Below are 72,089 nucleotides of genomic sequence, written 5' to 3' on the forward strand. Positions count from 1 at the left end.
TGTTGACAAGCGTACGAACACTTCGAATGAAATGTGCAGGAGCTCCTTCGTGCATGAACCACATGTTGTGTCGTACTTGTAAAGGCACATGTTCTACCAGCACAGGTAGAGTATCCTGTATGAAATCATGATGACGTGCTCCATTGAGCGTAGGTGGAAAAACTTGGGGCCAAATCAAGACATAACCAACAATGTCTCCCCAAACGTTCACAGAAAATCTGTGTTGATGACGTGATTGCACAATTGCGTGCGGATTCTCGACAGCCCACACATGTTGATTGTGAAAATTTACAGTTTGATCACGCTGGAATGAAGCCTCATCCGTGAAGAGAACATTTGCAGTGAAATCAGGATTGACACATTGTTGGATGAACCATTCGCAGAAGTGTACCCGTGGAGGCCAATCAGCTGCTGATAGAGCCTGCACACGCTGTACATGGTACGGAAACAACTGGTTCTCCCGTAGCACTCTCCAGACAGTGACGTAGTCAACGTTACCTTGTACAGCAGCAACTTCTCTGACGCTGACATTAGGGTTATCGTCATCTGCACGAAGAATTGCCTCGTCCATTGCAGGTGCCCTCGTCGTTCTAGGTCTTCCCCAGTCGCGAGTCATAGGCTGGAATGTTCCGTGCTCCCTAAGACGCCGATCAATTGCTTGGAACGTCTTCCTGTCGGGATACCTTCGTTCTGGAAATCTGTCTCGATACAAACGTACACGGCCACGGTTATTGCCCCGTGCTAATCTATACATCAAATGGGCATCTGCCAACTCCGCATTTGTAAACATTGCACTGACTGCAAAACCACGTTCGTGATGAACACTAACCTGTTGATGCTACGTACTGATGTGCCTGATGCTTGTACTGTGGAGCAATGAGTCGCATGTCAACACAAGCACGGAAGTCAACATTACCTTCCTTCAATTGCGCCAGCTGGCGATGAATCGAGGAAGTACAGTACATACTGACGAAACTAAAATGAGCTCTAACATGGAAATTAAGCGTTTACGGACACATGTCCACATAACATCTTTCCTTTATTTGTGTGTGAGGAATGTTTGCTGAAAGTTTGGTCGTACCTTTTTGTAACACCCTGTATATATATATATATATATATATATATATATATATATATTGCTCCTTCATACAAAAGGTGTGTAACAATTTACACTATTTGACATTTGAGAATTAATTATATTCATAGATATATTGCGTGGTTGTTAATCAGAAGGGAACATCCGAAAGACTGGATACGAACATTCAGTTACTAATCCTAGAGCTCCATTACTTCTTCGGAAGGTTAAACTTCATCAAAACCAAATATCCGCTTGATCTGAGGTTCCCCGACTGATTATACAACGCTCCCTTAAATGCGAGGCATTTTATTTGTACAGATTAGCAGACGGCTGCAAAGCACGAGCCTGCAGAGAAGAAGAATCATCGCCTGATTTCATTCTAACAAGTAAAATTTTTGAATCATTTTGAGTGACTGAGTTATGACTGTGTTTCCTATTATGAATGATTGATTGCTCGAACGAATTGAGAACTACATAACTACATAATTACATAGATATGAGGAAAAATTACAAAGTCTTTCCCTGATGCACAGGGTGAACCCCAACTCCACCGACAAACTTCAACGGTTCGGTTTTTCAGTGGTACCTGCTGAGTATTTTGAAGCGACAGACAGTCGTCGGCAACCCGCTACAGCGTTTCTTTCCCTTCATTTGGTTTCTTGCCCCAGTTGTCTTTGTATAGTGTATTGCACAGAAAGTGCTGTACAACAGTAAATTTCGGCGGCAGCCGCCGTGTTTGTCTCGTTTCGGTTCGCCCACGACACTGTGCTGTTGGCAGCAGTAGTACCCATGTTACATTTCGCAATCGTGCCTGTGTTCAGTTCTGTTCCGTTCTGTCCCTGTTTTGTTTTTCAGGCAGTGTTGGTTATACGTTAAAAGCGACGTACAAGTGTAGTATAACTTTACTAACGAAAAGTTGTTCGATATGCAGGTCACTTGTGGGTTCACTCAACGCAGTGGAATAGCGACACAACGGCGCTAGGCTGAACTGTGCCCACACCAGTGGCAACCGCATCAAAAATACAGTATTTGGTCTGGCTGTGCTGTGTTCACTCTTGTAAAGGTACTTTTGCAGAAACATCAAAACACTCTTAAGGTTTACCTGAACAATCTCTGAAAGTCGTCGGTATGGCTCTTGTTCACCCTCTTTAACAATTTTCTAACAGTGTCCCTCCACGGGATTTCTAAAGAATATACGCTTGGAAGTCCTACTGACTAAAGGAAACAAAGGCGAAACATATAGAACATTTCTAGTGCTGTTAGATACTGTATCTTCTCATATTTCGGAGAATAACTGTAATTTACTGCTCAACAGAAACACTCATCATGAGTGTGGGAATAGGTCTTAGATATGATGTAAAGGGATGAACGTAATGTCTGTATTTTACCTTGTTTATGTTGTGAACTGGTACCGTATCTTTTGTGTAAGACCAATAGGCTGCATTAGCCCTGCGACTTAAATGGAACACATCGAAGCAGTCGAGACAGTGCTGTTGTTTTTAATCCGTCATACATTTCACTTCATTTTAAGGAAGCATGTTTGAAATCCTGCTGATTCGAGGCATACTGCTTCGTGATGGTAGGTATGCAGCTCTTCAGTACTGAGGAAATTGGTTTTGGTTGTCTCAGTCAGGGGCTAGAGTAAACACATAGGGTTGTCTCAGTGAGGGGCTACAGTAAACACTTAGGCTAACTTATCAATGAGAGTACTTGTTGCACACAGTTCGATTCTTTGTATAGAAGCTATTGGTGTCTTTTGGCATCATACTGTACGACTAGTTAGGATTAATAACAAGGTGTGTGGTTTGAGAAGGTTCGTGTCAGCCCGAAACCCATAATAACTGCAGCAAACATTTTACATTTATGTTTCCCGCTACAACTAATCCTCCTATCCCATCAATCCAGCGATAAGGATACATTTATGTTTGAGAAGGTGCGTGTCAGCCCGAAACCCATAATAACTGCAGCAAACATTTTACATTTATGTTTCCCGCTACAACTAATCCTTATATCCCCTCAATCCAGCGATAAGGATACTGTTAGACAGCGGTGGAAAAATATATCCACTACCCATAATACCGACATGCAGCTGCTAAGTTACCTTGCGCTGGAAACACGTTGGTCCTCTATTGTGGTTCAGACTGAGCATTTGTATTCCTTTTATTTCTTTTTGCGCTTTGATATTTTTAAGTCATCAGTGTTGCGTTAATTAATTCTGCCCGAAATGAATTCACCTCATACTCTAACCTATTCATCTCAGACCAGACCTGCGACCTATATCCTTAATTATTTGTGGATGTATTCCAATGTCTTCCTCTACAGTTTTTATCCTCAACAGTTCCATCTCTTGCCACGGAAGTTATTCCCTGACGTCTTAACACATTGCTATCTTCCTGTCCCTTTTATTCTTAATATATTCCATATGTTCCGCTTTTCGTCGTTTCTGCGGACGACGTCCTCATTCCTTATCTTATCTCTGGACCTAATTTGCGACATTTTTCTGTAGCACTATATCTCAAAAGTTTCTGTTTTCTTCTGTTCCGGTTTTCCCACAGTCCATGATTCGCTACTGTACTATGCTGAACTTCAAACGTACATTCTCAGAAATATCTTCGTCAAACTGAAGTCTATGTTTCATGCCTGTAGATTTCTCGTAAAAATTTGTGCTGAAATCTTATGGGACCAAATTGCTTAGGTCATCGGTCCCTAAGCTTACACTCCACTTAGTCTAACATAAACTAACTTACGCTAAGGACAACACACACACCCATGCCCGAGGCTGGACTCGAACCTCCGACGGTGGGAGCCACGCGGACAGTGACAAGACGCCCTTAGATCGGGCGGCTATTCCGCGCGGCTGTAGATTTCTCTTGTCCAATAATGTTCTCTATTCCTGTGATGCTTCACTCCTTACATCCTCCTTGCTTCGTCCGTCATGGATGAATTTCCTTCCAAAATAGCAGAACTTCTTAACATTCATCACTTTTGATGTTGAGCCTCTCGCTATTCTCATTTCTACTACTTCTCATTACTTTTGTCTTTTACCGCTTTAATCGCAGTCCAATCTGTACACATTAGACTGTTCCTATTTAACAGGTCTTGTTATTCTTCTTCACTTTCACTGGGGACAGTAACGTCATCAGTGAATACTACAAATCTTGTCGTTTCACCCTGAGTTCTAATCTCACTCTTGAATCTTTCTTTCATTTCCCCCATTCCTTCTTCGACGTACGAATTGAATAATAGGGGTGAAATACTGCTTGCCTGTGTTACACCTTTGATAATCCGAGCACTTCTTTCTCAGTCTTTCAGTACCATTGTTCTCTTTTAGTTCTTGGACATACAGAATATTACAACCGTTTCCTTATAACGTATTCCTATTTCCCTCAGAATTTAGGAATTCTCGCGCAGTTTTGAACTGTCGAACTCTTTTTCTAGGTTGCGAAATGCTGTCACCGTGTCTTGATTGTTCTTCAGCATTTCTTCCATCATCAACCACAACGTCAGAACTGCCTCTCTGGTGGCATTACCTTTCGTAAAACCAAAGCGATCGTCACTTTACTTTCCTGAAAGTGTATTTACGCCTTCAGTGGGACTTATCTACGATTATTTCAAAATGATTTATTCAACTTTGAAAGACGTTATGTTCTACATGTATCTATGTATATGAAGATAAATACTTAGGCCTAATCTAAGTTATGCATCGAAACTAAACGTCATCCTACCGAAAATTTTATTTTTTCAACAGGATGGAACACCATCGCGGTGGTTGCTGTATGCACAGGCATCATCAGTGACCTGCCCCAATTGTGTATCATCCATGAGGGTGATATGCGTCTCGCATTGCAGCACTGGCCTCCAAAATCACGTGATCACATGTGATTTCATAAATGGGAGTCTGTGGAAGACTCCGTTTTTAGTGACTTCGGTAACAGGGAACGGAAATACTCCAAGACTGCTTGCAAAGGTATGGGAAAAATCTGGTAACCGTTTGCATATTGCTTGTGCGTTCAGTGCAGGGCACAATGAACATCGGTGATAGCCATATAAAAACTGTGATTTTGAACATTACTATGATAAGTAGCCGAGTTTTGTATTTGCCTACCTGCTAAAGATATTCCCTTGCAATATCAGGGGGCCATTCTTAAAGTGAAAAAGGTTGGCAGTCCTACGCGTAAGCTAATATTCCCCCCCCCCCTTCCCCCCGATTCTATTTTCATTTTTGAACAATGTAATAGTCCTACGAAGCTGGATGAATCTTTTTGAAGTACCCTATATGACCTGACTTTTTAGACGTATGTTGATTTTGATTACTGTGGGCCCGCATCTCGTGGTCGTGCGGTAGCGTTCTCGCTTCCCACGCCCGGGTTCCCGGGTTCGATTCCCGGCGGGGTCAGGGATTTTCTCTGCCTCGTGATGGCTGGGTGTTGTATGCTGTCCTTAGGTTAGGTTTAAGTAGTTCTAAGTTCTAGGGGACTTATGACCACAGCAGTTGAGTCCCATAGTGCTCAGAGCCATTTGAACCATTTGATTACTGTGGAACACGATTGTGGCGTTCATTCTTCTGTATGGTTTCTGACTCATTTTACGTGCGTTCGTAACATTGGCTCTCTACGCTGTATTCGGCTATCAATTTAGCATCAGTATTGGCATCGAAGTAGTATGTGGTTCACGACAGGTGCGCTACCTAGTTAGCTTCAGGTTACCACACAAAACTTACGGCGAAGTTGTCAAATCCTTGAGTGTTATTTCCTAATAATGGGTAACAAGTGTATGCTAAAGTGGGAGTAATAGCAGAACCACAAACACCACTAACAACAGGAAGTTCAGGGGCAGATGCAAGTACTGCAGCAACATCAGAGTGACCTGTCGAGGCGGTAAGCACAGTGGTAGAATGTTCCGCCAACGACTTCAGGACCACTGCTATCTACGGCAGTTCTCTCATCACGCCCCTTTCAGACGTTTGACGATACGAAACAATACTGGAATACGTATTTCCAGTGGGCTTTACATTTTTTAAAGGATAGTATCATTCCTAATACTCAGTATTCTTGTGATATCATTTACGAACTTCTTGGCAAATGCTCACCAGTTGCGCAACATAGACGCATTTCTTACGACGTCTTGTGTAGCCCAGTCAATTAGAAACGCACACAGCGGCAGCTAGATTAACTTTCAACCAGTTTCTGAAGAAAGTGAACCAGTTGTAAAAATCATTGCATTGTTTTATTCGACAAGAATAATATTCAGCATTCTCAGCCTAACAACTCCTACACCGCACTTTTAACTCGGGGTTAGTTTGTTTCGAGCCTCGTGAAGGTATTCTTGCTAGTAGTCTTAGAAAAAAGGCCGATCTTCGTTTAAATTAGGTTCTTCACATATCTCAACAATTTGAGTCTGCCCCTTAGTTGAGTATTCAGCGCGTCTGACTGATGAAGCAGGTCTTATTTCGATTCCCGGCCGGGTCGGAGATTATCACCGCTCGTGGACTGGGTGTTGCGTTGTCCTAATCATCATTTCATCATCATCGACACGCAAGTCGCCCAGTGTGGCGTCCACTGAAAAGCTTTGCAGCTCGTCGGCCAAATTTTCCCAGGTGGGGACTCACGGCCATCAATGCCATTCGATCATTTCATATCAAATATATGAAAATGCGTCGGTGACGCTACACACATCCGACGCAGCCGTAGGTGTTGCAAGATAGTTTACTGGTCCACATTATCCCCTGAAGTCAACTGACGATAATAGAACGTAATCGACATCTGCTGATTCCGCAGCACCATCACACGAAGGTGCACATATGCGGATAAATAATGCAGCTAGTTATTCCTTCTCAGCCGCGCGGGATTAGCCGAGCGGTCTAGGGCACTGCAGTCATGTTCTGTGCGGCTGGTCCCGGCGGAGGTTCGAGTCCTCCCTGGGGCATGGGTGTGTGTGTTTGTCCTTAGGATAATTTAGGTTACGTAGTGTGTAAGCTTAGCAGTTTAGTCCCATAAGATTTCACGAACATTTTGAACATTCCTTCTCACAAGGGAACCTCCCCATCGCACCCCCCTCAGATTTAGTTATAAGTTGGCACAGTGGATAGGCCTTGAAAAACTGAACACAGATCAATCGAGCAAACAGGCAGAAGTTGTGCGGAACTGTGAAAAAATAAGCAAAATATACAAACTGAGTAATCCATGCGGAAGATGGGCAACAACAAGGAAACATCAAGGTCAGGGTTGCCGTGCTCCCGTTGCTAGCGTGAGCAGCTGCGGAACGAGAGGTCCTTGGTTCAAGCCTTCTCTCGGGTGAAGATTTTAACATTTTATTTTCAGTTTATGTGACATACGCTTATGTTTTCATCACTTTTTAGGAGTGATTATTACATCCACAAGGAAACCTAAATCGGGCAAGGTAGAAGAACCTTTTTACCCATTCGCCAAGTGTACAAGTTTTAGGTGAGTCGACAACATATTCCTGTCACGTGACGCACATGCCGTCACCAGTGTCGTATAGAATATATCAGACGTGTTTTCCTGTGGAGGAATCGGTTGACCTATGACCTTGCGATCAAATGTTTTCGGTTCCCATTGGAGAGGCACGTCGTTTCGTCTATTAATCGCACGGTTTTGCGGGGCGGTCGCAAAACACAGACACTAAACTCATTACAGTGAACAGAGACGTCAATGAACGAACGGACAGATCATAACTTTGCGAAAATAAAGAAAGTAAACTTTTCACCTGAGGGAAGACTTGAACCAAGGACCTCTCATTCCGCAGCTGCTCACGCTAACCACGAGACCACGGCGCTCCTTGGCTCAGAAAATCCTTGTTGTTGCCTCTCTTGCACATGGACTACTCAGTTTGTACATTTTGCTTATTTTTTCATAGTTCCACACAACTTCTTCCTGTTTTCTCGATTGATCTGTGTTTAGTTTTTCAAGGCCTATCGAATGTGCCAACTTATAACTAAATCTGAGGGGGGTGCAATGGGGAGGTTCCCTTGTCAGAGTAGCCTCAAGCATATATCCGATATTTTGTAAATAGTAATTCTTTTAGTAGCAGTCGGTGTAGTTGAAGTGACAGCGCGCCAAGTGAAGCAAAAGTAAGGAAAGGCTACACTTTTTTTTATTGTACAGTCGCAGCCAGCGCAAGTGTTCGCATTGCAATGCTACGTGATTTACTTGTAACAAATTTAGTCATGTGGCCGCTGTACTTCACTAACACATACAGCCTTCGTCGAAGCACGGGCCATCCAGGATCGTACAACGTCAGGTTGGTGCCAGCACTCAAACCAATCACCTCACGGATAATAATAGACGGGTACGTAGAATTTCCAGAAGATTTCTCGGTCTCCGTATCACTAATGAACACTGCAACGTACTGCATGTATGCTCGCAGCCTAACTAGACGTCCTGTGACAACATTTAGCAATTAGCTAATAGCTGTATGCTGCTATGATACTATCAACGTTACCAACAAATCTGTGTATGGCACGATAATAATTCTGTAATGCTTTCACCGCTATCAAATTAGATCTCTAATAGAGACCACTACTTAATCGGTTGTGGTTTTGCAATACTGAATTCAATTACTATTCCAATTTGTGACACAGTATGTAAGAAATATTCTCGTTTATTTGACATATTTGAATGTAATCCGCGTCATCCGCAGAACTTTTAATAGCACACATGATTTCCGCTGAAGTATAGAATCAATGTGATTTATGGTAATCAATACACTTTTCTCTCCATACCTATACAAGCTCAACAGGTTACGATGGGGATTAGCAAGTGCTCTAGTACTATCTCGTAATAATTACTTAGAGCAGCTTATACAGAGCGTGTCGCAATCTACAGTGTTTCTGGACGACGCTATAGTCAACTGGATATTTGATTCTTCCCTGACAGTATTCAACTTGCCTTCCCCTTTGCACCTTTCGTGCACAGTGGTCGCACTACGAGAACTTCTGGCTTTGTCTGGACCTGTTGGCTTCCTGAAGGGCTGAATTTAATATGATTACTGATGGAGCTCCCTTCTTTTTATTTATTGATATATTTTATTATTTACGTATTTGTGCCTTTCGGTGTCTCTGTAAGGGTGATTTTCTGCGTTATTCATTGCATGTGTAATTTGGTCACTTAAGTCCAGTTACAGTGGTCGAAGGCAGTTATTTAACTAATGTTATTTACCTTTTATTGTATTGGCAATTACTTTGAGTGTGGCCCTGCTTTATTTAAATGTTGGTGGCCACCTTTTCTAATAAGATTGTTGTTACTTTACGTATAGTCCTTTAGTATTCTTTTAACAACTGTGTTGTCTACATGGGACGGAGTTTTCTCATGGATGGCTACGTGAAATTCTGATTGAACTGAAATGTGTAATTAACCATATGGATGATCGATCTAAAGTAAATTAAATTCACTGGTTGTATTTTCTACTGCTGGTTATTTTACCAGTTGTCTTTTTAGGTTTTTTATTTGTGACGGAGTGGATTTAAACCATGTGTGTCTAACATGTACGCAAATTGCGTTATAGATTTACTTGCTTAAAGTGTTGCGTAAGAAGCTAACGGTTGTGAGCATCTCTTTAATTTCAGTTCTGTTGTGATAAGCTTGTTCCTTCTTGCCTTACTGTAATATATGCCAACAAACGACTTCGTGGCTTGACAGTTGTCGGCTGTATTTCTCGCTGAGCCTTCGATTGTAATTGCAGTAGCCAGCTGGTTAAAGCTTGAGACAGCCTTTGATTCTCACGTTCTCTTTTCTTGAGCAGAGATCATTGTTACCAGAGTTTAAGTTGCTACTCTTTGGTATGTTTTTGTAAGGGCTTGGTTTATAATTGCTAAGTCACTTCATGGCTCTCACTTATTTTGTGACTTTCGGTAACAGCACTTACATGACTCATCTTGTGGCCGACTTCTGTACGCTGCAGGGGCGCGGGGACCTGTTGATGCTACGCTCCAGCTTGTCCTTTGTTAATTTGCGTCGTGGCGCGGGAGATTGGCATAAGCTCAGTAATTCAGGCCGTCCGGTGGAACCAGAAACTTAAGTCCTCCTGTGTATTTTACGCCCTCTATCTTGTTCAAAATTGTACCTTTACCCTCACAACATCTTGATTATTAGAGTTTTAGACTGAACTAACTCTACTGTACTGTACCAGCTTTTTCTCAACCATTAGGGATTCATAGTTTGTTTGAAGGTGTTTCTTTCAGCTCTATCGAGTCTGAGCTGTCAATGTACTGCTTTCACTTTGTACCTCCTAGAGGAACTTTGGTGTTATTTATTTTAAGAAAAACTATAAAAATGGGGAGGGGAGTATTCCTCTTTAGCAGTATATTTACTTCTTTTCTTACCATAAATAATTGTGAACGCAACTATGAAATAACTTGTTCCCCTTCGTGAAATTATGGTTGTACTATAAGTTGTAGCAGTTTCGGCGACTAGCAACATACCTTGGTCGAGAGCAATCTGAATGTGGGACTAGGACACTAGGCCTCAATTTTACTAGTTTTTCATTGTGAACTGTTACTGCTCTTTATCGTCTGTATATGACCGTTACACGTTTTTGACATATGTGTCAGTTGGCTGTTGTTTGTCCAGAAAGAGTTTGATCATTACTGTGATTAATATTATTTCTTGTTTTTTGAATAAACGTAATCAAACAACAAATTACATAAGTAATCTGTGTTGCCCTCTCACGCTTATTTATCTTTCTATCCTGTGTAAATGGGTTATTAGGCGTCATGTACACTGGTGTGCAGAACTTGAGGACGAAGATAACTTCACCATGACGTGTTAGTACAAGTAACATACCTCTATGAAACTTGGAACATACTTAGACAGTCTCGGTACAGTGGAGTACAGAGGGTAACTGAAAGAAATATGCATAGAGATGAACAGAAACGGCACTTGTATTAGAGGACAACAGATACACAGACGTCACCGCGATTATAGGTGGTGCTCAGGAAATTACAAAAAGGGCGACATGGTTCTTAATAGAGTGTGTGATCGCCACGAATAACAACGCATGCTGTGCAACGCGCTCCCATTGGCATCATGTAATGGTTCTTTATTTACGTGACCATTACGGCACTCCAACTCCAGTTCTCGATACCAGTAATATCGAACAAATTTTCTGCGAAGAAACAGACATATTTTTGTTACAATATTCACATTTGGTGTTATTAATGTATAGGTACTCCGGTGTATCGATATGTTACAGTGATATGGTTCTTGTGTGTATGCATTTCTGTGAGACTGTCATAATCTTTGACTTACGTGTAACCGTTTTGGTGAGAATGCGCACAGATCAGTCTTTGTTTCACTTTGCAGAAGTTAAGTTGTTATTTCGCTAAGTAAAAGAACAGTCAAGTCTTGTGTTTGGTTAACGTGGAAATTAAATATATGAAGATTGATACTAAACTGTTTTCTTGATGATGTGACAATTAAGAAGAAGTATATGTGAATTTACAAGAAGTTTATTAAAAATGTGGATCGTGAACAGCAAGTCAAAAATTATTTCTACCATGGCACTGTTCTGATCTGGGATTGTTTGATCATTGAGAATTTCCTGAAAAACGCATTTGTTATGTCTTCAAATATTGCTAAAATACAGATCTGGACCATCTAGCACTCAAAGTGGGAATCACCCTACATTCAACAAGATGAGCCATAACGACTTCGACGACATCTACGTATGAATCCATTAAAGAAAAAATTTTTGAACATGTACCGGGGTATACCCGCATCCCGAGTACAACTTCTCTGAGAACGGTTGTTCGAAGAAAAGCAAAGAACATTTTACTCCCTCTATGATGCCTCTCAGGCTATGGAAATTGGGGTAAATTAGGGAAATTTGGTTTTGTATGGAAGAGAATTGTTAGACTTTCTTCCTATATACCAGTCACGAGCGGATAACGAAGAGATGGAAATAATATTGGTGCGCAAACTTCACTTCGGCCTTCCTGAATGTCTGAATGTTGGTTAGTTCATATAATCCAACCAACGAGGCAAAAGTATTCACGAAGACAGCAGACGTGCCATCACAGTTACGTCCAAGGAAGAGAGAGAGAGAGAGAAGGAGAAGGAGAGAGAGAGAGAGACGCAACGAAATACAAGTCAGAAACGCTTCAATATTGTAACAAGGGAACAGTTCTTACTTGCTGCTAGAGTAAATAATCGGTAATGTGAATGTAAACTGACCATAACAATATGAAAAGGGGCTTATTTACTTTCTTTTCACTGAGTTGTGAATGGTTCAAATGGTTCAAATGGCTCTGAGCACTATGGGACTCAACTGCTGAGGTCATTAGTCCCCTAGAACTTAGAACTAGTTAAACCTGAATAACCTAAGGACATCACAAACATCCATGCCCGAGGTAGGATTCGAACCTGCGACCGTACCGGTCTTGCGGTTCCAGACTGCAGCGCCTTTAACCGCACGGCCACTTCGGCCGGCAGTTGTGAATGCATACGGGATAGTTATATGACGTAATTTTCCATTCTATTATAAACTCAATGTCAGTTGGTCAAAAGAATGTCAATAAATGTCGTAGTTTGCAATGCTTCTTTTTAATTAATGGTTTTTCCTGCCCACGTAGCTGTGGTCGATAGTACAATTGATAACTACATGCAAACAGCTAGTAGTCATCTTCCTAAGGCTGTACCAGGTTAGTGTTGCCATGTTCAAGGTTACTTTTATATCTCTCTCTTCAATTCGTGGCCTAAGAAATGATTTAAATGGCACTAAGCACTATGGGACTTAACATCTGAGGTCGTAAGTCCCGTAGACTCAGAATTACTTAAGCCTAACTAACCTAAGGACATCACACACATCCACGCCCGAGGCAAGATTCGATCCTGCGACCGTAGCAGCCGCGCGGTTCCGGACTGAAGCGCCTAGAACAGCTCGGTCACAGAGGCCGAATCATGGGCTAACTGATTCGTTTTTCTGTTGGTGGAACCCAGTACGGCAACTGCACTTATGGCTGATGAACGATTCAACATTGTAAAAATGCATGGCTGTATTTTGAGGGAAGATGCTACTATACCCACACAGGTCATGAACGATCTGCTGTTAGCTATTCACAGTGTATCTCAATTATAAACCCCGGTTTTTCGTACGATTTGTACTACGATAAATCTTAATACTTCAAGAAGTGCCTTTAACAGCTTCAAACACTAACGTGTTAAAACCAACTTAGTTCTGCACGAGAGATAGGTATGGGAAAAATCGGCCGCTTAAAACCGGCACCGGCATTTTAGTTCTGAATGAACAGTATTTTTCGATATTCGTTTGTACAACAGTTTCCTCGTATTTTCCTAATAACCGGCTAAATAACTGGCTAAAATGTTTGGTTTTGAATTATGCACTTTTTTTAAAAAAAAGAGTTATGTTTATTCGTAAAATAGTCATTGGTTTGAAATGTTACGTTAGTACAGAAAATGGGAAAAGCGATCAATCCCATTTCAATAACAACGCAGACAATTAGAAAACTGCAACAAACACATAACATAAGAATCGGAGCAAAACTTTTGGAACAATCATGTACGCGTTGCTGCTGGATTGGTCTATTACAGGGTACGCGCGTACACGCAGTTAGTAGACCCTGCCTTCATCTGGTGCACATGGCAGTCGCTCGCTGTTGTTCCCGGACATCGCTTCTACTATAATTCTTGTATTGTACGAAGTGCAGTACTATGAAGTACAGTGCTACATTCACTCTGATACGCAAAATAGGTTTTAGAAAGATTTTGTCTTCTTCAACTTAACGCGTGGTGGCAGATTATCGTTAGTAAATTTATGCTATAGCAGACAACCGGAAACTTAATACAGAAGGTTTTCAGTGTGCTTTTCTTCTGCACCCATGGATTCGTATGGACTTGACCCGACTCCCGTGATGATTTTCTGAGGTGCATTATTTTAGGCAGCAGCAGTCTCTGTGGAAATTGCATTAAACATCCCGTAGTGTTTCAGATGCATCTTTGAAGACTCTATCCTACAGATAGTCTCATTAGAAATAATCAAATCGGTTAAGACCTGGACAATTAGAGGGCTCTTTCCACGCCATCATTATCGAATGGTAAAGTTTGCCGGCCGGTGTGGCCGTGCGGTTAAAGGCGCTTCAGTCTGGAACCGCGTGACCGCTACGGTCGCAGGTTCGAATCCTGCCTCGGGCATGGATGTGTGTGATGTCCTTAGGTTAGTTAGGTTTAATTAGTTCTAAGTTCTAGGCGACTAATGACCTCAGAAGTTAAGTTGCATAGTGCTCAGAGCCATTTGAACCATTTTGGTAAAGTTTCCAGGGCAGTGATCTTGTCTTTCAGCGTCTGCTGACAGAAACCGAAGACTTAAACTGTACTGTGTGAACGTGCTCCTTGCTTCACGAAGCAGTAATTTCCGAGCATTCGGCTCCGCCTTGCGGCCAATACAGATTCGTCTTCAGCACCTTCCGTATTTATCTGTTGTAACAGGTCCGTCAATAAACCTGGACCCATTGATGCATTATGTACCGGCTGTGCACCAAACAGTAACTTTTTGTTGCTGAGGTTGAGCAGCAGCTTCAAAATGTGGATTCTCAGTAGCCGAATGGCACCACTTCTCTCTGTTGGTGTACCCGTGGAGATGGAACTGTGCCTCATAACTAAACCAGATTTAATCCATTTGCAAATTCCTCAATCTACTCATTTCCAAAATAATAGCTGCTCCACAACCGTGTCCTCCATTCTTTCGCACCCTTAAATTTTTTAAGGGAAATGGTTATGTTTCTCTTTCATTACTCTTTGGAGAGTCCGTCGTGACATCCTGCTGTACTTCATGTTGATTTCCTCACTGAGTAAAGTCTGCACGAATTCCTCGTTCTCCAGGATTAATCTGAGGCTAATCGTCCTGACTGATGCTTTCCGGAATCAAGTAGGGATCTGGTCCTTTCAAAATAGTTCATAAATCTGTTAAAAAATGAAAAAAATGCTAAAAGCCTTTATCAAAGGATGTTTCAATTATGTCACTATACTTTGCCTTTAGTTTTGTATCGTGCTGTCACCAATAGATGGTCATTCCGGATGTTCCTGTTCTTGAACCAGTTTGCTGTTGAATCTACGTCCCACCACAACGATACGTCGAGAATTTGCATAAGATGTCTGTACGATCAACAATGACGGTTCCATAGTGCTTCCATTCTGAAACGTGAATGAGATATCGGTGAGTGAGCTACAGAGTTCGCAGAGATACAGTACAATAATAACACAAGCAGAATCATTTGCTGCTTGCAGTTACACTTTCTAACATACGTTTTGCGCCACCGTCTAGAGTGAAAAATGGAGGTGAGGCAACATACTTGCGACATCATATAACAGGAAAACATCCGCAATATTCCTTCGAACGGAAGGAAAATTTTATTGATTATACACTGAAGGACTAGTGAAACCGTCATAGGCATGTGTATTCACATAAAGAGAGGCAGAATACGGCGCTGCGGCCGGAAACGCCTACATAAGACAACACGTGTCTGGCGCAGTTGTTAGATCGGTTACTGCTGCTACAATGGCAGGTTGTCAAGATTTTAGTGAGCTTCAACGTGGTGTTATAGTTGGCGCACGACCGATGGCATACAGCATCTCCGAGGTAGCCATGAATTTTCAGTACGAACATTTCACAAGCGTTCCGTGAATATCAGGAATCCCGTAAAACATCAAATTCCCGACGTCGATGCTGCCGGGAAAAGATACTACAAGAACAGGACCAACGACGACTGATGAGAATCGTTCAACGTGACACAAGTGCAACCCTTCCGCAAATTGCTGCAGATTTCAGTGGTGGGCCACCAACAAGTGTCAGCGCGCAGACCATTCAGCGAAACATCATCTGTTGTGGATTGGCAGGAGCCAACCCTCGGGGTTTGGAGGAAGCCGAAAGGCACGCGTTTAAGCTCACGCAGGCTGTCGTTAGGTCTGGAACAGGACAAGGTATGTAGACTTCAGAAAAAGGTGGTAATTGGTGGAATACTTAACTTTAATCCATTAATGTTGACCGTAGCTCTTGTCTGTACATTATTTACAATATCAATAGCAACTGTTAATGGCGCCTTGCTAGGTCGTAGCAAATGACGTAGCTGAAGGCTATGCTAAGTATCGTCTCGGCAAATGAGAACGTATTTAGTCAGTGAACCATCGCTAGCAAAGTCGGTTGTACAACTGGGACGAGTGCTAGGAAGTCTCTCTAGACCTGCCGTGTGGCGGCGCTCGGTCTGCAATCACTGATAGTGGCGACACGCGGGTCCGACGTATACTAACGGACCGCGGCCGATTTAAAGGCTACCACCTAGCAAGTGTGGTGTCTGGCGGTGACACCACATCATCAATATAGGCTTTCGGAGCCGAAGGCCCACTCGTGCACCTTTGATGTGGCAGAAGGACACAAAAATTTACGATCCGCCTGGAGCCGTCCAAATCGATATCGGACTTTTGATGACTGGAAATGTTGCCTGGTCGGACGAGTCTCGTTCCATATTGTATTGAGCGGAAGTACGTGTACGGGTGTGGAGAGAACCTCATGAATCGATGGACCCTGTATGTCAGCATGACACTGTTTGTGTTATATCCTAGCCAGTAATGCCACCCGAGCCCGCTGCCAAAAGGTTGGCAGCATCAAAGTCCGGACGCCGTCCGCATAAGCAGCGCCAGCGAGACAGGAAATCGCCGCAAGTCTGCGCGCGCCACCGCTGGCTTCTGGTTTCTTAAGCGCTGGAGTCGCGAGCGCTAGGACAGTTCTGTATTCGCCGCTCAGTTGTATACTCGCCACCGAATTGTGTACTTGCTACTCAGTTGTGTGTTCATCGCAGCAGAGTTGTTGTTTGTCGTCAGCCGACGCTGACCTAGCCGCTCCGACTCGAACTAGACAGATTTCTGTAGACACGGAGTTCACTACTGTGTTCCTGTATCTTCGTTAATAAAGATAAGTACCGACTTTTATTTTATCAGAGTGTTTGGGTTTTCATCTTTCTGTTCACTGTTCCAGCGGACCGGTCGGCCCGCTATTAAAAGTGTGGCGGTGACTTCGTAAGCCGTTTCTACAGTGAATTGTTTGTCGCTACGAACGCCGCCACAAAAGTTTGAGCTGGTGGAGGCTCTGTAATGGAGTAGGGCCTGTGAAGTTGGAGTGATACGGGACCGCTGATACGTGTAGACACGACTCTCCCAAGGGACACGTAAGTAAGCATCCTGTCTGATCACTTGAATCCATTCATGTCAATTGTGCATTTCGACGGACTTGGGCAATTACAGCAGGGCAATGCAACACTCCTCTCGTCTAGAATTGCTACAGAGTTGTTCCAGGAATACTCTTCTGAGTTTAGACACCTCCACTGGCCAAACTCCCCAGACATGAATATTATTGAGGAGATGTGGGATGACTTGCAACGTGCTGTTCCGAAGAGATCTCCACCCCCTCGTACTCTTACGGAGTTATGGACAGCCCTGCAGGATTCATTGTGTCAGTCTCCTCCAGCACTACTTCAGACATTAGTGTAGCCCATGGAACGTCGTGTTGCGGCAGTTGTTCCCGCTCGCGGGAGCCCTACGCGATATTACGAAGGTGTATCAGTTTCTTTGCTTCTGCAGTGTATTAGGGGCGATTAAAACGTTTCCGTCTCAGGTCGTTCTGGAGCGTATATGTAACGTAGCGCGACTCCGATTCGGACATATTACATGATTATTAATGGGTTAATGGTTATGTCGAGAGCGATTTGCAAACAGAAACCTTGGGAGTTACCCAGTGTGGAACTCACCACTCCAAGTTTCGTGTGCCACAAACTTTTTCTGTGTCCCACGCAATATAATAAGAAATGGGAAAATTTAATCAATTAACTGAATTATTCTCTGAACTGCTAATCATTATTACTGGATTAATATTAAGAAAATGAGCCAAGTGAATATAGGGAATGAGCATATTGGGACAATTTAAATACAAACGGTAAATCAAATAATTCAGAGCTAGCAGGAGCTTAAGCCACTACAAAATGAATAATACAATCATGCGAAGACTATAAATACAAGGCCCACCATTTTCGCTTCAGGAACGCCGCGTGGAATGTATTACAAATAATATTACAAAATGGGCTTGGTTTATGTGAGATACGGTCATTACGGGTTAACATAGTTTATTAAAATAAAACATTATACTAAAAATGTCCTAGATAATTCTATACTATACTATATATAATTCTATTACATACTACATAGTTCTAAACTATGATCTGTTGTGTCCTTTTAAATTATGTTAACTCACTTATATTATTGTTGTACTAAGTGCTGTGGTACATTGCAGCGATAAATGAAACGGAAATCTTCAGCGCGCATGGGAAAAGTTCACACAAACGTACACGATTCACACACAAGAATAGAGATAAAAATAATTTTTGCCCAACACAGTAAGTCAGAGGCTCATAAGTTAATACCTATCGATATGATTGAATTATTGTGAATGAGAATACTATTGAACACCCCCGCCAAAGAAATTTACCTGCCACTCCTTGCACGTCAATCTAAGGTATGTTGGTGTGAAATAACCGCAAATGTCGTGAATATTTATGAATAAAGCAAAGTTATTAAGGCTTTTAGAGGCTTCAAGAATACAAATGTAAAGCGTATCAAAACACAAAGTAATAAAATATCACGCGGAATTAAGAATACAGCTTATTCAAGATGATACCGAAATTCCACACCGTGAAATCACCGCCAAGTGGTATGAAAAAAGCTGCACGAAACGAAATGAAAATTATAAGAAATAAAACACTTACAAACGAGAAAAGATCACAGATGCATTCCAGTTGAAAGAGAAGTCGGGCAAATGAATTTTAAACCTGTGCAGGAGTATTGTATTGTATGTTAACCGGGGACCTAGAAACGACGGAGAGGCTCCGTCCCCGCCGCAGCCGCAGTGGTCCACAACCCCACGACGACTACCCAGTCCACAGTCGACACAAATTCTCCGGGTTGATTCGTTCCTGGGACCAGGCTCTTCTCCCCACCCGAAAATCCGTGCGTTAGACCGCACAGCCCACCGGGCGGGCTTTTGTAGGAGTAACGAACTTCCTATACCACGTGGTCAGGTTACACAAAGCAAGGACAGAAAAAAACTTACTAAATACAGAAAATATGCTCGTGACTAGACTCTAAAAATGTAGGGATTCGACTACCTAATTTAAAAATTGACTATAAAATCAAATTTGTACATCAGAATAGCTACAAACCATCGTACATTAATAAATTCACCAACGCCAGGTCTATTTTAAGACTACCAACTCTACTCACCCAAGGTCCAGTCCAGAGTCCCGAGAGCAGGCTCTCTCTGCAATGAATTCCTGTAGGTAGCCGGAAGATACCAGAGAGGTTGTTTCCACCACCAACGTATCTACTGTCGAATGACTATCGAAAGGGTACAAATCTCTTTGCCTTGATTGAGAGAGCTACGGTGGTTACACTGTTGCTACCAAAGAAGACAGTATATGCTGTACTGCTACCATATGTAAAACAAATTCAACATACACTCTTAGTCAGTCAGATCATAAAGATGACAGAGAGAGAAGGTAAATTTTCGGAGCACAAAATGTAGATAATGCACATAAGATTAGATGCTTACTGGAAAAACTGATACTTAAGTGTGATTGAGTATCATCTAATGAGGACAAACCTGAAGTACAAAACTAAATTACAAATAACTGAGCGTGGCAGCACGAAATACAAGTGAAATAGTACGAAACTAACCTAGCAGACATTTCAATATACGCATCGAATTGTATAAAAGGGATTAGTGTGGCATTCATGTCTTTTTGATGTGCGTGCGGTAAATGTGCAAGCGTGAACTATGGCAACGTTTTTAGCAAATGCGTCCAAACAGGTTCAACGTGCTGTTTTTCTTTCGTCACTATCGAAGGCTAAACACCGACAGGACATCCATAGGACAATGAAGAATTTTTATGAGGCAGAATATCCGTCGAAAACCAACGACGTGGAATGATATGCCACGTCCCATGCTGGTCGCGTTTCGACCTCAGATGACGGCCTATCAGGGAGATCGTCCTCATCCCTCACCCCGTTTCAGATGGCCGTCACTCGAGCGTCCGCCCTCAAGTGTTGATCTCTGCACCATACTATTATCACGCCTTTCGTATCCTAAAAAATGACCCTAAAAGTTGACTGGCGAAGAGATGCAACAAGCAGTTACAGACTTCACACGGCAGGAAACGGTGTTTTACCAGATACGTATCTTCAACCTGGTACGTCGACAAGACGATTGCCTTATTGCTCACAGCGATCTTGTCTGACTAGTATATCGATTCTGGACTGTATGTCTTTCTAGCGGAAACTTTTAGATCATCACTTATAATTTTACTGATGAGCTAGAAGCTTGGGATAGTAAATGAACCCTTAATTTGGTTGTTACTTCAGGGTCAAAAATTGATACCACCCAAAGATGCTGTTTCAGGGAAGTCATAAACCTGTAACGTGTCGCTCTTCACCTTGACCACCTTTGACGGAGACAATGAAACAGATTTGTGACAAAATGTCAACCCTATATCGTTAGACATCTCCACCTTCATTAAAATTTCGCAATCTGTGTTCGACGTCTAATTTGTATAATAATGAACTATCGAAAATCGGTTATTCCAGAAACGAATTATATTGCACTGGAAGCATGCGTAAATTATCAACAAATTTACTGGAAAAGAGCCTCGAATGGACATATTACCAGCTTACTGCAGTGTGGAATATTTTTGGGATGCTCTGTGATGTTTGGATGTAAAAAGGAAAACCCTATTAGGGAAAAATGGTTAGAATGGCTCTGAGCACTATGGGACTTAACATCTGAGGTCATCAGTCCCGTAGAACCTGCGACCGTAGCGGCCGCGCGGTTCCAGACTGAAGCACCTAGAACCGCTCGGCCACACCGGCCGGCTATTAGGGAAGTTCCCGGCTTTGAGTCACTGCTGGCAGACTGAGAGATCACATATGAGGGGCATTCAAATGAAAGCCGGTCACTCGTGTAAAGTAAGGGTAACGATTTTACTAACTGTAGTTATACACAGTACACATACTCAAAAATAGTCGCCAAAACTGTTGGAACATTTATCCCATTGAAACACTAGCCGGTCGATTGCATCCTTGAAGAAGGTAATAGGCTGCTGTCGGATCCAGGCGTGGACCCTGTCACACACTTCATCGGCCGTTGCGAACCGATGCCCGCGAATAGCTTGTCTTAGAGGTCCAAATACATGAAAGTCACACGATGAAAGGTCGCGACTGCACGGTGGATGAGCTTGTCCTGGACGACCATCGTCTTCCAGTGAATCACGGCCCTGAAGGAATGGTTTGCGCCATTCCACAACACTTCATTTACATCTACATCTACATTTATACTCCGCAAGCCACCCAACGGTGTGTGGCGGAGGGCACTTTACGTGCCACTGTCATTACCTCCCTTTCCTGTTCCAGTCGCGTATGGTTCGCGGGAAGAACGACTGTCTGAAAGCCTCCGTGCGCGCTCTAATCTCTCTAATTTTACATTCGTGATCTCCTCGGGAGGTATAAGTAGGGGGAAGCAATATATTCGATACCTCATCCAGAAACGCACCCTCTCGTAACCTGGCGAGCAAGCTACACCGCGATGCAGAGCGCCTCTCTTGCAGAGTCTGCCACTTGAGTGAATTAATCATCTCCGTAACGCTCTCACGGTTACCAAATAACCCTGTGACGAAACGCGCCGCTCTTCTTTGGATCTTCTCTATCTCCTCCGTCAACCCGATCTGGTACGGATCTCACACTGATGAGCAACACTCAAGTATAGTTCGAACGAGTGTTCTGTAAGCCACCTCCTTTGTTGATGGACTACATTTTCTAAGCACTCTCCCAATGAATCTCAACCTGGTACCCGCCTTACCAACAATTAATTTTATATGATCATTTCACTTCAAATCGTTCCTCATGCATACTCCCAGATATTTTACAGAAGTAACTGCTACCAGTGTTTGTTCCGCTATCATATAATCATACAATAAAGGATCCTTCTTTCTATGTATTCGCAACACATTACATTTGTCTATGTTAAGGGTCAGTTGCCACTCCCTGCACCAAGTGCCTATCCGCTGCAGATCTTCCTGCATTTCGCTACAATTTTCTAATGCTGCAACGTCTCTGTATACTACAGCATCATCCGCGAAAAGACGCATGGAACTTCCGACACTAGCTACTAGGTCATTTATATATATTGTGAAAAGCAATGGTCCCATAACACTCCCCTGTGGCACCCTAGAGGTTACTTTAACGTCTGTAGACGTCTCTCCATTGATAACAACATGCTGTGTTCTGTTTGCTAAAAACTCTTCAATCCAGCCACACAGCTGGTCTTATATTCCGTAGGCTCTTACTTTGTTTATCAGGCGACAGTGCGGAACTGTATCGAACGCCTTCCGGAAGTCAAGAAAAATAGCATCTACCTGGGAGCCGGTATATAATATTTTCTGGGAACGACTCAGACGGTACTTCCCGTACACAGTATTCAAGCGTCTATACATTTCACGGCTTACAACTCCCTCCGCCGCCAAAAAATGAATCACTCCTCTTTGTTCCTGCTTACTTGCCTGCATGATCGGTAGTGGACGGTGACTTGTGCGACCACCTTCTCATCGGCGTGAAACCACAGTGGCGCTATGCATCATCAAACGGTGCGCACGCGACAGTCTCCCCTACCAGTAGATGGCGCCACAATACCCGCAGTTACGTGGTGCCACCTCACGTGTAAGGCAAAGCTAGACACACTGACCAGGTTTCATTAGAATGAACCTCATATTTAATGGAGATAGTCCACTAAACACTAAAATCATTCACTTTTAGCAGTCTGTGAGAAACTGAAATCCCGCTTGTCACTGTATTGTATCCTCAAGTTCATATGTCAGAAAATGTTACATAAAGGTACTTTGACACACATTTTGTTTTATTTCTCAGTAACAGACTCTCTTCTGCTAGTCTGTGGCGATAACAACCATACTTTTGTTGTTGTGGTCTTCAGTCCTGAGACTGGTTTGATGCAGCTCTCCATGCTACTCTATCCTTTGCAAGCTTCTTCATCTCCCAGTAGCTACTGCAACCTACATCCTTCTGAATCTGCTTAGTGTATTCATCTCTTGGTCTCCCTCTACGATGTTTACCCTCCACGCTGCCTTCCAATACTAAATTGGTGATCCCTTGTTGCTTCAGAACATGTCCTACCAACCGATCCCTTCTTCTAGTCAAGTTGTGCCACAAACTCCTCTTCTCCCCAATTCTATTCAATACTTCCTCGTTAGTTGTGTGATCTACCCATGTAATCTTCAGCATTCTTCGGTAGCACCACATTTCGAAAGCTTCTCTTCTCTTCTTGTCCAAACTATTTATTGCCCATGTTTCACTTTACAGTCCATATACAAATACTTTCAGAAACGACTTCCCGACACTTAAATCTATACTCGATATTAACAAATTCCTCTTCTTCAGAAACGCTTTCCCTGCCATTGCCAGTCTACATTTTATATCCTCTCTACTTCGACGATCATCAGTTATTTTGCTCCCCAAACAGCAAAATTACTTTACTACTTTAAATGTCTCATTTCCTAATATAATTCCCGCAGCATCACCCGAGTTAACTCGACTACATTCCATTATCCTCGTTTTGCTTTTGTTGATGTTCATCTTATATCCTCCTTTCAAGACACTTTTAATTACGTTCAACTGCTCTTCCAAGTCCTTTGCTGTCTCTTACAGAATTACAATGTCATCGGCGAACCTCAAAATTTGTGTTTCCTCTCCATGGATTTTAATACCTAATCCGAATTTTTCTTTTGTTTCCTATACTGCTTCCTCATAACAACCATAACAGCAGATTATCAGATCCGTCCAAAATCGAATTTTCTGCTGTCAGTTACTAAGCTTTGTAGTGTAAAATATAATTGAGTCCAAGTATCATGTCACACTTCAGTGGTAACTAACTTCTTCACGCTCACCTGACTGTGACTACACTTTGTTTTTTCGCGTAAGAAACGAAGATGTACTTGACGAAGATCAGTTGAGTAGGGAGAGGTCATGTTTGTGGAATTGAGATCGCAAGAAGACATTTAATTTTGTGTCTATGGTTGGCAGAGGGGCCTATTTCAGGAGCTTTATCGTAGTACTAGGCGAGTGGGGAGTTGGGGGTGCTCTCTAGAGGCAGTCATTACTAATTCATGCAGAGGCTTCCAAAACGGCGGTGCGCGCCGCCGCCTTACATCGGCGTTCAGCGGGCGGGTCCTCCCGGCAGGAGCGAACGCTCTCGTTTGCCGCCGCGGCCGCCTCCAGCGCCCCCCTCCGTGGGCCAATTACGGCCCAAATGAGCGTGTCGGCGCTCTTCGCACGTCCCGGGCCGCCCAACTGCGCGCCGGGATCGCGCCTGACTCAATTAGCCGGAGACTACTTTCCCTGTCTTCGCTGCCGCACTGCCGACTTCCCTTGTTCCTGCAATGGTGGCGCTACCGGTTCTGAAACTGGCCGCTGAACAGTGTGAACAACCAACACGTTTCTTCCAGAGATGCTTCATTGTCTATATGAAACATCATAGTGACAATTCTGATCAATACCTGGAGTAAACACCAAACCACAACCGTATTTCAACCAGTTCTTACATATTTTTCACTAACTAAACAAACAATGTTTTTTGACTTGTTTCTCAAATTTTATTGTTAATGTTACTGCACAATCTAGATTTCGGGTTATAAGCCCATTTTATAGAACATTACTAATTCCCAAAGAAGAATCAGTAATGTACTTGAAAATGGGCTTATAACACGAAACCTAGATTTGTGCAGTAACATTAACAAAAAAAAAGTGAAACAAGGCAAAAAACAATGTTTGTTTAGTTAATTTACAATGTTTCACCAAGAGCCCACAGTTGCTTCAATTAAAACGATATTTATTTTTCATTAAGCTTCCTGTTTGGGCGCTTGACTGGTACCATACTCAGCCTCTTGCACATTAGAACATCAGTAAATATTCGATTTAGTGTGTGTCTAGTGTGCAACACAAGATAATAATACAGACACAAAGCAAAAGGTACATAAAGATTTAAATTTCCACACAGTCACACTAGTCACACCACAATAGAACATGTTCACATATTGACTGGCATCAATAAACTAACACATTACACACGAAAGATATTTATTTAATAGACACTTAGCCAAGTGTCATTCCATCATGATGGCATACTCAGTGATAAAACAAAGCAGTAGGCTTTTACCAGAAATTTTGACCCTCAGACAATGTGTCTGTATCCCATCTTAGGCACTGTATAACATTAAAACACCTGATAATGGCATTTTAAAGCCGAAATTATGATCATGTAAATGTAACACTGCAAATAAAAAAACAGTCTAATGGCGGTAATGACTTTAAAGAGATGGATAATTTATGCCAAGGTCGCGTCTATCCAACTAGTAAACAATACTAAATGTGTTTGTTAAATACGATTTAGAAACGTTTAATTACTCTTTTTAATTGTCTTTTCACGAGATTCGCTTAGAAGAGATAGTACATAGACTGACTATTCTAGGAACGTACGCTCTAGGAATTTTGAAATTAAACCACACCGTGATGCAGATCGCCTCTCTTGCTGCGTCTGCCACTGCAAGTTGATGAGCATTTACTTGACGCTTTCATGTTTACTAACTGCGCCTGTTACGAGCCACCCTCCTGCCCTTCGGATCCTGTCTATTTACTGTACGGTCCGAGGCTGACGAGCAATATTCACGTAATGGTAGAACGAGGGCTTTGTAAGCTACCTCCATTGTGGCTGGATTCTTCCAATGTCTCACAGTCTGACGTCTGCCTTACCTGCGAATACTTTTTTGTTGGTCGTTCCTTTTTAAATCGCTCCCAACACATACTCGTAGATACTTGTTTGATGTGACTCCATACAGTGATTCTTCTGCAGGCGTTTAATCATAAAATATTGAGGCCTTTTGCCCATTTATGTGTTACATGTTACATCTGTATACGCCGAGATTCAACTACCAACCCCTGCAACAAACTTCGAACACTTGCAGGTCTTTTTGGTATTCACTAAATTTTTCTAGTATCGAGACTTCTCTGTATACAACAGTGGCTTCCTCGAAAGGCACCGATTGAGGTGGCGCAGTGGTTAGCACACTGGACTCGAATTCGTGAGGACGACGATTCGAACGCAGCCATCCTGATTTAGGTTTTCCGTGATTTCCCTAAATCGCTTCAGCCATATGCTAGGATGATTCGTTTGAAAGGGCAGGCTGACTTCCTTCCCCATCCTTACAAAATCCGATGGGACCTATGACCTCGCTGTTTAGTTCTCTCCCCCAAATCAACCAACCAAGCAACCAGCCCATCCACGAAAGGCCTCATGAAACTCCAGACTTTTACGTGCAGGGTGAACGAGGACTACTCGGTATGGACCAAAACAAAAGAAAAATGTGGAGCAAACATGGGGTCTAAAATGCATACTTCAAGAGCTATGAGCACGTTTCCGTCTTCGCTGTTGTGTGAGATGCTTTTTTTCTCGTAAGAGCTCTTTGCTTCCCATGTCTTCAGAGGTGGTAGTAAGGACAAAAAAAAAAGGGGGTGGGGGTAGTAGATATCGGCTCTGAAGTGCAGTGTTAAGAGCACTCGTTCATCTCCGGTGATGTGAAACACATCTTTTCCACAGAATAACTGCTCATTACTCTTAAGGTATGCACTTTAGAGACCAGGTTTACTGGACTTCTTTTCGTTTTGATCCATACGTCTGAAAGTTTCTGTATGGAGCTGTAGTTCAGCCTGTTTACATAGTAAAATGTAGTTGTCGTGGAACACTCCCTAGGAGTACACCCCGAAGTATTTTAGCGTGTGAAGATTTCTCTCCGTTGTGAATAACGTGACGCAATGAGTGCTATCGACAGCGGTGACAAATTGATTCCGTATAGTTTGTTCCGGCGTAAAGTCAAGTGCCCGAAAGCCGGTCGGGAACGTCACACCAGAGAAGGCTGTGGAGACGACGCCAGCCAGCCAATTTCGCGCGGACGGAGCCCTCTCTAGGACGACAACGAGACGGCAGCGCCCTCGACACGAAGAGGACATAAAAGCCGCGCTACCTGGCCTCAGCCCAGTTGAAGACTAGCCAATCTGCCGACTTCTAGAGTAGTATCTAGGTTAGGCACTTGTATAGCAGCGATTTAGGAACTGTATTACTTCCCTTGTATTAGAATTGTCGCACTGATTAGATTCTTATTTGCATGTCACCCTTCGCTTCCAACACATCATTGTAAATTCTCAAAGTTAAATATTGCCATTTATTTTCTGTAAATAAAATTCATTAACACGATTTTCTTGAATTGTTGTCTAACGATCAGAGAAATGGTTCTCTAGTGACCCCCATATTCCACGAGTAGGCGCGCCACAACACTGGCAACGAGATGGTCAACGGATCCCACAGCGATAGCCACCACTGATTTTATGTTTTCTTTTTGTGGGTTTCTCTGTTTTGCTGGTGCCTTAATTCTACATTTAAAATGTATTCCAAATTTTTATATTTCCAGATTTCCAGAAGGCTTTCGATACCGTTCCTCACATGCGTCTTCTAATGAAATTAATTAACTGTGGTGTATTGTCTCAGGTCTGTAACTGGGTTCGTGATTTCCTGTCAGAAAGGCCACAGTCTGTAATGATCCACGGCATGTCATCGAGTGATACAGAAGCAACATCTGACGTTTCCCAAGGAGGTGTTATAGACCTTGTGTTGGTCCTACATAAACCATTTAGGAGACAATCTGAGGAACCCTTTTAAATTGTTTGCAGATGATTCTGTCATTTACCGCCATGTAAATTCATCGGAAGATCAAAACGTATTGTGAAATGATTTAGACAAGGGATCTGTGTGGGTTAAAAATTGGCAATTGACTCTAAATCAGTAAAAGTGTGAAGTCCTCTACATGAGCACAAAAAATAATCCGTTAAATTCCAGTTACACGATAAATCACATATTTAAAGGCTGTAAACTCAAGTCAATACTTTAGGATTACAGTTACCTTTAATTTAAACAGGAACGATCACGTAAGCAATGTTATGTGGAAATCAAGCCAGAGACTACGATTTATTGGCAGAACACTCTGCACTTCTCCTGTTCTCCCTCTCCTGGAGTACTGCTGTGCGGTGTGAATCAGCATCAGGAGAAGGGAGGAAATGTTTAACGTCCCATCGACAGCGAAGTCATTAAACACGAAACAAAAGCTTGGATTAGGGAAGGATGAAAAAGGGAATCGCCTTTGTCCTTTCAAAGAAACCGTCCCAGAATTTTCCTGAAGCGATATAGGAAAATCACAGAAAACGCAGCCCAGGCTGCCCGGACGTGTGTTGGAACCGTCGTCCTCCCAAACTAGTGTGTTGACTACTGCCCCACATCGCTCGGTGGGCCGCACGAGATAAGATGATGGATATCATCGAAAAAGTTCAAAGATGAGTGGCACGTTTTGTAATATCGCAAAGTGATGGAGAGAATGCCACGGGTATGATAACGCGAGATGTCGAGACAATCACTAAACCAAAGATGTTTCTCGTTGTTGCAGGAGTTTCTCATGAAATTTCAGTCACCTACTGTATCCTGGTAGTGTAAAAATATTTTTTGCTGCCCAACTACAAGGTAAAAATGATCAGCATAGTAAAATGAGACAACTCAGAGGTCGCACGGAAACATTTAAGTGTTCGTTTTTCCCGCGCGCTGTTCGATAGTCGAACGTTACAGCAGTTACTTATGGGTGGTTCGATGAAGCTTCTGCGAGGCACTTAATTGTGAACTGCAGAGTAATCATGTGGTTGTAGATGTATATGTGTTCTGTTTGCTAGAGACTCTTCCGTCCGATCACACAGCTTGTCTAATGTTCCACATGCTTGTACAGGTGGGAGTGCATAACTGTATCTAATGCTCTCTGGAACAAATGAAAAACGACCAGAATCTGGAAGCCTATTTCTACTGGCTGCTCGGTATCGGCGACGAACAGGGCGTGCAACGTCTCGCAACCCATATTGTTTTCTGTAGAGGAGATTTTCTGTCTCCAGAAATGTCATATGCACTTCTCAAGCTTTTTTGAGATATCGAGGGTTAAAATTCTTCGAGCCTGCTGAGTAGGCGCTAGCGCAACCGCTTATGCCTCCAGAATAGAAGTTCGCCCATACTGCGCTGGAGTCTAATTTTTTTTCTGTTTTTCTAACAAACAAACACATGATGATTCTTGGTAGCGCTTCCATTTCAAAAGTACCGCAAACGTATCATCATAGTCTTCTGAGATGAACGAGGGCACCGAGCTGTCTTGAACCGTTAAATGACGGCTTGACCATTCTGTAACGACCGTACGCATCACTACTCAGTTCTTTAATACCTTCCACTTTCATCGTCCTTTATTAAGAGTGGCTAACCGCGATATTAAATGACATGATCTTGCTTGAGCCTTGAGTGGCTACGGATTCGCAAACTATAATAAAATTTACACTTCAAGGACACTGTTTACCTAAATTTGACTCTTTTATAAATACACTCCTGGAAATGGAAAAAAGAACACATTGACACCGGTGTGTCAGACCCACCATACTTGCACCGGACACTGCGAGAGGGCTGTACAAGCAATGATCACACGCACGGCACAGCGGACACACCAGGAACCGCGGTGTTGGCCGTCGAATGGCGCTAGCTGCGCAGCATTTGTGCACCGCCGCCGTCAGTGTCAGCCAGTTTGCCGTGGCATACGGAGCTCCATCGCAGTCTTTAACACTGGTAGCATGCCGCGACAGCGTGGACGTGAACCGTATGTGCAGTTGACGGACTTTGAGCGAGGGCGTATAGTGGGCATGCGGGAGGCCGGGTGGACGTACCGCCGAATTGCTCAACACGTGGGGCGTGAGGTCTCCACAGTACATCGATGTTGTCGCCAGTGGTCGGCGGAAGGTGCACGTGCCCGTCGACCTGGGACCGGACCGCAGCGACGCACGGATGCACGCCAAGACCGTAGGATCCTACGCAGTGCCGTAGGGGACCGCACCGCCACTTCCCAGCAAATTAGGGACACTGTTGCTCCTGGGGTATCGGCGAGGACCATTCGCAACCGTCTCCATGAAGCTGGGCTACGGTCCCGCACACCGTTAGGCCGTCTTCCGCTCACGCCCCAACATCGTGCAGCCCGCCTCCAGTGGTGTCGCGACAGGCGTGAATGGAGGGACGAATGGAGACGTGTCGTCTTCAGCGATGAGAGTCGCTTCCGCCTTGGTGCCAATGATGGTCGTATGCGTGTTTGGCGCCGTGCAGGTGAGCGCCACAATCAGGACTGCATACGACCGAGGCACACAGGGCCAACACCCGGCATCATGGTGTGGGGAGCGATCTTCTACACTGGCCGTACACCACTGGTGATCGTCGAGGGGACACTGAATACTGCGCGGTACATCCAAACCGTCATCGAACCCATCGTTCTACCATTCCTAGACCGGCAAGGGAACTTGCTGTTCCAACAGGACAATGCACGTCCGCATGTATCCCGTGCCACCCAACGTGCTCTAGAAGGTGTAAGTCAACTACCCTGGCCAGCAAGATCTCCGGATCTGTCCCCCATTGAGCATGTTTGGGACTGGATGAAGCGTCGTCTCACGCGGTCTGCACGTCCAGCACGAACGCTGGTCCAACTGAGGCGCCAGGTGGAAATGGCATGGGAAGCCGTTCCACAGGACTACATCCAGCATCTCTACGATCGTCTCCATGGGAGAATAGCAGCCTGCATTGCTGCGAAAGGTGGATATACACTGTACTAGTGCCGACATTGTGCATGCTCTGTTGCCTGTGTCTATGTGCCTGTGGTTCTGTCAGTGTGATCATGTGATGTATCTGACCCCAGGAATGTGTCAATAAAGTTTCCCCTTCCTGGGACAATGAATTCACGGTGTTCTTATTTCAATTTCCAGGAGTGTATTAACCATATGTAAACTTGTTTTAGTATTAAGGGTATCGTAATAGTACCGGAGACATTATGGGAAACATAGGTGGGATCGTCCACTCCGTAAACAACATTTAACGTCTTACTTCACTCTCCCCTTTAATTGTCATTTGATGATTAGATTTTTCTACAAAAATACAGTACCAGTATTTAATACTGAGACAGGAACGAATACTAACTCATTTCGAGTCATTTACTTCCGAAAATAAATAATTCTGGCTTCTAAATTAGCTCGTCACTCCTGAATGGACATATTTTGAAAATAGTTCTGTCCATTGCAAATGAAAATTCAATGAATTTATATTTGAATAAATGCGACCTTAGTTTCTAGGAGTACCAGAATGAAACGTTCAAGAGAATGGACATCTGTCATTCACCAATCATTCTACTAAACCTTTCGAACAAAATTAGGGAAATTTATGTAGCTTAGCTGCTTTGGGCGTTGAAGCAATTCGACAGCGGCGCTTGAAAATTTGTGACCGTACCGGGGCTTGGAACCGGGATCTCCACTTTTCATGAACAGTCCCACTGATCGGCTGGTCATTCGGACAGTACGCTTAAATTCTTAACTGCTTCTCACCACTTATGTTGTGACCCCGTTCATTTCCGCCTATGCCCAGAGCATAGCTGTATTCCCGCAAAGAGACAAACAATGGTGTGCACCGGCATCGAAGTAATCGTATACTCCGCCGAGGACATGACTGGAACAGACACCACAGATATAATAGTATAGACACGCCTTAATGAGCAATAAGGCTATTCCAACGTGGACGCATACGTGCACTGACTCCTTTGAGGGAATACAGCGAGGCTGCAAGCAAAGGGGAGAATGAATGGAGTCACAGCATCAGTGCTGGGTTCAAAAGGCTCTGAGTACTATGGGACTTAACTTCTGAGGTCATCAGTCCTCTACAACTTAGAACTACTTAAACCTAAGAACATCACAAACATCCATGCCCGAGACAGGATTCGAACCTGCGACCGTAGCGGTAGCACGGTTCCAGACTGAAGCGCCTAGAACCGCTCGGCCCCACAAGCAGGCTTCAGTGGTGGGCCCCACTAAGGAATCTCAGTTGGACGTACAGGGCGACCAGATTGACAAGGAGGTAAACACGTCCGTTCGCGAGAAATAAAAAATTCGAGTTTATTTATTTTATTTTATTTTACACGTCTAGTTCCGCAGGAACAAATTGAGAAGCAAATCTTCAATGTCTGAAACGTAGCAGTACGTGAAATTACAGCGTTAAAGTAATAACAGATAAAATAAAATATTTATGAACCCAAAAAAGACAAGTCGTTAGTTTAAGTAAACGCAATCAACAATGTAACACAGGAATCAGCTTAATTTTTCAAGGAACTCATTAACGGAATAGAAAGAGTGACCCATGAGGAAACTCTTCAGTTTCGATTTGAAAGCGTGTGGATTACGGCTAAGATTTTTGAATTCTTGTAGTAGCAGATTTAAAATGGTTGCAGCAGTATATTGCACACCTTTCTGCACAAGAATCAAGGAAGTGCATTTCAAATGCAGATTGGATTTCTGCCGAGTATTAACTGAGTGAAAGCTACTAATTCTTGGGAATAAGTTGGTACCGTTAACAAGAAATGACAGTAAAGAACATATACATTGAGAGGCCAATGTCAAAATACCCAGACTAGTGAACAGGGGTCGCCAAGAGTTTCGCGAACTAACACCACTTACTGCCCGAATCGCCCGTTTCTGGGAGCCAAAAATATCCTTTGAGAATAAGAAGAGTTACCCAAAATATAATAATATACGACATATGCGATTGAAAATCAGCGAAGTAGACTAATTTTCGTGTCGATCACTTACTTCAGATACCGTCTGAATAGTAAAAATGGCAGCATTAAATTTTTGAACAAGATCCTGAACGTGGGCTTTCCACGACAGTTTATTATGTATCTCAACACCCAGAAATTTGAACTGTTCAGTTTCACTAATGATATGCCCATTTTGTGAAATTGAAACCTCGAGTTTTGTTGAGTTGTGTGTTAGAAACTTTGAAAACTGAGTCTTACTATAATTTATCGGTAGTTTATTTTCTGCAAGCCATGAACTTACGTCATGAACAGCACTATTTGAAAAAGAGCTAATGTTACACACAACATCCTTTACTACCAAGCTGGAGTCATCACCAAACAGAAAGATTTTAAAATTACCTGTAATATTAGAAGGCATATCATTTTCAGGCACACGTTTTCAAGTGCAACTGTTGACTATTTCAACGCCCAAATCGGTCTCTTTTAATTCGGTTAATAATGTCTTTAAGCTCCTCCGTCAATATGTGGTGATGTCAGAATTCGTAATAATTTTGAAATTCAGTATGAATAGTATTAACGGATGTTCTGGACTAAGCACTAACATTTCAGGTGCTGAAGCATCCCCACCTGTTTTTTTTTTTACTTTATTGTTATTTTAACACCTGAACAATCAGGTAGGCTGGCAGCGGCATGCTACGCCCCTCTTCAGCCACAGAGTTGACAATAACCGTACAATAATGGAGAATTAAAATGAACATAGTGACGGACAAAAAATAGTGGTCACAGACACACAAAAAACACGGAGCCATTCACACTCGACGAGAAAGACACTGAAAACACGTTGACACGGCGCACATAACACTGATGAATCCGATGGCACAAGTGAACGTAGAAGCGTGACGGCGGACACTAAAAACACAAAACGACGTCACACACACGAGACACAGATGGCGATGATCTCCGGCGCGCGAAAGTCCACATAGCGTGTGCGAGTCCGGGGACCTGCCAAGAGGGGAAGAAGGGTGAGGGAGGGTGGAGAGGGTGGAGAGGGGAGAACAGAGATGCCAATGGCTGAGGATATGGGAGGAGGAGTAGAAGGACATGGGAGGGGAGGCCCGGGGGAGGAGTGGGGAGGAGGAGGGATGGAGGGTGCCAAAAGGAACAGATACAGGAAGAGGGAGGGAGGATCAAAGTTGGTAGGAGGGGTAGATGGAGGGGAGGAGGACATCATCAGGGAGGGGGAGCTGGCGGAAGCCACCTTGGGAGAGGGTAAGGAGGGAGGAGAGATGGAGACCGGGTGGGACGTGGGAATACAGGCGCGGCAGCGGGCGGGGGTGGGAGAGGATCGGGGAGACGAGTGGGTGAGGAGGATCGAGTTTACGGGAGGTGTAATGGATCCGTATCCTTTCAAGGAAAAGGAGGAGGTGGGGGAAGGGTATGAGATCGTACAGGATCTGTGTAGGGCAGGGGAGACGGATGCGATACGCGAGGCGGAGAGCATGGCGTTCAAGGATTTGGAGGGATTTATGAAAGGTAGGTGGGGCGGAGATCCAAGCCGGATGGGCATAACAAAGGATAGGGCGGATGAGGGATTTATAGGTGTGGAGGATGGTGGAGGGGTCCAGACCCCACGTACGGCCGGAGAGGAGCTTGAGGAGACTGAGTTGGGAGCGTGCCTTGGCTTGGATTGTCCGGAGGCGGGGAGTCCAGGAGAGGCGACGGTCGAGGGTGACGCCAAGGTACTCAAGGGTGGGAGTGAGGGCGATAGGACGGCCACAGATGGTGAGATAGAAATCAAGGAGGCGGAAGGAAGGGGTGGTTTTGCCTACAATGATCGCCTGGGTTTTAGAGGGATTGACCTCGAGCAACCACTGGTTGCACCAAGCGGTGAACCGGTCAAGATGGGATTGGAGAAGGTGTTGGGAGCGCTGGAGGGTGGGCGCAAGGGCAAGGAAGGCGGTGTCATCGGCAAACTGGAGAAGGTGGACGGGGGCTGGCGGCGGCGGCATGTCCGCCGTGTACAAAAGGTACAGAAGGGGGGAGAGGACGGAGCCTTGGGGTACACCAGCAGAGGGGAAAAAGGTGTAGGAATCTGTGTTATGGATGGTGACATAGGAAGGACGGTGGGAGAGAAAGGAGCCGATCAGACGGACATAGTTAATGGGAAGGGCGAAGGTTTGGAGCTTGAAGAGGAGACCGGAATGCCATACATGGTCATAAGCACGTTCGAGGTCCAGGGAGAGGAAGATAGCAGAGCGACAGGAATTAAGCTGTTTGGAAAGGAGATGAGTGAGGTGAAGGAGAAGGTCGTCGGAAGAGAAGGATGGCCGAAAGCCACACTGGGTAATGGGAAGGAGGCGGTGCTGGCAGAGATGCTGGTGGATGCGTCGGGTGAGGATAGATTCCAGGACCTTGCTGAAGACCGAGGTAAGGCTGATCGGACGGTAGGAGTAGACGGCGGACGGCGGTTTGCCAGGTTTAAGGAACATGAGGATACGGGAGGTTTTCCACAGGTCGGGGTAGTAACTGGTGGACAGGACTACATTGTAGAGCCTGGCCAGGGTGGAGAGGAAAGAGACAGGAGCTTCACGAAGGTGACGGTAGGTGACACGATCGTGACCAGGAGCGGTGTTGCGTTTTGTGCGGAGTGCATCAATGAGATCCTGTGTAGTGATAAGGGCATTGAGTTCCGTGTGTGCAATGTTGTCCAAGTACTGGAAACCACGAGCGAGGGGAGGGACAGAGGTGTCAGTTTGATCGCGGATATCCGGGAACAGGGAGTAATCGAACTGGGGATCATCGGGGATGGAAAATACATCGGAGAGGTAGGAGGCAAAGTGATTGGCCTTACTAATGGTGTCAGGGAAAGGGTGATCATCATGGACAAGAGCATAATAGGGGGAGGGTTTAGTTCCGGTAAGGCAACGGAAGGCCGGCCAGAACTTGGACGAGTTGATTGGTAGGGTAGCATTTAAACGGGTGCATGTCTGTCGCCAGTCCTGGCGTTTCTTAGCTGCGAGCAAATTACGAATGTGTCGCTGGAGTTGCCGGTGGTGTCGTAGTGTGTCCGGGTCACGTGTGCGGAGGAAGGCATGGTAGAGACGACGGGATTCACGGAGGAGGAGGACGGCCTGTGGGGGTAAGGTAGGACGGTGGGGGTGGACGGCGACGGTAGGGACATGGGCCTCCATGGCCTCAGACAGGGTCTGCTGGAGAAAGGAGGCGGCATGGGTGACATCATCAGGGTGGTGGTAGGTGAAGGGGTGGCTATCAACCTGGGTGGAAAGGGTATCCTGGTAGGCATTCCAGTTGGCACGGGAATAGTCATGGACATACATAGGGGAGGGTCATTACGAGGGTCGGGGTGGGGGCGACGACCGTCTGAAATGGTGAGGAGGACAGGGAGATGGTCGCTACCAATAGGCTCCAGGACATCCACCGTTATGCGGCCAAGGAGGTTGGGGGAGGAGAGGATAACATCAGGAGTGGAGTTGGATTCGGGACGGGTGTGCTGGGGGATGGGGATGAGGTCGCCTTGAAGGGAGGAGAGGAACCGATGCCACCGCCGTAACTGGGCAGCGGAACACTATGGATGTTGAGGTCGGCGGCGATCACATAGGAGGAGAAGGGACGGTCGATGTGGGAGAGGTAGTCGAAAGGAATAGGGGCGTTGGGGCGGACATATATGGTGGCGCAGGAAATGGTAAGGCCGGGTAAGAAGAGACTAAGGATCAGGTGTCCGGTGGGGTCGGGAAGGAGAGGTTGGAGCCGAATGGGGATCTGGCGGTAGTGACCAATGGCAACTCCGCCACGCGCAATTGGGAGGGGATTATCGGAGCGGTGGATGAGATAGGGTGAGGTGTTGATGGAGTGGTGGGGTTGGAAGAAGGTTTCATTGAGGAGGAAGGCGTCCACGCGGTGGGTGGCAAGGGTGTGCAGGAAGTGGTTCTTGTTGGCGGGAAGGGAGCGGAATTGTTGAAAAGGATACATTGCTGTCGTGCCATGACAGGGATTTAGACGAGGGTGTCAAGACGGGAGAAGATGAAATGGGCCTGGTTGTTGGAGTAGGTGGCGTACATTTTGAGTTGGAAAATGGAACGGGCGGCGAGGGAGATCTGTTGGAAGGTGTGGGGGCGCTGAAAGGGATAAACATTCTGAAGGACGATGGTGAGGAACCTGATGATGTCCTCAGCGGTGGGGGGGGGGGGACGAAGGGAATTCCCAGGAGGGGTGGGGGCGTCCAGAGGACGGACAGGGACGGTGTGTTCAGGAGTGGTCGGAGGGGGTCGGGCTTTACACTTTTGGGAGTAGGTGGGATGGGGGAGATTGCAGGTATTGCAGGAGGGAGGGGATTGAAGGTTAGGGCACTGCTAGAGGAAGTGCGCTTGTGTACAATGCGGGCAGGTGGGGGCCTCGCGGCACTCAGCTGTTGGGTGTGCATTATAGCGCAGACACCTCTGGCAGCGCAGGGATTGAGGAGGGGAACGGGAGGGGTCGACCTTGTAGCGCTGGTTGAAGAGGAGGGCACCCTCCTTCAGGTGACGGTCAATGGAGGGGGCGTCCTCGGGGAAAACCCGCATAAGGCGAGTGGGGCCGGCCGAGTTGAAAATGCGGCGGACCGCCCGCACCTCCAGCGTGGGATGCGCCTTGAGCTCCGCCAACACCTCCTCCTCCGTAATCGTCGGACTGAGCCGAGTGATCACGGTGGTGAGGGTTGGCGGGCGACGCAGGGGTTGGGGTTGGCGGGTAGGAGATGGAGAAGGAGCAGGGGTGAGGGAGGCATTGGGGCCAAAACGGGTGATGGGGAGGCGGGAGAGGATGTCAGTATGGAGGGTTGGGCTGGGGGAGGAGATGAGAACAGAATCCCGTCTGGGAGTGAGGAGAGAGATGGGGGCACCAGGGAAGTGTTGGCGGAGGAGGAGGGAGAGATTCCAGGCCTCGAGAAGGGAAGGATCGGGACGGGAGAGGAGGTACTTGTATAAAGAGGGGGAGGAGGAGGAGGAGGAGGAGGAGGAGGAGGCGGAGGGAGCAGGGCCAGGTGGGGTGACATCCATGGCACCCTGGGGGGGGGGAAGGAGGACGGGGCGGGGCCTTTTTGGGAGCGGAGGAGGTGGTGGTGCCACTAGAGCGTTTTATGGCGGCAGAAGGGCGGGTGGTGATATGAGGGACGGGAGCTATAGGGAGGTGGTGGGAAGGGACAGGTCCCGGCGTGGACGCAGCAGTCGGCGCCGGAGATGGTGACGGTGAAGGCGACGGCGACGGCGACGGTGGCGGCGGTGATGGCGAAGGCGATGGGGAGAGCTGGGCATGGACAGTGGTGGCCCGACGGGCTACCACCCTAGCTGGAGCGGCAGTGACAGGCTGGGGGAGTGGGGGGAAAGGATCAGATGGAGAGGAGCGGGAGGAAGAAGCTGGAGAGGGGGCGACAAAGAGCGAGGGCGAAGGGAGAGTGAGAAGAGGTGGGATAATAGGAGGGGGGTGTGACTGGGCACACGATGTGATAGTGGTGGTGGCGGCGGAAGGGGAAGTATAAACTATGGCTGTGGTGGTAGTGGTGGCGGTGGTGGTGGGGCTGGGGGCGGACATGACGACAGGGAGAAACAATAACGCACAGGTCGAAAAAGAAAGGACACAAACTGGGGACAGACGAAGACGGACGAAGACGGACGAAGACCAGGGACGGCAACGGCGACGGCGACGGCGGGGGGCAAGAACGCCGCAGCTGCTGCTGCTGCTGCTGCTGCCGCGGACGGGGCCGGTGCCGGGGCCGGGGCTGCTGCTGCTGCTGCTGCTGCTGCTGGCTGGCTGGCTGGCTGGCTGGACCGCTGCTGCTGCTGCTGCTGCAGGAGGACTGTCTGGCTGCTGCCGGCTGGACCGCCGCTGCAGACCGGGACTGGGACCGCTGCTGCTGCTGCTGCTGCTGCTGGACAGCTGGACGGCTGGACGGCTGGCTGGCTGGAACCTGCAATACACATAACGCTTCGATTACAACCGAAAGGTCAATCGAAGGGCGTTATCCTTCCGGATTACCGCCGAAGATGTCCCGAACTCTCTTGTGGTTCCCTTTTTAGGTACTCTACGTCGACGTCTGCTCGTAGATACGTATCCCCGGTAGGTTTTCCGACTTTACTTCCCTACGTGACAGGGACGACTCTTCGATGAGGTGCGGCCTTGTGTTTTGCTATTACTGCGAGTCTAGTAAATATCGCTTTTATTTAGTAATTTTCCCGGCTAAAACTCTCCCCTTTTATGATTAAGACAGCTTGCGCCACCTTTCGGAGGGAGTGGGGACTTCAAAGAGTCACAAAAGCTCATATTAAGCAGTCTGTAAAACACGTAAACTTTCACTGCAGTTAGCGTGTTAGTTAATGCCTACGCTTTCAGCTAGATGGTGCTGACTTACTGCTGAATAGCTTTGGTTCCGTAAGACCTTCACTGATTAGTGCTGGGTAAAAGAAATAAGTAAAACACTCTTGTATTTCACTTTCACTTTCACTCTATATTCAAGGATTAAGATGGTGATGGATGATGGTCTATTTAAAAGGTTCCTAGCATGGAGGAGTCTAAATAGTCCGCAAATGCCGATATGCACGCGCTCTACGTCCAGATTCGCAACTAACGGCACACGACACTTTCAAAAGTCCACATTTTAATATCTGAATACCGGTACCTCTGAATTCACTCGCATCAGCAGATAATTTGAGTTTCTGTCGCCTATATGTCCGTAAAGTTCCAATCTAGCACTAAAGTCCTAAAATCCCATTAATACTCCGTTGCTACCAACAGTCAGAGATCGTACACTACATCACTTTTAATCTCCGTAATATTCTAACAGTTTATCGTGAATCTTAACACGATAAAGTCCAATCCAATTATTGTCTCGCTGACTGACACGGGTTCCCCACCCTTTAACGAAACAACCAGGGAATAAAAGCGGCAATAATGACGATCAAACCTTTTTATAGGTTTTTCATCACAAGAGTTTAACGTCACTGCCTTCTCCATGACGGAGCTTCCGTGGCTTTTCTGTACTTAGACGTTAAACTACTTGCTGATATACTATAATTTTGATCTGCAATTACCGAACTCTGATTCTATACTATTTTCACCTCTCAAAATTCTATTCGTAATTTTAAATTGTTCTTTCTATAGCTTTTATCACTGTAAGCTTAACCGAGGTGTTACAGTACCCATTCCACAGGGCCTGCGCATATTATCCATTTTGAAGAAAACTAATTTACCGCTTGCTGTTGCACCGAGGAGCAAAGGTTGGCGACAAATCGATCGTTCATGTAGCGCGTTCTCATATGACAGCCCAGATCTCGTTCACTATGTCTGATACAAATACAGGTCCACAAAGCATAGATACTTTTTTAATGCTACTCTTGAAGGTAATTCATTTCGCTCTATGAGACGCCAATAAGTGACGTCATGGCTAGTGTGGTGACGCGGGCGATGTACCACAACTACGATAGACGTGCCGAAGGGAGCGTATCTGACAAGGTGGAACAACCGCATCGTTGCAGCCAGCACCACCGCCAACATCGGGCACCCACACACTGTCAACAGGACGGTTAAAGACAAGTAAAAGACACTGCTTGCCACGCATGGGTGGAGACCCCACAAATCACTTGTTCCCCAGCTGCGCAGATGGCGAGCGAGGGGATGTGGCAACGGTACAGGTGGCGGTTCCTTTGTGGATGGGACAGCACAGTAGGGGAGGGATTGGTCAACAGGTGAACCCTTCACACCAATGCCTATTTCACAGAATTTCTAAGCTACGACAAGCCAGACTGTAAACAATCACATTAACAGGTTATCGCATTACGCCTAATGATTAGACAAGTCAACCATTTATCATTAAAAACACAATGCGTTACACGATTACACTGTCTCTGCAATAGAAGGTGCGATATATTTTTGCGTGAGTTCTATTGTAAACCTTTCTTCCTTTCCCTTATTGCCTCAAAATTAGCCTCTTCGACAAAACACGGCAGGTATACACAGTTTGATCCCCATGACATACTAATCCAGTTGCAATTGCAACAAAATCCTGATAGAGTGTACTTTCAACTAAACAATTGAGGCAAAGTCAGATCAACAGCTTACGAAAGCCTCTCTCTCGATATTGAAACAAACATGTGATATCACCACTTATGTTGTTGCACAACCGTTCTAATTCTTTTTACCACCTAATAATGATCCTTAAAATTATTACATCATTTCAGTGAAAAATTCTGCAATTATTGATGTAGCACAGCAGGTAAGAAAGTTTTACATATCTGACAAGAGAAAATGTTATTCTGTCTGGAGCAAACTGAAATGTTCTTTTTATAGTACCTAGAAACAAGGGAAATTGTGTCTGCTTGATGTAGAACCGAATTCCTAATTACACATTAGGAAGCAAACGTGAGCAAGAAAACAGTTTCAAGAACAAAAGGTTTTGCTTGTCATTTGTACTGGAAAACGCAAACCTTTGCGCGCTGTCATTTGCCTAAAACTCGTTTGATATTTCAGACCGTTTACGAGATATGAAAGATTTATGAGTATTTCACTTTATCACTTGAGCGTGTGATGGAATGTGAGGGCGCCACATACAGTCTTTTACTCGTGACTAGATATATATACAGTGTGGTCAGAAAATGTCTGAAACGCTTGTAGGGTTGTTGCAGGGCAGGTTGTACTGAGATATAAATGTTACGAAAATAATTCGATACGTTGCGCCGTTTCCGGGTTATTTAGCATTGAAGTTAGCCAATCAGATCGTCGCGCGCGTAAATTCAAGTTTCAGCTAACGAGTCAAAGCACTCGTTGTGCAACACCGCCCCTGGCAGGCCGCTTGAATGTGATCGCGCGACGCCCCGATTGCCTAAATTCTACGCGAAATAACTCGGAGCAACGTATCGAATTTTTTTATCTTAACATTTATGTCCCAGTACAACCTGCCCTGTAACATCCCTACAAGCATTTCACACATTTTCTGACCACCCTGTACACAGGGTGATTGAGTGAAAATGTTACAAACTTTCAAGGATGACAGAGAAGGGTAAACATATCAATCTGAGGTCGTAGACCATGGACCGGAAACGACCGAAGTTACAAGTGAAAATCGTTCTTGTACTTTTGGCAATGGACCTGTTCTACTACAGACTCTTTCCTTATTTTCGGAGGACGTAGTATGGATCAAAATAAGGAAAAACTGTCTAGTAAACCTGGGCTGTCAAATACATACGTTAAGGGATGTGAGCACTTATTCAGAAGATACGTGTTTCACAGTAGTAAAGATGAACAAGTGCTCGTAGTTCTTAAGGCAAGAATTTTAGAGCCCATGTTTACTGGCTATTTCTCTCTGGGTGTGGTTCACACTGCACTCTCCCAAAATAAGGAAAACAAACAGCTTGCAGCAGAACAGGTTCAGTGTTAGAGCTATCAGACGAATTTTTGCTTACGACTCAGTTGTTTTGGGACCAGGGTCCCTTACAACAAACTGATTCATTTATCTTCCTCTACCGTCCATGGAATTCTGTAACTTCATGCAGGAACCATCCTCTAGTTATGGTTTCACGATTTGAAGACAAATTCACTGTGCTAGTAGCCACACTTCATATGCTGCATTATATGACCTAACATGGGCTCCCCCAGCAACCGGTTGCAGTCCTGCCTCAGGCGTGGGTGTTGTAACGCCGAAAATGCATATCCTCCTATTTCCATCTATTGTAATATAATTTTTTTCCTTCTTTTGTTACCTCAAGATACGATATTTCTCTTTTCTATTGTAATTGCTTTACTATTTGTGTATATACACTCCTGGAAATTGAAATAAGAACACCGAGAATTCATTTTCCCAGGAAGGGGAAACTTTATTGATACATTCCTGGGGTCAGATACATCACATGATCACACTGACAGAACCACAGGCACATAGACACAGGCAACAGAGCATGCACAATGTCGGCACTAGTACAGTGTATATCCACCTTTCGCAGCAATGCAGACTGCTATTCTCCCATGGAGACGATCGTAGAGATGCTGGATGTAGTCCTGTGGAACGGCTTCCCATGCCATTTCCACCTGGCGCCTCAGTTGGACCAGCGTTCGTGCTGGACGTGCAGACCGCGTGAGACGACGCTTCATCCAGTCCCAAACATGCTCAATGGGGGACAGATCCGGAGATCTTGCTGGCCAGGGTAGTTGACTTACACCTTCTAGAGCACGTTGGGTGGCACGGGATACATGCGGACGTGCATTGTCCTGTTGGAACAGCAAGTTCCCTTGCCGGTCTAGGAATGGTAGAACGATGGGTTCGATGACGGTTTGGATGTACCGTGCACTATTCAGTGTCCCCTCGACGATCACCAGTGGTGTACGGCCAGTGTAGGAGATCGCTCCCCACACCATGATGCCGGGTGTTGGCCCTGTGTGCCTCGGTCGAATGCAGTCCTGATTGTGGCACTCACCTGCACGGCGCCAAACACGCATACGACCATCATTGGCACCAAGGCAGAAGCGACTCTCATCGCTGAAGACGACACGTCTCCATTCGTCCCTCCATTCACGCCTGTCGCGACACCACTGGAGGCGGGCTGCACAATGTTAGGGCGTGAGCGGAAGACGGCTTAACGGTGTGCGGGACCGTAGCCCAGCTTCATGGAGACGGTTGCGAATGGTCCTCGCCGATACCCCAGGAGCAACAGTGTCCCTAATTTGCTGGGAAGTGGCGGTGCGGTCCCCTACGGCACTGCATAGGATCCTACGGTCTTGGCGTGCATCCGTGCGTCGCTGCGGTCCGGTCCCAGGTCGACGGGCACGTGCACCTTCCGCCGACCACTGGCGACAATATCGATGTACTGTGGGGACCTCACGCCCCACGTGTTGAGCAATTAGGCGGTACGTCCACCCGGCCTCCCGCATGCCCACTATACGCCCTCGCTCAAAGTCCGTCAACTGCACATACGGTTCACGTCCACGCTGTCGCGGCATGCTACCAGTGTTAAAGACTGCGATGGAGCTCCGTATGCCACGGCAAACTGGCTGACACTGACGGCGGCGGTGCACAAATGCTGCGCAACTAGCGCCATTTGACGGCCAACACCGCGGTTCCTGGTGCGTCCGCTGTGTCGTGCGTGTGATCATTGCTTGTACAGCCCTCTCGCAGTGTCCGGAGCAAGTATGGTGGGTCTGACACACCGGTGTCAATGTGTTCTTTTTTCCATTTCCAGTAGTGTATATTTATGCATTTATGTCGATGTAGAATTGATTGTTTTGTAAACAGTATTTGTATTTTTATGCTGGGTCTTGCCTAGGGAAAACTATGCTAACGAACGAATACATCGATAGGTCGTGTGGAGAACCAAAGTGTTTAGGATATTTGGTAGTGTTAACTCTGCAGCGTGGAGCGCGGGCAGAGCAGAGGAGTCTGGTTGGAGTAGGTGTGTTGTGTGACGCTCCCGCAAGTTGCCGGGCTTTCGGGGTTTGGCAGCATGTAATTGCGATCGACTGGCTATGGTAGTTTCTAGCACGGTGTCGCGGACGGGAAGCATTAGCTGGCACACATCAAGAGCCCGTTTCGCCTGGTGACCGTGTCGAGAAGAAGGCGCGCCAACATCCAGCTTCTGAAACAGCGACGGCCGACAATGAGTGACTGTTGCCACCTTCTCGATCGACGACTTCAAACCTTCAATCAACCAACAAGGAAGACTAAAAGCACGTAAAGTTTCAGAACTGTATGGCAGACCTCAGCCTTTAAAATTGTTGCATCACAAAATTACAGCAATTTAGCATGAACCTTTGTTGCTCATTGTCCCAATTGCATTGCCAAGCAGGGTCCCTTCCTTTTCCGAAATTAACCCGAGTGTCGTTGAAATTCAAACGCCAGCATTAAAATAATATAATTCAATTTCACTGCTTTAATTTCAAAGTTCAGTTAAAGTATTTATAGCTGTCTACAATATTTAGACTACACGAGCATAAATTAAGAGTGCGAGTTTTGCTAGCATATTTTAGCTTACCTGTGACTGCAGCTCAGCTTGGTACGTACTAAATTTTACTATTGTTAATTGTTCAGAATCATTTAAATCAAGTTCGAAATTAAATCTCTTATTTCTAAATCGTGTAGAGTCAAGTTGCTTTTGAAATGATTGTTGAGGTAGTCCAAGACTAACCGTATTTTACTGAATTTTGATGTGCTTCAGAAAGAAAGCTCACTATTAACTTCAGTCACTACATTAACTTTTCTTTTACTAAATTAAGTCAGAGTGTAGCGAAATTTATTACTTCTGACAAACTCTCAGTTTTCACACTACACGTGTCAACCTTCAGTTGCCACGCTTCTAGTGCTAATTATATGGGTAATAACCTTTCTTTTTCAGTTACTATAGTAATTGTCCTTAGGACTGGCGACCGTAATTTCCCCCAAATCTCAAATATCAAATTACCGCTAGTTAATTGTTAACGTAACGGGCGCACATTTACTTTCGTTATTAACTTTACCCCTTTTCAAAATTAAGTTCCACCAGTTTCATTAGCATTTTTCCTTTCATTTAGATGTAACCCTTTCCTCCCTCTTTACCGACAGATTAACTTCGGCGATGATTGCTTTCCCAAATTGCCATTAGGTACACGCGGTTTAATTTTTCACTGTCATTAAGGTCGATAAGTTAGGGAGAGGTTACAGTGTTTCTGTTGTCTTTAGCGTAAGTATTGCGTAAGTAGTGCGTAAGCTTCGAGACCGATGAATCTAGCATTTCCGTCCCATAAGACCTTACCACAAATTTCCAAATTACCTAACATGCAACAAACATAAACACATAGCGTCCCCTACTTGCTATTCCAAACTAATCGAATTTCCAACAGTTCCTTACTTAATGTCGAAATATCACAGTAACTATGATCATTAACGAAATGACAGGCAGTCCAATATGAAACTGATATACGAGTCTATGTGATGCCAGAGCATCCGTTCCTTTTATTGAATAGTTTCTGTACGATAGTTTGAGTATGTCTAAATTCTCAGAGTGCAGGTGAAGCAGGCGGAGAATGTTTCAGTCATGATGGACGGGGCGTGCAACTCAAGTTACAGTAAAATTAGGTGCCAATCGCTCCAGAAAAGGTGGGTGGGCTCGTCCAGTGCTGAGAGGAAGAACGTATTTCTGCAAGAAGACCAAATTATCTATTCGTAGCCTGGGAGCTCTACCAAAGATAAGGCTTTGTACAGTATGTAGATCTAGTCTGTCACAATTTGTTCGAACACAGTTAATTTGTACTAATTCTAAGGATCACGCCTCGTCCCACCCCTCCTCGATACTGAACGGCAGATCGGAAAATAGCGTTATCTGAGTGAGTAGCATTGATTGAAAATATTGAACCAGTAATCCGAGGTGTTTTTAGCTACATTCGAACCTACGCATAACCTTTTAGTTTTAAACGCTACAGCTGCAGGATTGACCAGCCCCTCCACTCCTCCCCCCCCCCCGTCCCCGTCCCAAATTATTTTTCCGTGCTCGATTAGTAGTCCGGAATTTTAGGTCCACGGGTCGATTGATAATCTAACGGATGTCAGCTTACTGATTTATACAAACACATTCACCTGATTATTTTTTCTTCACAAAAACGCGTAAACAGCACAAACGTTTACCGTTCTGCATGTCTGACATGCCGCAAAACATAAAGTATCTTTAATGGAAATATATTGAAAACAGAGATAGCAGACAAAAGTCTGGTTTGTAAGAACTATCAACAATTGTCCTGCTTTTATATCCCAAAGAAGCATTCGAAAGGTTTGTACCATAGCATTAAGGTTGGTTGAAGGACAGATTTAAATGTGTTAATACAGACTTGCTTAAAATTTACCTCACTTAGCAGCAGTACATTGCTGCATACAAGTGTTTGAGTGAAGAGAGAAATCGAGCGAGATAGACAATGAAATCTCGAAATTTAAGTTTGTTTATAATGGACCATTTAAAGTCATTGGTATACCTCACACAAATGCTTATTGCTCAGAGTATCCAAGCTCTGGAAAACTATTAGGTATACGGAATATTGTAGACTTCAAATTGTACCAACCTAGGATCGATTAATACCACACAATGGGTAATTTGTACACTATGTAAATATAGAGTGTAAGATTTAAAGATCTCGTATGATCTATTGGACACTAAATGATGATGAACCCAACTGTTACAGGCGTGCTGATGCTGACCGAGGAGCCAACATCGGTATCCAGCTTCAGACGTCCTTTTCCGGAATGAACCTGAGTGTCGTTCAACTGTCGACTCAATCTATCTCCAGATGAGCGCTTATTAATGGTTAATCATAACCAGATTCAAGCAAACATCCTCTGCCCGTCAAATCGCTATCGTTTGATAATGCAATTGGGACAATGAGCAACAATCGTTCATTCTAAGTTGCTGTAATTTTGTGATGCAACAATTTTAAAAGTTTGAAAAACTGAGGTCTGCCATACAGTTCTAAAACTTTACGTGCTTCCAGTCCTTCTTGTTGGTTGATTGAAGGCTTGAAGCCGTCGCTCGTGGAGGTGGAGACAGTCACTCATTGTCGGCCGTCGCTGTTGCAGAAGCTGAATGTTGGCGCGCCTTCTTCTCGACACGGTAACAAGAAAAACGGGCTCTTGATGTGCGCCAGCTAATGCTTCCCGTCCGCGACACCATGTCAGAAACTATTATCGCAAGTCGAGTGCAATTACATGCTGCCAAACCCCGAAAGAGCAGCAAATAGCGGGAGCGTTACATAACACACCTGCTCCACCGCCCTACCCCAGCCAAACTCTCTCTGCTCTGCCCGCGCTCCACGCGGCAGAATTAACACTACCAAATATCCTAAACACTTTGGTTCTCCACACGACCTATCGATGTATTCGTTCGATAGCATAGTTTTCCCTAGGCCAGACCCAGCGTATAAATACAAATACTATTCACAAAACAAACCAATTATACATCGACATAAACGCATATATATACATATAGTAAAACAATTACAATGTACAAAGACACAGAAATGTTATACACTCCTGGAAATGGAAAAAAGAACACATTGACACCGGTGTGTCAGACCCACCATACTTGCTCCGGACACTGCGAGAGGGCTGTACAAGCAATGATCACACGCACGGCACAGCGGACACACCAGGAACCGCGGTGTTGGCCGTCGAATGGCGCTAGCTGCGCAGCATTTGTGCACCGCCGCCGTCAGTGTCAGCCAGTTTGCCGTGGCATACGGAGCTCCATTGCAGTCTTTAACACTGGTAGCATGCCGCGACAGCGTGGACGTGAACCGTATGTGCAGTTGACGGACTTTGAGCGAGGGCGTATATTGGGCATGCGGGAGGCCGGGTGGACGTACCGCCGAATTGCTCAACACGTGGGGCGTGAGGTCTCCACAGTACATCGATGTTGTCGCCAGTGGTCGGCGGAAGGTGCACGTGCCCGTCGACCTGGGACCGGACCGCAGCGACGCACGGATGCACGCCAAGACCGTAGGATCCTACGCAGTACCGTAGGGGACCGCACCACCACTTCCCAGCAAATTAGGGACACTGTTGCTCCTGGGGTATCGGCGAGGACCATTCGCAACCGTCTCCATGAAGCTGGGCTACGGTCCCGCACACCGTTAGGCCGTCTTCCGCTCACGCCCCAACATCGTGCAGCCCGCCTCCAGTGGTGTCGCGACAGGCGTGAATGGAGGGACGAATGGAGACGTGTCGTCTTCAGCGATGAGAGTCGCTTCTGCCTTGGTGCCAATGATGGTCGTATGCGTGTTTGGCGCCGTGCAGGTGAGCGCCACAATCAGGACTGCATACGACCGAGGCACACAGGGCCAACACCCGGCATCATGGTGTGGGGAGCGATCTCCTACACTGGCCGTACACCACTGGTGATCGTCGAGGGGACACTGAATAGTGCACGGTACATCCAAACCGTCATCGAACCCATCGTTCTACCATTCCTAGACCGGCAAGGGAACTTGCTGTTCCAACAGGACAATGCACGTCCGCATGTATCCCGTGCCACCCAACGTGCTCTAGAAGGTGTAAGTCAACTACCCTGGCCAGCAAGATCTCCGGATCTGTCCCCCATTGAGAATGTTTGGGACTGGATGAAGCGTCGTCTCACGCGGTCTGCACGTCCAGCACGAACGCTGGTCCAACTGAGGCGCCAGGTGGAAATGGCATGGGAAGCCGTTCCACAGGACTACATCCAGCATCTCTACGATCGTCTCCATGGGAGAATAGCAGCCTGCATTGCTGCGAAAGGTGGATATACACTGTACTAGTGCCGACATTGTGCATGCTCTGTTGCCTGTGTCTATGTGCCTGTGGTTCTGTCAGTGTGATCATGTGATGTATCTGACCCCAGGAATGTGTCAATAAAGTTTCCCCTTCCTGGGACAATGAATTCACGGTGTTCTTATTTCAATTTCCAGGAGTGTATCTTCAGGTAACAAAATAAAAAAAAATGCAGTGTAATAGATGGAAATAGGAGGATATGCATTTGCGGCGTTACACGTGCCCCAAATTCTCTTAGGATGTTCGTGTAACCTAAACAGACTCAGAAAGTGTCCCAAAAATGAAAAAAAAACCAACGGAAATGCATATTCTCAAAACATCAAGAAAATTTAGCATTATGCTAATTAACCATAAACCAATTTTTAGACCATAATAATTGAGTGGAGACACTCCTAATCTTATTCCACTCTGTCATCTTGCAGAAAATAAAACAGGTTGACAACATATTAAAATTCATGGAAAACATAGAAAATGGTGTAGCTATTCCAAAATCGTCAAACTTCGTAACACTATCAAGAAATGGAATACTATTTACAAAATTAATCCGAGTACATGGTCATAAAAGCAGGTAGATCAAAATACGCAAATTAATTATTAATTACATATTATACACATTTTTATGTAACGTTTTCATAATTAATATTCTCGTCACGAGAGTCCAATTAACGCTGAACAAGAAAATAATATTCAGCAGATCGAAAAAACCATAAATATTGACAGCAGAATTCTTTCACATCAGCTGTCTGGGAAGAAAAACAAGTCCACCTTCGGTACCCGCAAGTACAAAGAATGCCGACAACGGCACAAGAGCCGACAGCGGCACAAGAGCCGAAAGCGGCTCCGCCTCGCCAGTATTGTTGCGCCCGCCTGTGCGAAACGCTTGATCTCACTCGCCCTTGTAACGCCATTTCCAGAACGTCCGTTTGACTGAATTCTTTCGGAAAACTCACTCCCGAGTAATCTCCAGGAGTCCATTAACACTATCACAGTGGATAACACAACACTGTCCATCATCACACGCATGTACTAGCCTGAAACTTAAAACAGAGTCTAAGTACATCGGCAATGGCTAGTAAATCACACATTCATTAAATCTTACAGTTAGCCACAAAATCATATTTACATTCCTTTATCTACTGTGACTCAGCTGAAAACTTAAACTAGCAGCTTGGATTTTTCAATTGATTTATAATGACTCTCTCTTAAATCATTTAGTAAACTTAATTACTTATTAATTACAACTTCTTTAATGTCCTCTTGGTCAGGCAAAAGCATGGCAATCTAGCAAACCTTAAATCTTACACTCTATATTTACATAGTGTACAAATTACCCATTGTGTGGTATTAATCGATCCTAGGTTGGTACAATTTGAAGTCTACAATATTCCGTATACCTAATAGTTCTCCAGAGCTTGGATACTCTGAGCAATAAGCATTTGTGTGAGGTATACCAATGACTTTATATGGTCCATTATAAACAAACTTAAATTTCGAGATTTCATTGTCTATCTCGCTCGATTTCTCATGAGCTTTTACAAGTATTAAGTCTCCGATTGCAAACTCAGCAAAACGCGCTTTAGCGTCATGACGACGTATGCGAGCATCGGCTTTTAGCTTCATTACTTCTCGCAAATGATCTTTTTTCACACCAATACTAATCCGTCAATCCGTGGAGGGAATTTGATTATCTCTTCCAATTCACTTTCTACACTTTTGTCAATGCCGAGATTCCTCACGTTACGGCAGTTCAAATTCATTCCTACGTCAATGTCATCCGGCCAGTTAACAATGAGTATAGGCTGGTATTGCCTATGCACACCGTCTCCTGCCTCGTCAAAACTAACTACTATTGTTTTAACTTGTGACGTACATGTCAAAGTTTTGCTTTCGCAATTAATCACTGCACGGTACTTTCATAGCCAATCTAACACGATAATTACTTCGGTAGTTAAGTCTGGCACGACGACAAACTCTTGTTCAAATCGTGCCCCACATATCTTGAAGTTGACAAAAATCTGTTTTGTGACTGGTTTACTGGCCTTCCCAGTAGCACCGATAATTTTCACTCCTGTTACTGGCATAACTATGATGCTGGGTCTGTCTTTCAGTAACTCAAATATTTTCCCAGATACAGCACTCAATTCTGCACCGGTGTCAATCAACACGTTTAATTGTAAGTCGTGCATATTAATAGACACTACTATCTGTCTACACTTGTCTTTGACTGTTTCTTTATTTTCCCACAGTAAATCCTCGTCTATATCCGGGTCATTCCAGAAAAAACCATCCGGATTTGATCCTAAATCCTGCTTATCTGGCGGCTTTTTCAGCCTCTGTTCACATACAGTTTTAATTTCAACCCGTTTGTCCTGAGGCTTAGTCTGTAGCTTCGCCTCCAATACCGAAACCTTTTCCTGTAACTCGTCATCTAGTGAGTGTTGCTTTGCTATCAATTCATTAATTGTCACCTTCGTTGATTCCTCTTTGGTCAGATTGATCTCATCTGCCAATCTACCTGGAGGAATGTGCCCAGTAGTATCTGCAATTACTTCCTCTGGATCTGCGCAACCCACACTGCTACCGTCTGACCGTATAACGTCAGCTCTAACCTCATACACGCTGTAATCTATGTGCGTTTCTACCAATAGTGTCCGGCTATCACTAAAATTTTCGTAATCATTCTCCTTAATACTCTCGCAATGTTTAAACTGAAGGTTTGCGTCGGATGGGTCGGCTACTTCTACCACTACAACTATCGGTAAGGTCTGCCGATTACGGCCAGAACTTTCCGCTACTACTTCAACATCTAACTCCTGCGGGACGAAACACGACGAATCTTGCTCGTGCTCCCCATTAACATCAACTGTTTCTGGTAAAGTCTGCCGGTTAGGGCCAGAACTTTCTATCATTTCACAAACACTATCTTCCAGCGGGACGAGACGCGGAAAATCCTGCACGCTCTCCCCATAAACACTTCTCACATACAGGCCCCTATAAGCTCTTGGTTCGTCGTATAAGCGACCGAACTGCCTTAACGAGACCTCATCCCTCTCTGCATCCCCTTGCTCGATGACGGACGTTTTATCCATCTGATCTTCTCTCAACACTTGCGAATCATTCTTAAACTCAATCTCCAGTTCCGCTGTGGGTATTACAGCTGCCACTTTGTAATCGATTTCCGGAACACTACTTAAATTGTTCTCACTGACAGTGAATGTATTTTCTGCTGCCGTGTCTACAGCTGAGCTACTACTTGTGGGTGCACTCCTTTCTCCTAACACTGGCACACTCTCCCGCCGTTGATTATTCCATACGGAATTTTCATAACGACGACACCTCGGTTTACTACTGTTATTGGGCCGCCAAAATTTCTCCACGCCCGGTCGGCCCCTCACCGGCGCGGCTAATGGTTTCCCTGTCTCGTCCCAGCAGATACGCTCCCCGGATGCTGCTGAGGCGGCTGATCACACCCTCTTGCGTTATTACTATTCCGCGAAGCCCGTATCACGCTAGTATGATACTGATTTCCGTCATTCCTGTTATTATTTACATTGTACCGATTGTCATTACGGCACGAACCACTGTTGTTATTGCTGCAAATTTGCAGTATGCATTATTCCAATGCTTATCGTTGTTGTTGTTGTTGTGGTACCCGTTGTTGTTACCACGGCCTCTGCCACTATCGCGATTATTGCGCCAATTGTCCTCGTCCACAACTCTTTCCGGGAAATCATTGATTGTCCTGTAATTGCTTCCTATGTAGCGTTTTGTATCATCTGGAAGCTTCCTGTAGAGTTCCCAGACTATTTCGGATTCCGTGCGGCGATCACGCAAATATTCCAACTTGCGGATCCAGCCCTGACAAAACTCCTTCATCGAGCCACGCGAATGCGCATCGAAAGGCCTCGACACGACAAATTCGCGCCAGATACTTTGCTGTTTTTGCTCTGACCAGTATTCAGCCAGAAACAAATTTTTAAACTCGTCAAAAGTCAGGTTCGTAATGTTGAGGTTTAAGCCCCAACGCTTGGCATCACCAGCCAACACATCAATAACCACATTAATTTTTCTCTCATTAGTCCATGATCTGGGTAAAACTCTTTCACAATTTTTAATGAAATCCGTCGGGTGTATACCGCCTTTTTTCAAGGGGTCGAACTGCTCCTCTTTCGTCAACAATTCCGAACTATTTGCACAGAGTGGCACATAGCTCTGTTTTTCGTCAAGTTTCTTTTCTAATTCCAACACTCTCGTAATTACTTGGCAAGTGGTTGTCGCAAGCGTTTCTACTTCCCTTTTTTCTCTTCGCAGGTATTAGCCTGCTTCGTCACTTTGGTATCTACTTCGGATACTAAAGCCTTTAAAGTTTCCACCTTCTTTTGATCCTCTTTTTTCACTAATTGAATTTGTTCCGTCACCTTATTCTCGATGATCGGAGCAACTGCCTCCCCTACACTTTTCTCGATTCTGCTAATTTCGGAATAAAAACGAGTATTTATGCTCGCAATTTCCGCCTGAACGCCTATCATTTCCTGTTTAAGATTACCGATTTCGGTATTAATCACAACAATATCTTCTTTGATTTTATCAAATTTTGTGTTAACAACTCCAACATTGTTGTTAACAACATTATTAGCTTTGTTCTGATTGTCTAGCTTTCGTTCAATTTTTTCATACTGAGCTTCTTGCTTGGAAGCCTGATCTTCTTGCTTGGCAGCCTGAGCTTCTTGCTTGGCAGCCTGATCTTCTTGCTTGGCAGACAAAGCTTTAATTTCTGCCGATTGACTCTGGATTTCGTTAATCAAAACATTCAATAAATCAGTTAAATTCCCGGAAACTACCGGTTTTACTTCCGTAGCCGCTTCCTCTTTAATTGTCCCCCCGTATTCGTCATCGAGGGATTCAGATTTGATTTTCACTTGCGATTCCGAAACATTTTCTAAAGTTTGGAATTCCATTTCTGCTCTGTGTTGTGTTTCGGCGGTCGCGTCTTTCATGCTAGCCGCCTGCCCCGGAACAATGGGTACCGCGGTGCGCGTTTCCCACTGTTCGACCGATTGTTCCGTATTCAAGTCTACCAAATTTTGGCAATTGTTGCCTTCACTCATTTTAATAATTTTCAATATAATTTCCAAATCTCAAATCTAATTAGGATTCCTCACACTAATAATCTCGCTGACGTATCAACCATTTCGTAACCAGTACTTTGTTACGAGATTTGCACAATGCAAAATTCGTGTCCAGACCAACCTCAAATCCGAAGATTGTCCTGTCACCAGGTCGCCACGTGTAACCTCCCCCTCACTTATCGACCTTAATGACAGTGAAAAATTAAACCGCGTGTACCTAATGGAAATTTGGGAAAGCAATCATCACCGAAGTTAATCTGTCGGTAAAGAGGGAGGAAAGGGTTACATCTAAATGAAAGGAAAAATGCTAATGAAACTGGTGGAAATTAATTTTGAAAGGGGTAAAGTTAATAAAGAAAGTAAATGTGCGGCCGTTACGTCAACAATTAACTAGCGGTAATTAGATATTTGAGATTTGGGGGAAATTACGGTCGCCAGTCCTAAGGACAATTACTATAGTAACTGAAAAAGAAAGGTTATTACACATATAATTAGCACTAGAAGCGTGGCAACTGAAGGTTGACACGTGTAGTGTGAAAACTGAAAGTTTGTCAGAAGTAATAAATTTCGCTACACTCTGACTTAATTTAGCAAAAGAATTAATAAAACCGGAAAATCGAAAGTTAATTTAGTGACTGAAATTAATAGTAAGCTTTCTTTCTGAAGCACATCGAAATCCAGCAGAATACGGTTAGTCTTGGACTACCTCAACAATCATTTCAAAAGCAACTTGACTCTACACGATTTAGAAATAAGAGATTTAACTTCGAACTTGAATTAAATGATTCTGAACAATTAACAATAGTAAAATTTATTACGTACCAAGCTGAGCTGCAGTCACAGGTAAGCTAAAATATGCTAACAAAACTCGTACTCTTATTTTTTGTGCTCGTGTAATCTAAATATTGTAGCCAGCTATAAATACTTTAACTGAACTTTGAAATTGAAGCAGTGAAATTGAATTATATTATTTTAATGCTGGCGTTTGAATTTCAACGACACTCGGGTTAATTTCGGAAAAGGAAGGGACCCTGCTTGGCAATGCAATTGGGACAATGAGCAACAAAGGTTCATGCTAAGTTGCTGTAATTTTGTGATGCAACAATTTTAAAAGCTGAGGTCTGCCATACAGTTCTAAAACTTTACGTGCTTCCAGTCATCCTTGTTGGTTGATTGAAGGTTTGAAGCCGTCGGTCGAGGAGGTGGCGACAGTCACTCATTGTCGGCCGTCGCTGTTGCAGAAACTGGATGTTGGCGCGCCTTCATCTCGACACGGTCACCAGACGAAACGGGCTCTTGATGTGCGCCAGCTAATGCTTCCCGTCCGCGACACCATGTCAGAAACTATCATCGCAAGTCGAGCGCAATTACATGCTGCCAAACCCCGAAAGCGCGGCAACTCGCGGGAGCTTCACACAACAGACCTGCTCCACTGCACCACCCCAGCCAGACTCCCCTCTGCCCGTGCTCCACGCGACAGAGTTAACACTACCTAAGATCCAAAACACTTTTGTTCTCCACACGACCTATCGATGTATTCGTTCGATAGCATAGTTTTCGCTAGGCAAGACCCAGCGTAAAAATACAAATATTATTTACAATACAAACCAATTATACATCGACATAAATGCATAGATATATATTTATACAAAAAGTAAAACAAGTACAATATATAAAGAGACAGAAATGTCATATCTTGTGGTAACAAAACAAGGAAAAAAATTATAGTACAATAGATGGAAACAGGAGGATATGCATTTCCGGCGTTCCAGGTGTGGGCTTCGTATCTATCTTGGCCACAATAATGCGTTAACTATGCTGTTTGTAGTAGCTTACCCGCATTCCTATTTTCCTATTCATTATTAAACCCACTCCTGCATTACCCCTATTTGACTCTGTATTTATAATCCTGTATTCGCCTGACCAGAAGTCTTGTTTCTCCTGCCACCAAACTTCACTAATTCCCACTATATCTAACTTTAACCTATCCATTTCCCTTTTAAATTTTCTAACCTACCTGCCCGATTAAGGGATCTGACATTCCACGCTCCGATCCGTAGAACGCCAGTTTTCTTTCTCCTGATAACGACATCCTCTTGAGTAGTCCCCGCCCGGAGATCCGACTGGGGGAGTATTTTACCTCCGGAATATTTTACCCAAGAGGACGCCATCATCATTTAATCATACAGTAAAGCTGCATGCCCTTGGGAAAAAATACGGCCGTAGTTTCCCCTTGCTTTCAGCCGTTCTCAGTACCAGCACAGCAAGGCCGTTTTGGTTAGTGTTACAAGGCCAGATCAGTCAATCATCCAGACTGTTGCCCTTGCAACTACTGAAAAGGCTGCTGCCCCTGTTCAGGAACCACACGTTTGTCTGGCCTCCCAACAGATACCCCTCCGTTGTCGTTGTACCTACGGTACGGCTACCAGTATCGCTGAGGCACGCATGCCTCCCCACCAACGTCAAGGTCCATGGTTCATGGGGGGAGCAATTCTGTACAATCGCAATAAAGTCATGAGATGTTCAAATGACTCTTTTATTAGAACTGTTACGCGTGTTGTGATTACACCCATTTTTAGGCTTCACAAACTTCATCTCCTTCGTAACCAACCAGGCGTAAAGCCTTGACAACTCAGAGAAAGTGTCCAATAACATATGACTGTAACTGCGACACAAGCAGTCTTGAAGCAGAGCCTGTGTCTCCGATATAATCATATGTTATTGGACACTTTCTTGCAGTTTTCAAGGCTGTACGCCTGGTTGGTTAGGAAGGAGTTGAAGTTTGTGATGTCTGAAGATGGGTGTAATACCGAAACGAGTAACATGTTCTAATGAAATAGTCATTTGAACATCTCATGACTTTATGGCGATTGTATAGCATTGGTTGCCAGTTATTATCCGTGAACTCCTGGGAACACGTTTTTGAATGCCATTGGGCTCAGGGGGCTATCCTGCCATCGGTATGCTTGATAGTCCAAGTAATTTCGCTTGTAATAGTATGTCTGGACGCGCAATCAGTGCTGGTAAATAATGTATTTTCTCATCTGAGCTATGGGGGGCCGGAGAAAGAAATTAAAATGCCAGATTTTTTTGTAAATGTGTTGATAAGTTTTGACACATAATCAGAACCAGATTTTATAGCTGACACATAAATATCACTTTATCCAGAGTATTCTCTGCCAACATAAATGATACAATATGACGGACAGGACGAGCAGCGCTGTCGGATCTTTGCTGATGATGCTGCGGTGTACCGGAAGGTGACGTCTTAGAAAGGTTATAAGAGGATACAAGATGATGAGCCCAAATTTCTATCTGGTATGGTGAATGAGAGCTTGCTTTAATGCAGCATAATGTAAATTCAGAGGAGCAGGAACAACAATCTTCTAGTTTTCGAATACGAGATTTGTAGTGTTCTTGTTGACACAGTCATATCTGCTTAAAATCGAAGTGCTCAGATGCGAAGTGACATGAAGTGGAAAGAGCGCGTAAGGACGGTAGTAGTAGGAGGAGATTAGTGTTAAACGTTTCGTCTACATCTGGGTCATTAAAGTTCTAACAACAGCTCCGATTAGGGAAGGACGGGAAAGGAAATCGGCCGAGCTCTTTGGAAGGAACAATCCAGTCATTTGCCTCAAGGAATTTAAGAAAATCTGGCAAAAATTTAATCAGCATCGCCGGACGCGGATTTAAACCTTCGTCCTTCCGAATGCGAGTCCAGTGTGCCAATCTCTGCGCCACTTCTCTAAGTAGTATTGTAGTAGGGAAGGTGAAAGGTTGTCTTCGGTTTACAGGCAGGATATTAAAAAGTCTGGTTCATGTGTAAAGGAAACCACGTATAGATCACTAGTTCGAACCATTCTGTGGTACTTATCGAGTGTCTGGGGTCAGCATCAGGTCGAATTAAAGGAGGACATTGAAGCAACTCACATCCGGCCTGCTAGATTTGTCATCGCTGGGTTCTATCAACACGTAATATGGTTCGAGTACTCAAAAGCGAATACCTGGAAGGAAGACGACATTCTTTTCTAAACACTGTTAAGAAAATACAGAGAACCGTCATTTGAAGTGACTAATGAACCATTCCATTACCGCCAACTTACATTTCTCGTAATGAGTACGAAGACAACAGAAATTGAGGCATGTACTGAGACATATAGACGATGTTTTCTCGCTCGTGCATTTGAAAGTGAAACAGAAAAGGAAAATACTAGTGCTATAAGGTACCTTCCGCCATGCACCACAGGGTAGGTAGCTGAGATTAAACGTAGATTTAGACTGAAGAGCCAAACAAACGGGTATAGGCATACGTATTCAAATACAGAGATATGTAAACACGCAGAATACGTAGCAGCGGTCGGCAACGACTTTGTAAGGCAACAAGTCTCTATCGCAGTTGTAAGATCGGTTACTGCTGCTACAATGGCAGGTTATCAAGATTTAAGTGAGTTTGAACGTGATGTTACAGTCGGCGCACGAGCGATGGGACACAGCATCACCGAGGTAGCGGTGGAACTGGGGATTTTCCAGTACGATCATTTCGCGAGTGTTCCGTGCTTATCAGGAATTAGGAAAACAACAAATCTCCAATATCGCAGCGGCCAGAGAAAGATCCTACGAGAACGGGACTAACGACGACTCAAGAGAATTCTTAAACGTGACAGAAGTTCAAAACTTCCATAAATTGCTGCAGATTTCAGTGCTGGGCCGTCAACAATTGTCAGCTTTCGAGCCATTCAACGAAACATCACCGATATGGGCTTTCAAAGCAGAAGTCCCATTCGTGTACGTCTGATGACTGCACGACGCAAAGTTTTACGCCTCACCTGGGCCCCACCAGCGTCGACACTGGAAACATGTTACCGGGTCGGACAACTCGCGTTTCAAATTGTTCAAATGTTCAAATGCATGTGAATTCCTAAGGGATCAAACTGTTTAGGTCATCGGTCCCTAGACCTACACACTACTTAAACTAAGAACAACACCCACACCCACGCCCGAGGGAGGACTCGAACTTCCGGCGGGAGGGGTTCATATCGTATCGAGTGGATGGACATGCACGGGTATGGAGACCACTTCATGAATCCATGGACCCTGAATGTCAGCGGGGGACTGTCGAGGCTGGTGCAGGCTCTGTAATGTTGTGGACTGTGTGCAGCTGGAGTGATATGGGCCCCCTGATACGTCTAGATACGACTCTGACAGGTGACATTTCGTAAGTCTCCTGGTTGATCACTTGCATGCATTCATGTCCATTTTGCATTCTGACGGACTTTCGCAAATCCAGCACGACAATGCGACGTCCAGAATTGCTCCAGAGTGGCTCCAGGAACTCTTCCGAGTTTAAACACCTCCACTGACCTCCGAACTCCCCAGACATGAACATTATTGAGCGTATCTGGTATGATTTGCAACATGTTGTTCAGAAGACATCTTCACCCCGCTCCCGTACTGTTAAGGATTTATGGGCAGCCCTGCAGGAGTCATTGTGTCAATTCCCTTCAGTACTATTTCAGACCTTAGTCAAGTCCATGCCATGTCGTGTTTCGGCATTTCTGCGAGCTCGTGGGAACCTTACACGATATTTTGCAGGTGTACCAGTTTCTTTGGCTCTTCAATGTGGAAGGACGAGAGGACAAACTCCATGTGGACTGAACTATTCAGTAACTTTATGGCAACTTTGGAGCCCTGTTTCGGGAGTCATCGACAGCACGATTTTTTTTTCGATAATGCTACTTTTTAAAAAATATCTCGCATTGAGGTATTTTTAGAGTGCTTTTATGGAACTGCCAGCCGATTATAGTCCCGGAAAATTTTGACAACCTAGTGTGAAGTGCAGAAGTCCGGTGTCGATTTAACAACACCTTGATAAAGGTTTCCCGAATTGCAATGAAGAACTAAGACTAGTAGGTCCTTATAAAACGTGCACCGCATCTATATATCTGGAATAAGTTTTTCGAGTGTAACGTAAGAGGCGCATGAGAGACATTCGCAGCGTCAGAAAATTCGTCGCGGAGTTAGTAATCCTCTTAAATTTCCGCAATGGAACTGGTTGCTCGATAAATAAATTTCGACATTTTTAAATGAAACCCGTGTAAGCGGCCGAATGGCAAAAAAGAAGACAAACCGTTCCGTGTTGTTGAAGGACTGCCACGGGAACTGCTTTAATTACTCCAGGGAGGCGTGATTTATTCCTGCGGATTTGTTTGCATGCTACGATCGTTTGCATGTTACCAGCCACTACCCGACAGCCCACTATAATTTTTCTGTATAAAAAAGGTCGAACGCTTCTTTTTTTCTGTACACTTGAAATATTTACGTGTGTCTATTTTTGTCTGCCGTTTATTCCCGCTCCGCTGATGGCGTAAACTAAATCGCCAGAGGCATTTCCGAAATTCTGTATTGTTCTTACTCTGCTTCGTTATTGGATTGCCACCAGGGAAGTAGATAAAACTTAGCACGTAGCGTTATAAGTATTTATTTGTATTCTCTTCCTCTGTTTAACTGCAGCTCCCATGTTTGCTTCGCTCAATCCTCACGTTAGTCTCCAGCCCCTGCTCCCATAAGAAGATACCAGGAGTTGTGCCTCATATATATCTGCAGTACATCTAACACATGCCTTTCGTATCGTTCCCCTCTGTTTCTGTTTTAGGTTATATATATATATATATATATATATATATATATATATATATATATATATATATATATATATATATATAAGGTTATATATTCCCACCCCCTCCCCCCATGAACCATGGACCTTACCGTTGGTGGGGAGGCTTGCGTGCCTCAGCGATACAGGTAGCCGTACCGTAGGTGCAACCACAACGGAGGGGTATCTGTTGAGAGGCCAGACAAACGTGTGATTCCTGAAGAGGGACAGCAGCCTTTTCAGTAGTTGCAAGAGCCACAGTCAGGATGATTGACTGATCTGGCCTTGTAACACTAACCAAAACGGCCTTGCTGTGCTGGTACTGCGAACGGCTGAAAGCAAGGGGAAACTACGTTCGTAATTTTTCCCGAGGGCATGCGGCTTTACTGTATGGTTATATGATGATGGCGTCCTCTTGGGTAAAATATTCCGGAGGTAAAATAGTCCCCCATTCGGATCTCCGGGCGGGGACTACTCAAGAGGATGTCGTTATCAGGAGAAAGAAAACTGACGTTATACGGATCGGAGCGTGGAATGTCAGATCCCTTAATCAGGCAGGTAGGTTAGAAAATTTAAAAAGGGAAGTGGATCGGTTGAAGTTAGATATAGTGGGAATTAGTGAAGTTCGGTGGAAGGAGGAACAAGACTTCTGGTCAGGTGACTACAGGCTTATAAACACAAAGTCAAATAGGGGTAATGCAGGAGTAGGTTTAATAATGAATAGGAAAATAGGAATGCGGGTAAGCTACTACAAACAGCATAGTGAACGTATTATTGTGGCCAACATAGATACAAAGCCCACGCCTACTACAGTAGTACAAGTTATATGCCAACTAGCTCTGCAAATGACGAAGAAATTGAAGAATTGTATGATGAAATAAAAGAAATTATTCAGTTTGGGAAGGGAGACGAAAATTTAATAGTCATGGGAGACTGGAATTCGAGTGTAGGAAAAGGGAGAGAAGGGAACGTAGTAGGTGAATATATATTGGGGGTAAGAAATGAAAGAGGAAGCCGCCTGGTAGAATTTGGCACAGAGCACAACTTAATCATAGCTAACACTTGGTTCAAGAATCATGAAAGAAGGTTGTATACATGGAAGAAGCCTGGAGATACTGACAGATTTCAGATAGATTATATAATGGTAAGACAGAGATTTAGGAACCAGGTTTTAAATTGTAAGACATTTCCAGGGGCAGATGTGGATTCTGACCACAATCAATTGGTTATGACCTGTAGATTAAAATTGAATCATCATCATCATTTAAGACTGATTATGCCTTTCAGCGTTCAGTCTGGAGCATAGCCCCCTTATAAAATTCCTCCATGGTCCCCTATTCAGTGCTAATATTTGTGCCTCTTCTGATGTTAAACCTGGTACTTCAAAATCAATCTTAACCGAATCCAGGTACGTTCCCCTTGGTCTGCCCCAACTCCTCCTACCCTCTACTGCTGAACCCATGAGTCTCTTGGGTAACCTTGCTTCTTCCATGCGTGTAACATGACACCACCATCTAAGCCTGTTCGCCCTGACTGCTACATCTATAGAGTTCATTCCCAGTTTTTCTTTGATTTCCTCATTGTGGACACCCTCCTGCCATTGTTTCCATCTACTAGTACCTGCAATCATCCTACCTACTTCCATATCCGTAACCTCAACCTTGTTGATAAGGTAACCTCAATCCACCCAGGTTTCGCTCCCATACAACAAAGTTGGTCGAAAGGTTGAACGGTGCACAGATAGCTTAGTCTTGGTACTGACTTCCTTCTTGCAGAAGAGAGTAGATCGTAGCTGAGCGCTCACTGCATTAGCTTTGCTACACTCGCTTCCAGTTCTTTCACTATGTTGCCATCCTGTGAGAATATGCATCCTAAGTACTTGAAACGGTCCACCTGTTCTAACTTTGTTCCTCCTATTTGGCACTCAATCCGTTTATATTTCTTTCCCATTGACATTACTTTCGTTTTGGAGATGCTAATCTTCATACCATAGTCCTTACATTTCTGATCTAGCTCTGAAATATTACTTTGCAAATTTCAATCGAATCTGCCATCACAACTAAGTCATGCGCGTATGCAAGACTGCTTATTTTGTGTTCACATATCTTAATCTCACCCAGCCAGTCTATTGTTTTCAACATATGGTCCATAAATAATATGAACAACAGTGGAGACAGGTTGCAGCCTTGTCTTACCCCTGAAATTACTCTGAACCATGAACTCAATTTACCGTCAACTCTAACTGCTGCCTGACTATCCATGTAAAGACCTTTCATTGCTTGCAAAAGATTGCCTCCTATTCCATAATCTCGTAGAACAGACAATAACTTCCCCCTAGGAACCCGGTCATATGTCTTTTCTAGATCTATAAAGCATAGATACAATTCCCTGTTCCACTCGTAACACTTCTCCATTATTTGCCGCAAGCTAAAGATCTGGTCCTGACAACCTCTAACAGGCCTAAACCCACACTGATTTTCATCCAATTGGTCCTCAACTAATACTCATACTTTCCTTTCAACAATACCTGAGAAGATTTTACCCACAACGCTTATTAAAGAGATACCTCTGTAGTTGTTACAAACTTTTCTGTTTCCATGTTTAAAGATAGGTGTGATTATTGCTTTTGTCCAGTCTGATGGAACCTGTCCCGACTCCCAGGCCATTTCAATTATCCTGTGTAGCCATTTACGACCTGACATTCCACTGTATTTGATGAGTTCCGACTTAATTTCATCCACCCCAGCTGCTTTATTGCACTGCAATCTATTGACCATTTTCTCCACTTCCTCAAATGTGATCCTATTTCCATTATCATTCCTATCCCATTCTACCTCGAAATCTGAAACATTACTGATCGTATTTTCACCTACATTGAGCAACTCTTCAAGATATTCCCTCCATCTGCCCAAGGCATCCACAGCATTCACCAGCAATTTTCCTGACTTGTCCAAATACTTGTCGTTTCCTTCTTACCTCCCTTTCGAAAACTGCTAATTACACTCCAGAATGGTTTTCCAGCAGCTTGACCCATAGTCTCCAACCTGTTTCCAAAGTCTTCCCAAGATTTCTTCTTGGATGCTGCAATTATCTGTTTGGCTTTGTTTCTTTCTTCAACATAACTTTCTCTGCCTACTTGAGTTCTAGTATGTAGCCATTTTTGATACGCCTTCTTTTTCCTTTTACAGGCTGCCTTGACTGTGTCATTCCACCAAGCTTTTTGCTTCATCCTACTTTTACACACTACTGTTCTAAGACATTCTTTAGCCACTTCTAGTACTGTGTCCCTGTACCTTGTCCATTCCTTTTCCAATGACTGTAATTGACTACATTCAACTAACTGGTACCTTTCTGAGATCGCTGTTATGTACTTGTGCCTGATTTCCTTATCCTGAAGTTTCTCCACTCTTATCCTCCTACATATCGACCTGACCTCCTGCACTTTAGGCCTCACAATCCCAATTTCACTGCAGATTAAATAATGATCAGTGTAATCAAAGAATCCCCTGAATACACGTGTGTCCCTCACAGCCTTTCTGAGTTCCTGACCTGTTATTATATAGTCAATGACAGATCTGGTTCCCCTGCCTTCCCAGGTATACCGGTAAATGTTCTTATGTTTGAAAAAGGAGTTTGTGATTACTAAGCCCATACTGACACAGAAATCCAAGAGTTGTTTCCCATTCCTGTTGGTCTCCATATCCTCTCCAAATTTACCCACAACCTTTTCATACCCTTCTGTTCGATTTCCAATCCTGGCATTAAAATCACCCATGAGCAGAATACTGTCCTTGTCCTTTACTCTAACAACTACATCACTGAGTGCCTCATAAAAACTATCCATTTTATCTTGATCTGTCCCTTCACAATGCGAATATATTGACACAATCCTAATTTTCTTGCTAGACACTGTCAAATCTATCCGCATCAGTCGTTCGTTTACATACCTTATTGCAACTACGCTGGGTTCCATTTCTTTCCTGATGTAAAGCCCTACACCCCATTGTGCTATTCCTGCTTTGACTCCTGACAGGTAGACCTTGTATTCTCCCACTTCTTCTTCTTCTTTCTCACCCCTTACCCGAATGTCACTAACAGCTAAAACGTCCAGCCCCATCTTACTTGCAGCCTCTGCCAGCTCTACCTTCTTCCCAGAGTAGCCCCCATTGATATTAATAGCTCCCCATCTCATTACCATTTGTTTGCCAAGTCATATCTTAGGAGTCCCTGGTTTGTCAGTTAGAGGTGGGACTCCGTCACCTCCAAAGGTCCGAGGCATTTTGCTCTGATTTTTGCCATCATCATATTTAAAGTACCAGGGAAGCAGGTTGCTAGCCTTACTTGCCCCGAGTCCCATTGAGTTTTACCCCTAACGGTTGAGGGACTAACCGGTGGATTTGATAGTCTTTGCCGTATGTGTACAAAGGTGACCACGACTCAGAATATGTCCCAGATGCCCAGCCTTATTTCAAAGTAACAGGTATCCCGACTGTCGGGACCACTTACTTGGCCACTCATACGTTGCCCGAGGTTTATGAACTAGGACATGACTACAGGAACCCACACCATGAACCAAAACTGAAGAAACGGCTAAAAGGTGGGAATTTAAGGAGATGGGACCTGGATAAACTGACTAAACCAGAGGTTGTGCAGAGTTTCAGGGAGAGCATAATGGAACAATTGTCAGGAATGGGGGAAAGAAATACTGTAGAAGAAGAATGGGTAGCTTTGAGGGATGAGGTAGTGAAAGCAGCAGAGGATCAAGTAGGTAAAAAGACGAGGGCCAGTCGAAATCCTTGGGTAACAGGAGAGATACTGAATTTAATTGATGAAAGGAGAAAATATAAATATTCAGTAAATGAAGCAGGCAAAAAGGCATACAAATGTCTCAAAAATGAGATCGACAGGAAGTGCAAAATGGCTACGTAGGCATGGCTAGAGGAAGAATGTAAGGATGTAGAGGCATGTCTCACTAGAGGTAAGATAGATACAGCCTACAGGAAAATTAAAGAGACGTTTGGAGAAAAGAGAACCACTTTTATGAATATCAAAAGCTCAGATGGAAACCCAGATCGAAGCAAAGAAGGGAAAGCAGTAAGGTGGAAGGTGTATATAGAGGGTCTATATAAGGGCGATGTACTTGAGGACAATATTATGTAAATGGAAGAGGATGTAGATGAAGATGAAATGGGAGATATAATACTGCGTGAAGAGATTGACAGAGCACTGAAAGACCTGAGTCGAAACAAGGCCCTGGGAGTAGACAACATTCCATTGGAACTACTGACGGCCTTGGGAGGGCCAGTCCTGACGAAACTCTACCATCTGGTGAGCAAGATAAATGAAACAGGCGAAATACCATCAGACTTCAAGTAGAATATAATAATTCCAATCCCAAAGAAAGCAGGTGTTGACAAATGTGAAAATTACCGAACTATCAGTTTAATAAGCCACAGCTGCAAAATACTAATACGAATTCTTTACAGACGAATGGAAAAACTAGTAGAAGCCGACCTCGGGGAAGATCAGTTTGGATTCCGTAGAAATACTGGAACACGTGAGGCAATACTGACCTTACGACTTATCTTACAAGGGAACCTCCCCATCGCACCCCCCTCAGAATTAGTTATAAGTTGGTACAGTGGATAGGCCTTGAAAAACTGAACACAGATCAATCGAGAAAACAGGAAGAAGTTGTGTGGAACTATGAAAAAATAAGCAAAATATATAAACTGAGTAGTCCATATGTAAGATATGTAACATCCACGTAGATGTAACCCCATGAACGCCGTGGTCCCGTGGTTAGCGTGTGTACCTACCAAACGATAGGTCCTTGGTTCAAGCCTTCCGTCGGGAAAAAAATTTTAATTTTCTATTTTCAGACAATTATCAAAGTTCGGGCACTCACACATAATCAAGTTCGCTCTCCAAAATTCCAGGACATGTTCAGATTCGCTTGGACATATGCAGGATTTGACGGTCTACACACGGAAAAATTTGAAAACGTTAAAAACATATGTTTTGACAGAGCACAGACAAAACTATGCGACTGTGAAACTGTTGCATTCATTTGTTGCAGTTTATGTGACAAACTCTTATGTTTTCACACTTTTTTGGGAGTGAATATCACATCCACAAGAAAACCTAAATTGGGCAAGGTAGAAGAATCTTTTTACCCATTCACCAAGTGTACAAGTTAGGTGTGTCGACAACATATTCCTGTCATGTGACGCACATGCCGTCACCAGCGTCGTATAGAATATGTCAGACGTGTTTCCCTGTGGAGGAATCGGTTGACCTATGACCTTGCAATCAAATGTTTTCGGTTTCCATTGGACAGGCACGTCCTTTCGGCTACTAATCGCACTGTTTAGCGGTGCGGTCGCAAAACACAGACACTAAACTTATTACACTGAACAGAGACGTCAATGAACGAACGGACAGATCATAACTATGCAAAAATAAACAAAGTAAACTTTTCACTCTAGGAAAGTTTTGAACGTAGAACCTCTCGTTCGGCAGTTGCTCACGCTAACCAAGGGACCACGGCGCGCCTGAACTCGAATTCTCCTAGTTGTTGCCTATCTTGCACGTGGACTACTCAGTTTGTATATTTTGCTTAGTTTTTTCGTAGTTCCACACAACTTCTTCCTGTTTTCTCGATTGATCTGTGTTCAGTTTTTCGAGGCGTATCCACTGTGCCAACTTATAACTAAATCTGAGGGGGGTGCTATGGGGAGGTTCCCTTGTTAGAAGAAAGATTAAGGAAAGGCTAACCTACGTTTCTAGCATTTGTAGACTTAGAGAAAGCTTTTGACAATGTTGACTGGAATACTCTCTTTCAAATTCTGAAGGTGGCAGGGGTAAAATACAGGGCGCGAAAGGCTATTTACAATTTGTACAGAAGCTGGGTGGCAGTTGTAAGAGTCGACGGACATGAAAGGGAAGCAGTGGTTGGGAAGGGAGTAAGACAGGGTTGTAGCCTCTCCCCGATGTTATTCAATCTGTATATTGAGCAAGCAGTAAAGGAAACAAAAGAAAAATTCGGAGTAGGTATTAAAATCCATGGAGAAGAAATAAAAACTTTGAGGTTCGCTGATGACATTGTAATTCTGTCAGAGACAGCAAAGGACTTGGAAGAGTAGTTTAATGGAATGGAGGGTGTCTTGAAGGGAGGATATAAGATGAACATCAACAAAAGCAAAACGAGGATAATGGAATGTAGTCGAAGTAAATCGGGTGATGTTGAGGGTATTATATTAGGAAATGAGACACTTACAGTAGTGAAGGAGTTTTGCTATTTGGGGAGCAAAATAACTGATGATGGTCGAAGTAGAGAGGATATAAAATGTGGACTGGCAATGGCAAGGAAAGCGTTTCTGAAGAAGAGAAATTTGTTAACATCGAGTATAGATTTAAGTGTAAGGAAGTCATTTTTGAAAGTATTTGTATGGAGTGAAGCCATGTATGGAAGTGAAACATAGACGACAAATAGTTTGGACAAGAAGAGAATAGAAGCTTTTGAAATGTGGTGCTACAGAAGAATGCTGAAGATTAGATGGGTAGATCAAAAATGAGGAAGTATTGAATAGGATTGGGGAGAAGAGAAGTTTGTGGCACAACTTGACTAGAAGAATGGATCGGTTGGTAGGACATGTGTTGAGGCATCAAGAGATCACCAATTTAGTATTGAAGGGCAGTGTGGAGGGTAAAAATCGTAGAGGGAGACCAAGTGATGAATACACTAAGCAAATTCAGGAAGAAGGTTGCAGTAGGTACTGGGAGATGAAGAAGCTTGCACAGGATATCGTAGCATGGAGAGCTGCATCAAACCAGTCTCGCGACTGAAGACCACAACAGCAACAACAACATTTGGGTAAAGGTTATGTATAGTTGATTCTTACTCAGATAAATCCGGGAATACTTTTGAGCTCTTGCGTATGTTGCTGAATGAGAGATGTGCTTTGAGTTATTGTCTAAGTGACCCTTCGTCTCACATTCTGACTTTTTTGTGAGGGGGATCTTTTTGAGACATGCATAGCAAAATACAAAATCCACAGTGTGTTTGCGTGGAAGCATAGTCCTCGACTATGCACGGGCAGTAGCTGCATACCTTACCTGAGCTAGTTTACAACGTTCATGATCACCAGGTGGCCGCAAAGCGCTGACTGCCAGCTGTTGCCATAGGGTACCGAGTGGAAAGTATAGTGTGTGTTAACACTAGGACCACCGAGTGGTCAATTTAACATGTTATTGTTCAGTCAATTGCTAATCTATGCTGTTGTGAGTTAATGACTTTTCCTAAATGTTTATGTACACCATATAGATAGTCCAATATTTATTTTATCTTCATTAGTTTTCTTTGAATGAGCACTTTTACTTAACACCGCCGAGTGGTCACTTTGACCACATTACATGTATATTTGAAAACAGATTATTTAAAGATTGTTGTGCGTCACGCCCCGGATTTATTCTTAGCACTCGTCAACAATGTACTAAATATGTTGGTTACTGAAGTTTATTAGCATTGTTTGAATTTAAAAGCTCAACAATGTAATATGTCATTTATTGTTTGCTATTGGGTTTCGCATATACAAGACTGATTATTTGAGTACTGGTCTCAGAGCAGTAGACATGTCTCAGATGTCACAGCGATACAAACCACGGCCACGGCCACTTTCAGATGAAGGAATTGTTACACATTTGTATGAATCGAATGCTGAAAATTATCTTGAAGTTGAGGACCTTGTGGAAGATTCTACAGATGAAGATTACCAACCTGTCGCTGATGTGGAGAGTGACAGCTCTGAGACTGAGGATGAAGGTAATTTACATTCACTTATTTTATTATTATTGTTACTATATGAATAATGATCACTATTATAGTAGAGCTGACACTTCTACTGCTACTTGTGTTACTGCTATTTTATTGTGTGGTATGTTATCTTTATAATGAGTTGTAGCTTTCTAATTGTCTCTTCCCTCACGCAGTTGCTGAACCAGGACCAAGCAGTAATATAAACAATGCTAGAGTAGGACCTACCCTGGGTAAAAAGAAGAACTGCACCTCCTGTAAGTGGACCATTACAGAATGGACGTAGAAGAGGAGAACGAAGTGAGGGTTCACTTCCAGAACCTGGCTCAAAACTCCTGGGGAAGGACGGGATCACGGAGTGGACTGTAGCAGACTTCGGTGTAACTACTCCAGTTGTGGTGTCACCGCCAGACACCACACTTGCTAGGTGGTAGCCTTTCAATCGGCCGCGGTCCGTTAGTATACGTCGGACCCGCGTGTCGCCACTATCAGTGATTGCAGACCGAGCGCCGCCACACGGCAGGTCTAGAGAGACTACCTAGCACTCGGCCCAGTTGTACAACCGACTTTGCTAGCGATGGTTCACTGACAAAATACGCTCTCATTTGCCGAGACGATAGTTTAGCATAGCCTTCAGCTACGTCATTTGCTACGACCTAGCAAGGCGCCATCATCAGTTACTATTGATATTGCGAATCATGTACCGTCAAGACCGACGTTCTTCATTAACGGATTAAAGTTAGGTATTCCACCAGCTACGCCCGTTTTTCTAAATTCTAATTTCCCTGTCCTGTTCCAGACCTCACGCCAGCCTGAGTGAGCTAAAAGGCGTGCCTTTTGGCCTCATCTAGTAACCAGGTGTTGGCTCTCCTGCCAACCAAAACACCAGGTAGGATAGGTCAACACAATATATTGAAAGAAACACGGGGACCTACTGCACACGCAAAGCGGCACGTCTCTAATGATAATGTGTCGAGTGCCTGGCGCCTTTTAGTTGATCAATCAATGTTGAAACACATAAAGAAATGCACAGAAGCAGAGGCACAACGGCTTCTTGGAAATGATTCCTGGAGTTTGCATTTAGAAGAATTAGATGCGTTTGTTGCTTTAGTATACGTTCATGGTGCACTAGGTGCCAGATGCATTGAAGTAGATGAGTTCTGGTCGAAAAAGTGGGGAGCCCCATTTTTCACTGACACAATGAGCAGAAACAGGTTTCGAGAAATTTTGAAATATCTACGTTTTGATGAAAAAAAAAATACACGGTCGGAACGTTTGAAAAGTCACAAATTTGCACTTATATCAACTACTTGGAACCATTTTATAGAAAACTGTCAGTTGAATTACATACCTGGATCAAATGTCACTGTGGACGAACAACTTTTCCCCAGCAGAACCAGGTGTCCGTGTTTGTAATATATGCCGAATAAGCCTGATAAATTCGGAATCAAAGTCTGGCTTCTGGCAGATAAAGAAACAAAATATCTTTGTACTGGGTTCCCTTATGTAGGATAGAACGAACAGAGGGCACCTAATGGGAAACTTCCAGAACAAGTAGTAATTAAGCTGGTAGTTCCATATAGCAATAAGGGGCGAAATGTGACAACTGATAATTTTTCCACTACGGTGACACTTGGGGACACACTAGAAAAAGAGAAAACTAGTCTTGTCGGCACTATCAACCGTGCAAGAAAAGAAATTCCGAACACTATAGAAAAACGAAAACTCCTCTTTATACGTCTGTTCTCTTAAAAAGGGAAGATGGTACTCTGACTGTTTCCCAAGGGAAAAAGAACAAAATGTTCTTCTGTATAGCACCATGCACATAGGTGTTGAAATACAAAATAATTCGAAACTCCTTCCCTAAACAGTGAGCTTCTACAATAGCACAAAATTTGCTGTAGATTTCTTGGACCAGATGACGAGGAAATATTCTGTCCGCTCTGGTACTCGTCGATGGCCTGTACACGTATTTCACAATATCTTTGATTTAGCATGGAACATTTTCAAGCTAGTGACAGGGATCAAAATAAGTAGGAGGAATTTCATCACAAATTTAGCAGAAGAATTACGTAGAGCCTACATGGAAACCAGAAATCAGGAAAGGATGCCAAGGGATGGAAAAGAAAAGGAAGAAAAGGACGATGGTGATGAAGAAAGAGAAGAAGCGGAAATTCCTGTGAAAGTAAGAAAACTATGCCAAAACGAGGAAATGCAGAAAAAAGACAAATGAAGTGTGCAGTAAAAGGAAGAGATATGTTTGTGGACCATGTACATATAAAGTAATAAAGACAGTAGT

Source organism: Schistocerca nitens, chromosome 6 (assembly GCF_023898315.1).
Source record: "Schistocerca nitens isolate TAMUIC-IGC-003100 chromosome 6, iqSchNite1.1, whole genome shotgun sequence".
Lineage (NCBI taxonomy): Eukaryota > Metazoa > Arthropoda > Insecta > Orthoptera > Acrididae > Schistocerca > Schistocerca nitens.